Genomic DNA, 72,089 nt, shown 5'->3' with positions numbered 1-72,089 from the left:
ATTCAGTTTCTATTTAAACTATCACATCTTTTTTGAGAAAACAGCTGCTTTAGAACTTCAAATGTTCAACAACCCCAACAGTATTTTATGTCTTAACAATAATAAAAAAAAAACATTACTCAGACGAGGATCAAACCCAGATCAGTGGTGTTGAAACCTAATGTGCCAACCACTCAACCACAACAGCTACTTGATAATCAGCCTGCAGGCTGCATGTTGATCACAAAGGCTGCGAGAAAGTAGATAAAAAGAGCAGAGCTGCGGTAAAATATTGAATAAGAAGACTGTGGTCAAGTAAATAAATACATTAATTTAAAAAGTGTGACTGCTTTAAGCAACAGATTCTGGAGCTAGGGACACCGGCCCTCGTGGCCAAAAAATGGACCGGCCCACTGGGAATTCTCCCGGTCCTCCCGATTAGCCAATCCGGGCCTGGTTCAAATATATAATAATTTAAACATAATCAAAAACTATGGCTTTTAACAAAGCAAGAAAGAGGGCTGACAGAAAACTGCAGATTTTAAAATATAGACCATTATTTAGGCCTATTAACATTGTTAAATATTTGTCACAATACATTGAAATATGTACTTGTGCGCAAGAGAGAGAATACGCGTTTCTGCCAATTGTAGCTTGCAAGGAAAAGTCTTAATGCATTGCAGGCTCACTGTAACATTTAAAATGTACTTTACGTCAGCACAGTAACTTTAAAATAATGGCTAGAGCCGTGCTCACACCAGCAGTGGGATTTTTAATTTGCTCTCGAAACTGCTGCATATTGCTGCTTTCCCTTTGAAAACATTTGTTGCCCTTTGAAAACATTTGTTTATTTAAAGTGCTGTCAAAATTAGAGCGTAAACTCATGCCATTAATTTGATATATATATTGTGTTAAAAAAATTAACGCAGTTGCTGTTATATTTCCTGTTGTAGTCGACGTGTGTTCAACATGCAAATAAATATGCATAAGACCAAAGAAGAACTTTTAGAAGCAACGTTTTAATATAAATTAATTCATGAAAAGAATTAATGCTACATTACCAGGCTTTCCAGCATTTCATCTCATTTAGTACGTTTCATTTTTAATCTTTAGACTTTTGCTGTAATAGAAATTGATACCACATACCGAACTGAAAGAAAAAATTCCGCATTTCGTGACTCGGTGTTCCTTTAAGGTAATAAAAAAACAACTGTTTACATGGTAGACTCTTAATAAGAGTATTAATCATATTAAAATGGGAGTATTGGTGTCCATATAAATGTACTCAGCGAAAGTGCCAGATGATGTCGTGAGCTGTCCAAGACATCTGCATTCGTCTGCCTTTAAGATGATTCCATGTGCGCTCAAATGATTTATTAAGTTTGATGTGTTTCCCCCTTAAACGGAAATTTTGTACAGTGCGTGCTTCACGTTGCTTTGTCAGAATCCTTGTGGAATATAGCCATACTTAAGAACACATGGTTTAAGCAAATTTGATGAATGCGAACGCAATTAAAAAAAAATGCGAAAACGCATTAGTGTAAATGGGGCCATAGTAGTGACCTGATCTCATATGCTATTGTTTTAGAACCTCCAATTTAGTTGCCTATCGGAGAAATGACCTGGAATAATAAATGGCTACTTGCTCTACAAACAAATGTGTTCATGACTATTCATACAAAGAAAAACAATAAAATGAGAAAATATGACTTTGCAACATCAAGCAGCATTAGGCATGGGCCAGTATAAGATTCTGACGGTATGATAAGCTTGGATATAAATATCACAGTTTCACTGTATTGTGATTACTGCTCTAAAATGTATTCTTTTTAATCTCTAGGGGAAAGAAATTTTTCCCTTTGAACACAATATAATTTCTTTTAAGAAACTTTGAGGCTCAGTTTCACAAACAGGGCTTAGATTAAGCCGGGACTAGTCCTTAGTTAAATTAGGCTATTTAAGCCAAATTTATAAAAATGGCCTTAGTAAAATATATTACTGGTGTGCACCTGGAGAAAAAAAATAAACTGATGTATTTTATCTCACTGAAAGTTATTTTGAGTTGAGACCACTCAAACATGCAATTTAATCTTGACTAGCCTTAAACCTTGTTTGTGAAACCGGGGGAGAAAGTATTATGGAGCAGTAAACATATCAGGCTGAATCATTCAAATGAATCATTCGTTTCAAAAACACAGATTTCTTTACAATTTAAAATGGCATATTTGGATATCTTTTTTGCTGGAGATACTGTTGTCTTGAAAAACTTATAACAAAATGTAAAAAGAAAAACCTTACATATACTGTTGTACTGTGGTATAACTTGAAAACGGTTATCGTTCCATACCTAAGCAGAATAAACCTGTTTTAAGGATCTAAAAATAAATTCTTTAAGAAAAAGTCTCAAGCAAAAAGATTCCAATGGCGACAACTGCTGGTAATTGAAGAATTTGGTCAATACTGACGAACTTCACACTCTAATGTTTGCATATCATCAGCATGCTGTAATCCATTTCTTAAGCAGAAAATGTCATTTTTAGACTAGTTTGTTGGCCAGTTGTAGTCAGTGCAATGCTAAACGTTATTGTTCCTCTATATTTAGTTTGTTTTGTCTCACGTCATCCCACAGCAACATCTTATAGCTTAGAATACTGTACAATGTTTTATAACAATTATTGTAGTGTCCATTTCATTCAGCATATTTAATATTGGGGGCATCCACATCATTTGACAAACTGTAAACCAGGGTTTCTGGAGGTTTCTTTTTATGACATTTTTAAGACCATTATGAATGAAATTTTAGACCCATAAAGGGATAAAGCTAAAGAATTTTTCCAATGGTCTAGATGGAAAAGATTTCATTTGCCCCATTAAAAAAATAAAAAAATAAATGAAAAAAATTATAAATTATATATATATATATATATATATATATATATATATATATATATATATATATATATATATATAAACAATAATAAATAAATAAATTATTTTTTATATGTATTTTAGATATTTCTAGCTAAAGATTTTAAATTTTTTGTTTGATTTTGGATCTTAAGACATTTTATGACGCAGCGGAAACCCTGTTTAAACACAATAGCCCTGGTAATTAGTTATTGTAATAATGATGTACTTCTAACTCAGATATTATCTGTGAGAACTAGTAACAACTACTAGAAACAAGTTTAAACTCATAAAGAAGTTGATGAAAATAGGGGAATTGTGATCATCGTGACGTATGCAAATGGAAAGTACTAAGTCAACACCATCACTGTAATAGCAGATTTTTTTTCTATGAGAATACTCTAGGTCAAATATCGTCAGCTCAGTTAAACTTTTTAAATTTATTTCATAAAGCGCCGGTGCTCAAGGACGCTTCACAAACAGTAGGAGAACAAGAAAAGCAATAACCTTAAGAAGGTACAGAAAATGGGAGACTAATAATACATAAAATAATGACAAAAGACATGAGAACAAGTAACAAGAAAGAAACTCATTCTGTCTTTCAATGAGTGCTTATGTGCATTTAGAAGAACTAGGCAGCACACTCAGGTCTGCAAGATAGATTTAATTTAGTATTCTTCTTATTAAAATATATCTGAATGAGGATCAAATGACTGAGTTGGTCTTTGAGAATGAAAACCAACCTGTTTGTTCCTGCAGATCTTCCTGTTTGACTGTGAATGTTTCTTTAATCTTCACATCTTCACTCTCCTCTTTAATAAACGCCATCTTTATAACAGTGTGGAGATCAGTCGCTTCAGCAGGAGTTTTTCTCTGTGTTTGGACACTTTATCCTGTTTAAAATGAACAAAACAATAAAAATGTCCTGTTTAAAATTTATAAAACAATGAACAGAAATAAAATAACTTCTCTTCAACACTTGCTTCAACAGTTTCTTTATATGAGAGTAATTAACAAAAATAAATCAGGTAACTATAGCCAAAAATGAGCTGATGAAACCTAGTACTCCATATCTTATATATAGTGATGTATACTTAGAATAGATTGACATCATGCTGTTTATTAAATTAAACCTTCACTAAAACACTCATTACACACTTTACTGTTGCTACAACAAAAATAAATCAGGTAAAACGTTTCATTAAAGCACGTATTACACACTTTTCTGTTACTTTATTCAAACAATAGCCCTCGATTACTGAGAATAAAATAGTACTACGTTGTATAAAGGGTTAAAATAATATTTCCAACAGCAAGAACATGATTTTGCATCGTATAAACAATCCTAAAACTTTAGTACTTAACTTTAAATCGGGTTATATCTGTAAAACTTTTAAAGCAAACCTTTCTCCAGTTGAATCACCGCGCTGTAGCGGCGCCGCCTGATGACGTCACGTCACGCCAAAATAAAAGTCTTTTGTTTAGCTTTTTTGCCACTCTAGGCAAGGCAAACTTTATTTATAGAGCACAATTTTACACAACCGTGGTTGATCCAAAATACTTTACAATAAAATAAACTACACAATAGAATAAAAAAACTAGTATTTAAAATACAGAAAAATGTATGTTTAAAAGTAATACTAAAATACAAATAAAAAATAACATGCATTTGTCACTCAAAGGAAAGAAGTAAAAATAAGTCTTTAAGTTAGATTTAAAAGCATCCAATGATGTAGCAATCCCGATATTCAGAGAAAGACTGTTCCAGAGCCTTGAGGTCGCAACACAGAAACCTCTATCACCTTTTGATTTGCAGCAAGACCAAGAGACAGACAAAAAAAAAAAGCGAGACCGAGACAGACAAAAACTGGTCATGGGATCTTGACGGTCTACAAGCTGAATAAAGTCTAATAAGTTCACTTCACTGACATAGGCCGGGGCAGAATTGTGCACTGCTTTTAATTAACAAAAAGAAATCGGGTAAAATGTTTCATTAAAACACTTATTATACACTTTTCTGTTACTTTATTCAAACAACAGATTACTGAGAATAAAATAATACTACGTTGTATAAAATGTTAACATATTTTCAAAAGCAGGAACATAATTTAACATCATATAAAAAACTAAAACTTTAGTACTTTAACTTTAAATCGGTTTATATCTGTAAAACTTTTAAAACAAACCTTTCTCCAGTTGAATCACCGCGCTGTAGTGGCGCCGCCTGATGACGTCACATGCCATGCCAAAATAAAAGTCTTTTTTCTTAACAATTTTTTTCCACTTACTGTTGCAGTCGTCATGACTTATTGATACATTTCTCCCATGTTTTTATAGAAGTAAATTTGGTTTTATATTCGCACATTCGGACTTTCCCCTTAATAACATAATTTCATAAAAAGTGTTATTTGCAAACTCTAAATAGGAAAATCATATTAAAAGCACGGGTGTCAATCTGCTGTATTAGTTACTTAGTTATTAAGTATTAGGTATAATTATTATTATTATATATAATTATTAGCTACTTCAAATTACTTGTCTAGTTAACATTAGCTTGTTGCGAACGATAAAGCCGTTTCCCATGCATTGTTTCATTTGTGACCACTTGGCATAATGTTAACTTTACATTAAGGACCGCAATAAGCATTTTGTCTAGCGGTGCATTTGCCTCATGAACACTGTGCTACGTCCAAACTAACCCCACTGTATTTTTGTATAATCAATTTCTATTCTGTTGTTAAGTAACTCAATTAATTTAAAATTAAAATGTGAAAAAATTAAAACATTTTTTTAATTCTTTGTTTTTATTGTTGTGATTATTTTAGGATAGTTTTGCATTCTTTATGTAAAGCACTTTGAATTACTATTGTGTATAAAATGTGCTACAGTATAAATAAACTTGCCTGGCAGTTTAATGTATTGGATAAAATGACAGAGAAAATAGACATAAGATGATTTTTCAGTGCAACTAAACCCCAAGTACAAAAAGTTCACAAATTAAGCAATTTGGCTTTAAGAGTTGTTAAATTCTAATGTCACATTATCAATCACAGCAGGGTCGACCCGTGGCATAGGCAGTATAGGCAATTGCTACAGGCGCAGTACGTCCAGGGGGGCGCCAGAAATGGGGGAAGAAAAAAAAAGTAACTTCCACTATGCCAAAAACTAGTTGGTATGACTTCAGAAAAGAATAAGCCCACATTAATTTAACTGCATAGTGCATGGCCTACTAAGTAGTAGTAGTATAATAATAATCAAACCTACTCGCCTAAGACGCCCCCCTCCAAATAATTAGACTTTAACTACTACGGTGTTCATTTTTTTCGATGGGTCAACATGCTCAATATGTCAAAACGTCCCAAACAGTCTAGTGCGCAGGGGAGGCAAAAAAAAAGAAAAGAAGAGGAGGAAAAACGCGACAAAGACAGAGGTAATGTTACAACAAAGATGATTATTTTACTGTATCCGTGATTGATGACGGCATTAATTAGCTTGACACATACTTGTCAACTCTCCGGTTTTCCCCGCTATCATCACGTTTAAGTATTTCCCTGTAGTTGCCCCGTATGTTTAAACTTTCTATGAATAGTGAAAGTACCGTCAAAACAAAGCCGATTTCAAATGTGTTATAATTGCAAGAGCTGTGCAAGAGAATTGTGCTTTCGCTTTATTTTGGCTTGAAAGCACGTTGATAAAAATGTCTGCATTCACTTTTTTCCCGTTAAAGCTGTGCGTCGATCGACGCAACCCCTGAATCAGTGTATGCATGCAGTCTGACTACTGGACGTGCTCTGTATGATATACTGTTCCCAGATCCGCTTCTGTACACGCAATTTAAAGAGGAGCGAAAGTTTAGCATACTTTGTAGATTTAGGTGTGTTTAAACAGACACATACATTTAATATGTAAAACATGTTTGTTCTGCTTGTATTATTTTAAACACATTTTTTTTCACTAAATAACTGTAGTAATGCTAATCAGTATTTAAATACAGTAAAAAATGAATAGGATTTTATATGGGATTTTATAATGGGATTTATTTTCTGTATAGGCCATTGATTTTAATAGGCAAAATATTTTATGTTATTGTTAATATTTTCTAATGTTTGCTGTCTTCTTTTTAAAGCTAATTGTTGTCCCATATTTTTACATCCCAGTGTTGACAGGTATGGCATAACATGGTTTGCTAATCAATAAATAGCAACCTCTTTGGTTGCTATTTTAAGACTTGCTGTCTTTTTTTTAGTCTCTTTGTGCAAAACGACTTGCCCTCTTTTTACTATTGGCGCTGTGGCTTAGTTGGTCACAGCGCCTATCTAGTAAACAGGAGATCCTGGGTTCAAATCCTAGCCGTGCCTAATGTACAGTTGCCATAGTTGCTTCTTCTTAAGATTAACAAGTGTTTATTTAGCAGTGTGTTTCTTAAAAAACTCAAATCCTTAAGAACGCTGCTCGTTCAAGAGGGCTTTGGACGATGCCTTTATATAGCATAGTGTGGTAATGCCTAACCAATTGGACTTTAATATTTCAAGTCAAGACATTCACACATGCAGCGCTACCGCTGTAAGTTTTTTTTTTTTTGTTCTTTTTTTGATTGAACACTTAGCCCCTGTCTGATGCTGTGGTCTAGTTGGTTAAAGTGCCTATCTAATAAACAGGAGTTTCTGGGTTTGAATCCCAGCAGTGCCTAGTCTATAGCGAGATTAACTTTTATGGGCCAGAGAGTACCAAAAAGTGCTTTCTGTGGAACAGTGCTGGAGGTAGCATAGCGCTCAAGCTCTCTGGCGCCATCAATAGTACGTTGGACTTCTAGGCTGTGAGCTGAGTCATTCAAAGGTTGTGGGTTCCCGTCCAACCAGAGTTGCAAGTTTTGCCATTTGTCTTCACTGACTTAAGGTGTGGTGCGTTTCCATCATTTTATGCATCTGTCCATCCCGTTTTGCTTCTTTCTTTCATTGCTCAGTGCAGGCTCAGATACTAGGGGTACTCTACAATGAAGCTGATGACTCAATTGAGCTGTTTTAAATGAGGGAGATTAGAAAACGGTGCAGGGCCGAGTGAGCTAGAGCAATGACTCAAAGGCAACCTGTGGTTTTGGGCAAAAGTGTCTACCACCAATTGTTTAGATCAAGCTTTTTGCTTTTTTTTTTTTGGATTTGTCGGACAAGAGCCTCTTTATGCATGAGCAAAGTCACTGAGTAGAAAGCACAGTAAATTTTGCTTTCCCCCACTGTCTTAGATGAAACTGCGTTTGGAAGTATCGTATCCAGATGTTTTTTCTTTTAGTGTTAAGACTAAGTTGGCCAGAGCACCTGTCCAAATCCAAACTGCACCTTTCCCTCAGATTATGGGAGAGTGGCTTTCTGATCTGAAGCTCTTTCAATGGCCGATAGCATATGTTTGTCCTGATTTCCATTTTCCGAGCTGACTCTGGGTTTGGATGTAATTGAACTGGAGGTTACTAAAACACTTTACACATGATTTAGGATAGATTAAATAAAAATAAATTCATTTTTTGCTTTGATCTTGAACAGAGGCCAGGTTAGCGGTCAGGTTTGAGACATGATCATCCAGACTCTAAAAGACCACGTCCGTCTTGTCAGCATTTTCTGCATCCTGACATGTTGGTTTTTTTTTTTGTGTATTGTTTTTTTCTTCAATTTTTGTTATCATGCAAATAATTCCTACAATAAATTTTTTTTTGTGGCGCTGTGGCTTAGCTGGTCAAAGAGCCTGTCTTGTAAACAGGAGATTCTGGGCTCAATTATCAGTCCAGTTGGTGCATGTGCTTGTTTTATAGAGCTTAACGAAATGAATTATAAAATTGTATAGCTTTTAGGCGTAATGGATAGTGCAACAAATTGAGTTAAACAACCTTCTTTGGTTGCTATTTTAAGACTTGCTGTCTTTTTTTAGTCCCTTTGTGCAAAAACGTCTTGCACTCTTATCAGCATTGGTGCTGTGGCTTAGTTGGTCAAAGCGCCTGTCTAGTAAACAGGAGATTCTGGTTTCATATCTCAGCAGTGACTAATGTACAGGAGCCAGGGTTGCTTCTTCTTAAGAGTTACGAGTGTTTATGCTGTTTAGCAGTCTGTTTCTAAACAAAACTCAAATCCTTAAGAACGATGCTTGCTTAAGAGGGTTTTGGACAATGGCATTATATAGCATGGTATGGTAATGCGTAACCAATTGGACTTTAGTATTTCAAGTCGAGACATTCAAACATGCAGTGCTACCGTTGTTAGTTTTTTTTTTTTTTTCCATTAAACAATTAGTCCTTGTCTGCAGTGAGCTGTGCTTTTATGGGCCAGAGAGTACCAAAAAGTGCTTTCTGTGCAACAGTGCTAGAGGCAGGAGAGCACTCAGGCTCTGTGGTGTAATGGATAGCGCATTGCACTTCTAGGCTGTGAGCAGAGGCCAGGGTTTTAATCGGGCCAGGCTGGGCCGGGCCAATCGTCCATAAGGTTGAGCAGTGAGGCTGAAATCATGTCGCGTTTCCACTTTCGGGCTAGTAGCTCACAGCACGTCACGCAAGCCCCGCCCCCATAACGTCGCCCGAAACGAACGTCACACAACCCTCCCAGTTCAGCGGGAATCAGGCAGAAAAAGCACACCATCACATCCTCACGAAACCATTCAAATAAAGACAACTGAGACAAACAAATGACACGTTACTGTACAACATTACATTGTATGTCTATACGAACAAGCCTGTGTGTTCTCATTCATTATATTCATTTACTCACCGACTGACTGAATTTGAAACTAATTTTCATGTGAAGCAACACGCCCCTAAAACAGCGAGCTGTGTACACGCCCCCAAAATGACACATTATAACACATTATAATAAAAAATCTGAATTGTGTTTTGAACTGAACCTAAACTGGCACACTTAGAAGAACCATAATAATAATGTTAAATCATAAAAAAGGGGTAAACTATGTGCCCTTTAAGCAATGTGTTAACTTTATTAATTATTCAATAATCATCAAGATTGATAAAAAAGTTAAACACATACACACAGCAGTGAACGTGTGCGCGCACACACACACACACACACACACACACACACACACACACACACACACACACACACACACAGAGCTGTGGTTGTAAATGTGTGTGTTCTTGTGTTCAGATGTCTGTTTCCGCACTCTGGATCCAAACACAGCACACACTCGACTCATTCTGTCTGAGGAGAACAGAGAGGTGAAGAATGTGAGAGAGAATCAGCCGTATCCTGATCATCCAGACAGATTTGATCATGTGTATCAGGTGTTGTGCAGAGAGAGTGTGTGTGGACGCTGTTACTGGGAGATTGACTGGAGTGGAGATAATGTGGATATATCAGTGTCATATAAGAGCATCAGGAGGAAGGGAGGAGGTGCTGAGTGTTGGTTTGGATTTAATGCTCAGTCCTGGAGTTTGCTCTGCTCTTCCTCCAGTTTCTCATTCAGGCACAATTACACACACACTGATCTCCCAGTGAAGCGGCTCAGCAGGAGAATAGGAGTGTTTGTGGATCACAGTGCAGGAACTCTGATCTTCTACAACATCTATAGAGACACAATGAGCCTCATCCACTCAGTCCAGACCACATTCACTGAGCCGCTCTATCCTGGGTTTACTGTTAGTTCTGGATCATCAGTGAAACTGAGCTGAAGACTGACGAGAGATTTACCCAGAATCCTCTGCAGGAGCAGTCAGCAGCAGTGTGTGAGTGTGTGTGTGTGTGTGTGAGAGAGAGAGAGAGAGAGAGAGAGACAGACTGTGTGTGTGTGTGTGTGTGTGTATGTTTGAGTGTGTATGAGACAGAGAGAGAGTGTGTGTTTAATTGTCTGTGAGTATCTGTGTGTGTGAGTGAATGTGCGTGTGTATGTGCATGTGTGTATGTGCATGTGTGTGTGAGAGACACAAAGTGTGTGTGTCTGTAGGTATATGCTTGTATTTGCATGTGTGTTTGTGTGTGTGAGAGAGTGTGTAGCTGTGTGTGTGTGTGAGAGAGAGAGTGTGTGTGTATGTGCTTGTATGCGCATGTGTGTGTGAGCGTTTGTGTGTGAGAGAGAGAGTGTGTCGCTGTGTGTGAGTGTGTGTGTGTGTGTGTGTCTGTGTGTGTTTGTGAAAATAATAATAGGTAAAAGTATATTATTTAAGTATTATGTGGTATACTGTTTACTAATTTTAGATTTGTGTATTGTTTTTTATAATGCACATTATCAGTGAAGTGGTAATATAGTTTGTATTTACATTAGACAAAGTGACCTTGTAAAAACACTTTAGACATATTTTTAACACTTTGACAGCTAGGAACTTGACTTACTTAAAGTCATTAACTATACGTAGCATTTAACACACTTAATCAATAAAACACCATTTAACTTTAAAACAATAATTTGTTTATTTCTAATCAGGAATGTTTACCCCAAATCAGATTTTATTTAGAATTACCAAGTGATCAGGAAATATCATTTAAAGGAACAAAGTACCCATAGATAATTTGTATATTATTGAGTTTTTTTTCTGTGCCGAACCTTTTCTGACCTCCACCACATGGGTCTTAGGTAGAGGTGCAGGACACCCTGTTGTAAAACACCCAACATTCTTGTTTAAATTAGGTTTGGAGAATCTGGTTAAAATCTGGAAAACTTTAGTTAAAAAAAAAGAAGTTAGTTTTATTCTGTTTTAAAATAATATCTCTTGCTATGAGTTGTTTTACTTAGTTCATTTTTTTATTTTAAAAACTTTTTTGTTCTTCATTTTATAGATGTCTTGTGTTTTTAATAGTTTAAGAATAAGTTAAGGTTTTCGCCTTTTTGTTCCAAAAACACTAAATCGTATTTGTACTGTTTAAACATAAACTTGTTTCTCGTTTTAGAAAATCTCTTGCTATAACAATGTTTTAACTTAGTGCATTTTTTATTTTGTGTGAATAAATTACATTGATTTATATTATTTATATAATTTGTGACAAACAATTAAAATTAGTCAAATAATGATCTTACTGTGTTTTAGTAACTTTGTCATCCTGTTAATCAAAGAACATTTGTCAAGTCAAGTACATGGTAATGTTAGTTTTGAAACATATGCTTATTTATTAAAAGTTTCATCAAATTTTGTTTTAGACTTTAATTCTTTCAACATTGTTTAAACATATAACATGGTTTACATTTGAACATTCCTGCCCCTTTAGGTTTTAGGGGCAGGTTTATGGGCGTGGCCTAGTGCCAGATCTCATTTCATTCAGTTTTTCATCTGCAAAGAGTGAGGACACTAACATTTGGTCTCTGTGTAAGATAAATCTCTATTTTTCTTTAATAAAAAACTTGCATTTGCAAACAAAGTCTGTTGAGGTTAACACCTAACAAAAAGATTTTAATGTTAAACATTTAAACTATATTGTTCTAATCATTATATCTTTCTTCCAAAACACTATAAGTTACACTTTTTAAAAGTATTTTTATTCGTTTTTTTATTGTGTAGTTTAAAGAAATATTATTTTGAAAAAGCCTCTTTTCAGAAAATATCTTGCGATACATCTGAAAGGTTTTAACACTTCTTAAATACTTTTACGAAAAACATGGACTTTGTCAGACACTAATGTGCATTTAGACTAAGGCTGTATTACTTTTTAAGAATGCCTTATCAATTTTTAAATATTCCTAAATACTTTTCTAACTGAAAAACACCTGAAACTTATTTGTTCAGTTTAAAAACTAACATATAGTTTATCTTTTCAGAAAATCTTGTGATATCTCTGAAATGGTTGAACACTTCTTAAAATGCATTTTAAACACAAAACTTGTTTTGTCATATGAACTAATGTTTAATGTGTAATTAGACTTTTGTTAAAGGTTGTTAGACTTAAAAAAAAACAGTTTAACAATATTGAATACGTTGTGCAGTTTTTACTGAAAAAAACACTAAATTGTAATTATTCCTAATTATTATTATTTTAACATTTTTATTTTAATGTTTTTAATAGTTTAACAATAAGTTAAGGTTTTTGCCTTTTTGTTAAAAAACACTAAATCGTATTTGTACTGTTTAAACATAAACTTGTTTCTCTTTTTAGAAGATCTTTTGTTTTTTGTATTAAATTTTAACTCATTTTAACTATATACATCTTTTTAATGGTTTAACAATACCTTTTGTTCTAAAAAAAAAACCCACTGAATCCTATTTGTATTGTTTAAAAATAAACTTGTTTCTCTTTTTAGAAAATCTCTTGTCTTTTTTTTATTAAATGTTAACTCATTTTAACTATAGCCTATATTTTTACTGGTTTAACAATACCTTTTGTTCTAAAAAAAAAACACTAAATCGTATTTGTATTGTTTAAAAATAAACTTGTTTCTCCTTTTGGAAAATATTTTGTCTTTTTTATTCAATGTTAACTCATTTTAACTATATATACTTTTTTACTGGTTTAACAATACATTTTGTTCTAAAAAACACTAAATCGTATTTGTACTGTTTAAAAATACACTTTTCTCTTTTTAGAATATCTTGTTATAAAAAATTTTAACAGTATTTGTACATTACTTTAAAAACATTATTGTTTTGTCAAAAATATAAATTTTAACTAATTTTAACTATAGATACATCTTTTTAATGGTTTAACAATACCTTTTGCTCTAAAAAAACAAACCAAAAACATTAAATTGTATATGTAGCCTACTGTTTTAAAAAATAACCATACTTTAACATTGTTTCTCTTTTTATATCGCTTGAAATTGTTTAACAGGCTTAAAATACTTGGTACATTTTTACTTTACAAACAATTTTAACCAGTTAGACTACAGACGTGTTGTTTTTTTTTAATGGTTTTATGTTTTTTATGATGTAAATTAAATTACTTTGTTCCAGTTTGTATTGAAATCAACATAAAACATTTTTACAAGACTAAAAGAATACACTACATTTAGCCTACTATGATGACTTTGTGTCTGAGTAGTGTGATGAACAACTTTTCCTGAATAAAAACAACTTTGTCTTCTTACCAATACATTGTTTAACACTTTGAAAACGCCAAAACGTCATTTTGAAAAAAGAGATCTTTTTCGCATTAAAACGCCCCAGTGCTCCGTGTCACTGAAATGGAAGAAAAACGGAGAGATCTGAAATCCGAGCTGTGGCGGCCGACATGCGATAGGGCTATTTGATTGGGGCCGTTTCTCAATATCATGTAAGGTACACAAGTCCGCTCCGGTGGTGCATCCTTTCCTTTAAGTTCAGATTTTTTTTCCAAGTTTCTGAAAGTTTGAATGGGAGAACGAACTCTTGAGGACGCGATGACACCGGATAAATCTTCAAATGGGAAAGTGTAAAGTGTATAATAAAGTCATTCGCATCACGTCAGCGATCGTTGGTTCAATATCCTAACAAAATTATTGATCTTAATAAAATAAGACTGCCTCTTTTAATGATATTAACAGCTTAAACATATCGACACCAAAAATGTTATGGCATCGTGCATATTTATACCATCATCTTCAATGTAATGTTTATAACATTTTGTATTCTTTGACAAAATATGAAACATTGTTGTTTTGACAATATGTGTTTAAGTTTCACTAGACAACAGAGTGTGTGTGCGCGTATGCTTGCGTGCGTTGCCTGTATGTCCGTCTAAGAGTGAATAGGGAGATTCACTTTTAAACTGTTTTACAAAATAAATAATAATTCATTCTATCAAAACAAATAAATATGTTAAATGAAAATAACACATACTTATTTAAATAATAAATAAAAACTTACAAACAATCAAATCTCTTATAACAATATCATACTATTTTGTTTTTTATCACATAAATTCAATTGATCATAGTTATCAAATCATTTTCAAACATAGGCCTATTATTTTCATAAAACTTAGTAAACAAGTATTTGTGAAAAACATTTATTTGTTTAAAATGTTTTATTAACTAGTTAAATTGTTTTAAAACATTTTGTATTTTTATTTTCAGCATTGGTTTCAACCTAGAACCAACCCCCTTTCTGCCTTTTCGTGATTGGTTGGCCGAATCTGGGGGTGTGGTTAAAGGCGGGGTTGGAGGCGGGGTTACGTGTGTCTCATTGTTTTTTCATGTTTTAGTCATTCTGTATTTGACATCAGGAGAGAGTGGTCGCATTTTTGACTGCTCCCCCAGAGCAGTAAAAACAGAGGCGGAGTTTGGTGGGCGGTGTCTTAGACTCAGTTTTGTCATCATTTCTTCTCTAACAGGCAACAAGTGAGGATCTAAGTCCGGATATTCCGTAAGATCAACTAAATCTTTTTTTTTTCCTAACTTACTTCGTTTTCTTAACATATACTTACATTTTAAAAACATTTCACTTGCATTACTTAGGCTACAAGCTGTCGTTTTGTTTAAAACTATTCGACTCATTTTTAAAACCTAAAATGTGTTTTCATTACGTTTAAGAATTTATTTATTTATTTTCTTTATTTAATTATTTTTCTTAACTTTAAAAAAAAAAAAAAAACTTTTTTACTTGTTTCAAACGGTTTAAAGTCTATCTCAAATCTGGCTGTGTAAGTTAAGGGTCTATGTATGCGCGCGCGCACGGAGTTTTCACACCCGCTTTTTGACAGCTTTTTCTTCTCCGGAGGGAGAGAGAGACACGGAATAAACACGGATTTCGCTCCCCCGAGGCTCCGTAAGATACATCTCCGTTTCTTCTTTAACAAATACTCTTACTAACATTATTTACTCTACTAACAGTTTAATTCTAACATTGTTTTGTTTTTTGTTTTAATATTACGTTTTAACACTTTTTATCTGAACTAAACAAGAAAGACAGAAAAACGAAACAAACTGTCGGATTTTTAACATGTCAAAAAACTTTCATGTGAAAATGTACACCTTTTCTTGAAATAGAAGCAACCTTTTTATGAGGGTAATAACAATCAATCATCTTGACACAAAGTGCCCGGAAACCTCTCTACTTTTCAACTCAAAAGCAAAGATTTTAGATTCGCAAAAAATGAAACAAAACCGAAAGCAAAATAAATGAGCACACAATGCATTAATCTGGTGGTAACCGCATAACATGGCAATAGTTTATTTTTTGCAGTGTGAATTTTTTTAAATAAATGTTTTTTTTATCATTTTAAATCTTTAATTTTTTAATTTTAATTTTAATTGCATTCTACCTAGTTTTGGTCAAACTTCATATGTTTGTTTGAGTAATAGACACAAATTTAACCCCGGCATTCAAGGGTTCAAAACTTTTCAACTCACAAGCAAAATCTTTCAACCTGCAAGCAAAGATTCTAGATGTGCAATAAAAGACAGCAGAAAAGAGAGCAAAATTAATGAGTATGCAATGAAAATTGTGGTAATCCAAAATATTTTATTATCATTGGCCAATTTTTTAAAATTAAACGTGTTTTTTATTTGAAATCTTTAATTCTTTAATTACAACATACTTAATTTTACTTTAAAACTAAATATTTTTGATTGAATAATAAAAAAACATAATGCGGCTAATGACTTGTGATGGCTTTGGAGAGTTTAGATGTTGAAAAATACAGTTCTATGAATCACTAGTGGCTGCTTACCTTTTTGTCTCTTCTTTAGCACAAGCTGTCACCTCATCCACTGCAAATTCTGTCACAGATGACAGGAATGTTATTCAGGTTGACAATGAACAATGCCAATATGGCTGTTCATACTAAAGTAAAACATTCCTTTCAGTAAAACTTCAATACATTTTTGGTTTGTTTCCTTGTACTAGTTACAGTTCTAAAACCCTTAAAATAAATATCACTATAGGATAACAAATCCAGAAGACTTAGCAAAAGCCTTATCAACAACACACAGAACACTTAAAAAATAATGTCTATGTTTAGTTAACCATTAAAATAATGCACGATTATGCTGGATATTTCTTTTATTTAAAGGTTGTGCTCTAACAAAGTTAAACTCAGGTTAGTCTGGCTCAAAAAGTGGAGTATGATTCTTATATGTAAGGATTATTTTGAGTACTAGCTAACAGGACAATTCATGATCTTAACGTTACCTGTGCATCCAGAGTATCTGTCACTTTTATCGTCCTGCAAGCACAAGTGTGATAATCAGTCAAACATCATGCTCTAACATTACCTTATACTGTCATTACAACTGCAATACTGTAGTATAATTTGACAATAATTAAATATTCAACACTGTGAAATAAGACTAGACATATTCATGACATTTGACTGAAAATTAGCATTTTTTTAATCTAGAAAACTCCCTTATAAAACTAGAAATATTGTACTGAATTAATTTAAATTGTCTCTTGCATTACTGAAGAACAACATTCCTATTTTTGTGGATAAAAGTAAATAGATTTTGCCTGGCCAGAGGCCTGCTGCACGTGCAGGCCGCTAACGTTAACAATAACAACAATGATCAAAACATCTTGGTAAAAATATGCAGTCTGGCAAGAACATGAATTCAAACAATATTTCAAAAGTAAACGAAGATTATACGTAAATGTACGCAAATACAGTACACGTTTAATGTACAGTTAAATTGCAAAATCTCTTAGCAATTCCATTGTTTGGCTTAAAACGCGATCGTAAGAATCTAACTTTAACGTTACAGTTAAAGTTACCCGAACTAATATTATTGTCAGTTTGATACATTAATCTGTACTTTCTGCAAAGCAGCTTCGAGATTATGCCGATTATCAAAAGCGCTTGAGACATAAAATAACGCGATTTTTATGATATAATATAGTTGCAAACAATACATAAACATAAACATTCGAATATATTGAAGTGATCGTACAAATCATCTTACCTGTCCTTCAGACATGTTGACGTCTTCGCGATTTTACTCACAGCATCCTCTTTGACCCTGTCCTGCTGTGTTGCAGGTGTGTGTGTGTGGGGGGGAGGGGATGGTCGCGGTGGGGACGCAAAATCTCCGGTCACGTGTAATGTCACACTCTCCCGCGCTGCTTTAGCGCGGGTCGCCGACTGAACCGCAGTCTGGCGCATGCATACACAGCGGATGGCCTTCAGCAGCAATGCTGCACTGACAGCTCTAATGTGTCAGTCGAACTTTTACTCGAAATTATTCAGCTTATTACCCGAACATATTTGCTCTAACTAAATAAATGCATTATGGTTAAAGGGAATTTTAATAGCTTAACGAAAAAAAGTTATAATTAAGATACAAAGAACCCCCTTATTATTAAATGCTGTATTCTGACAACACATAAATAAATGGATCCCATTTAGAACTATTAAAGAATTCACAAAAAAAAATTCATTAACTATTACAAACACTTGTAATAAATAAAGGCATTCGATCCTGCTGTCAGGGTGTACATAATACATGTGTTTTATTATGTTTCCATTCATTCATTCATGTTTAGTCCCTGATTGGGGTCGCCATAGCGGAATAAACTGCCATTATGTGTCCATTATGTTTTATTATAATACCAACATTTGGTAATTTAACATTTTGGACCACATAAATGTATTAGATGTGATGTATTGACCATGCACACCTACATACATCCATTACTTTATTATTAAAAGGGAATAAACTACTGTTTATTGCAACTTATCTGAACATCATTATCAAAACTCTTTAATATATCCAGTCAATTTAATATGAGCATGTAATACCATCTAACTACATCTTTATGGTATTCTTTAAGGCAAACAGGCCTAAATAAATGCAAGGCCCTTAAAATGGTTTGTTCATCTTCAACTACTGATACCAGCACATCACAGGCCTATCTAATAGAAAGTGTGGCAAAATGAAATGGTTTGTGATAATATTCCTGAGCAGGTATAATAGCTTACGTGATGGTAGCTCCAGAGAGCCTCACAGCACCTACACTGCTCTTAAAGAGAGTCTAGCAGCAGAGCGAGTGAAGCAAGAGTGTGGAGGGGTTGTTGCTGGATCAGATACGTTTGTGGCCGGAAGTTAACGAATATGATTTATGTTATCTATTAAATTACCCAATAAATAGTATTTCATTAATGTCTACAACCACCCTAACCGTCACAGTACTGTAAAAATATAAATTATTGTTATACAGTGTCATAAAAAATGCTTCTGTATTGATGTGTATTTGCAGTTCCGGCCGGCCTTGTATCCTATCTACACTTTACTGTGTGGAGGGAGAGAGCTGACATCTAAAGATGGCCTCATACTGTAGGTCCATGAACCTGATTCTTCCTGCTAGTTTCAAATGATTTCAACACAACACCAGAAGTAACTGAAGTTGTTTACTGTTATTAATGTGTTATTTAAATGCACAGTTTATTTAGATACTTAGAAGTGATTGAAATGAAAGGTGTAAAACAGAACAGAAAGTGATTCAGAGCTGTTGTTCTCCTTGATGTCCTGAGAAACAGTCTATTAATTTTGAAGCTCATTAACGGCATCCTTAAAATAAAAGCAAACTATCTCTCTTTTCACACTTAGTTGTAATGTTCTAGACAAGGTCTGAAACCATGTCAGCACTTCTGTTGCTACTGCCTTCTCTTAAGCTAGATCCACCTTTAGGATGGCATAAAAGTGTCTTCCATAATTTAATACTCCCATAATTCTTGAAAGAATATACAGAAATCCTTAACTTAGAAATAAAATGTTTTATGTATGTAAATCTACTGTACATGTAAATTCCCATAGACTATTGTGATAAAGAGACATTGTTCATTATTTCCAGGATTTATGTAACCCTTGTGAGGGTAAAAAACCATAACGATTTGGTCCCTGTAGACATTTAACATTTGGAATCACAGAAGTCAATGTGCTGCTATGTTTATGGCAGAAGCCCATCATGTCCAGGCACCTGATGTAAGAAGTACTGGCCCTCTTGAAGCAGATGCTATATCCATTGACAGCTCTGCTAAAAGGACTAAGCTAAAACTTGTGTACTGTGATGACCGGTCCTGCACTTTGGCCTTTTTGCTGCTCCTTGTGTAACGCAGACACTATAGCATGCTTGAATCAGCCATTGCCCCTATACTTGCTCATTCCCTATAGCAGCCCTGTCTTGATGCTGGAACAGGTTTTTAAACTTTATTCAGATCTATTTATTTCACATTGTTCACATGCTTAAACTTCACAAAGACAGATGTAGCCTACTGTAGCCGACCAATTCAACCTAACAGTAGGTCAAAACTTAATTTTTTGACCCATGTTTATTAGTAACATGGTTCAGCCGGGCCAGGTATATTCTGTTTATGTTCTGTGTTCTCGCATCATTCATTCTTCCAAGCTAACCTGGCTATAGGTCTCCATAAGGACACAAGTCTGTTCTCTGTGTTCTCATTTACAGTCAATAGTGATTTTCTCATTAAAGTCTGAAGGAAGAAATAAACCCTGTGTTTATTTTAATAAAATGTAGGCTAATCTAGGCAAAGCCAAACTTTAGTTTTTTAAATATAGATGCATACAGTAATACCATTGCATATGAACTGAGTATTACAATAAACCACACTAAAATATTTTAACCTTAACTGGTAATGTATTAATGCAAGAGTGAAATACTGGCTATGCTCCTTTTGATTTATTTATCAATAATGGATATTTATATCCTGAACACATAATGGATATTTGGAATCTGTTGTTAGATCTACAATAAATTGCATAAAGAGCATAATTTTTAACATATCTAATATATTCTAATCAGTTGATGCCTTGTAATGTAATGTATTAAATAGTTTTTATGCTGGTCCATCAACAGTTAATGTAATAATTGAAGACAAGTAAGGGGGCGCTATAGAGTGGAGACAAAGTGACACACTTTTCCAGAACAATGAAGTGGTGGGGACTGCAATATTCTGTGTGACCCCCAGGGGCGCATAGATACACAGTCACACAGAATATTCTCTTGAAAATGATCCCCAAGAGGACATTAGAGAAAATGCATGGGGTGTGTTCTAACACCATTTGGGAGGGGCTAGTGAGGCTTTGCCCGTGGGGACCTCAATTTAGGTCCCCACGGTGACATGAGTCCCCATGAGGCGGTGTGCATTCAGGTTTAAGTCCCCACCGGGATATAAAAACAAGAACACACACACACACAGCTGCTGTCTGCTCCTGCAGAGGATTCTGGGTAAATCTCTCATCAGTCTTCAGCTCAGTTTCACTGATGATCCAGGATAATAAAGCCTAAACCCAGGGCAGAGCGGCTCAGTGAATGTGGTCTGGACTGAGTGGATGAGGCTCATTGTGTCTCTATAGATGTTGTAGAAGATCAAAGTTCCTGCACTGTGATCCACAAACACTCCTATTCTCCTGCTGAGCGGCTTCACTGGGAGAACAGTGTGTGTGTCATTGTGTCTGAATATGAAACTGGAGGAAGAGCAGATCAAACTCCAGGACTGAGCATTACGTCCAAACACACACTCAGCACCTCCTCCCTTCCTCCTGATGCTCTTATATGACACTGATATAAACACATAATCTCCACTCCAGTCAATCTCCCAGTAACAGCGTCCACACACACTCTCTCTGCACAACACCTGACGATAATGATCAAATCTGTCTGGATGATCAGGATACGGCTGATTCTCTCTCACACTCTTCACCTCTCTGTTCTCCTCAGACAGAATGAGTCGAGTGTGTGCTGTGTTTGGATCCAGAGTGAGGAAACAGACATCTGAACACAAGAACACACACATTTACAACCACAGCTGTGTGTGTGTGTGTGTGTGTGTGTGTGTGTGTGTGTGTGTGTGTGTGTGTGTGTGTGTGTCTGATTGTGTGATCATGTACATGGGTGTGTGTGTGTTTGAGACAGTGTATAAGAGTGTGTGTGTGTAGTCCTACATTTGTGTAGTCCTGCTGTAATCCTCTTCTCTCCTCCATGATCCAGACTGTAAACACACACAGATTGACATTCAGTCAGTACACAAACATCAGCTTATAACACACACACACGCACGCACGCACGCACGCACGCACGCACGCACACACACACACACACACACACACACACACACACACAATAAGACATGTGGAGTGTGTGCTGAATGCTGGATTGTGATTGGCTGATCTCAGTGCATTAATAACTGCAGTAAAACAACATGAGTGTGTGTGGAGCTGTCAAATCAGCTTCTGAATGACACACAGAGCTTTTAGATCAGATGTGGAAACAGAAAACAGAATGGAAACACAGAAACAGACAGATATAAAGACTGAAGGATTCATTCAATGATCAATTGACAAAAGCGCAGCACAATAATAAAGCAGAATTCAGTGTTAAATGACTTGAAATATGATGGAGATCTTCATCTTCTGTCAAATGCCTCTTCATCATCTCCAAACATTGCTAAGTTGGAGAGCAGTGAATCCAGACCAATCTGCAGTCCTCCTCGCCCTTTGGAAGCTTCGTGGGTTTGTGTTCTGTTTATTGTTCATAATACTTCAGTTATAAAGGATTAGTTTAGGAGTTTTTTGTCATTTGCTTTATTTGAGTTTGTTCAACATGTGATTGTCACTGGACTATATCAGAACCAGCATCACTGTCTGCTGATCACTTTTATTGCCTGATATTTTGTGTTCATGTTAGTTTAGAAGCAGAAAAGAGCCAGATTACAAGATATGTGAGATATTTGCCAGAAACATCTTTGTTATGTCCACATTGTGAATGTAAATTTATATTGTTTATTTTCTTCCTGTTTATAGTTTTACTCCGCCCTTATTAAAGTGTGATAAAGGACATTCTGTGTCTGTGAAGTTCATGAGGGAGAGTTTAACTTGCTGTTAAAGTATACACAGGACGTATTTGGAGAACAGTACACACACATCTCTGACCTGATACTGTACAGTTCTTCAGCAGAAATGTAGAGAACAAGTTTCACTGCTCAACTACAATGCTGAAACTGTACAGTGTTAATATGAGATATAATATCACGCTTAATGTGAGAACTGCCCCAGTGCACTGACATATTTAACAGCTTTGATTCATATCTGGACACTAGAAGAGCAGTGAAGTATCAAAGTATCTGTATTCACAATAAAAAAGGCAGTGCTGCTCCACATACTTGAGTTTGTCCAGTGTGTAGTTTGGATCCTCCAGTTGTTCAGAGAGCAGCTTGACTCCTGAATCTCCTGGATGATTGTAGCTCAGATCCAGCTCTCTCAGGAGTGAGGGGTTTGAAGTCAGAGCTGAAGACAGAAAACCACAGCCTTCCTCTGTCACCATACAGCCAGACAATCTACAAACACAGCAATAGTCCACATCACACAGTTGGACAATCACACATCTCTTTGTGTTGTGAAGATGCTGACTGCTGTTTCTGCTCATGTCAACAGCAGTGATGAACACACACATCCTGATCAGCTCTCCTTAATGATCGAGCCCTCGCATCAGCAAACACACACACACACACACACACACACACTCAACAAGGACTCGACATCATCTGTAGAAGTGTACAGAGCATGACACATGTTACACATGTTATTATATATATTTTAGTTATTTTACTGTTGTTGGACCTGGTAAAGTTTTCAAACAGTGAACCGAGACTGCAACTATTAGTGAAATCTATATTAAAGCTCTTCAAATATGATTTAGATTTACAGTAATTGTTTTTCATGTTTAAATCTGATTTATTCTTGTGTTTAAAGCGTTTGTCATTCCTCTACTTCAGTGTCTCAGACTCATTCAGAAATGATTATTAAATGCTGGATTAATGCACAAGAGAGTTTGGCGAACACGTTTTACACCATTTCAAATATATATTATATGTGCGGCTGTATAAGTCACATACAGCGCTCAGCATAATGGAGGACAGCCCATTCTGAAAACCAAGACTTTCCTCCATTTCTCAGTCAATATAGGCAGTGTATTCTGCTGCATTTAAACAGAACACATTTGTTAAACTGATTTATTTATGAACATCATATTTTAGTCACCAAACATAATCAGAAATTGAAAGATAATACAATTAAATTCAGGCTAAAAACTGCAAAAAAAAACTACTAAATTTCAGCTAAATGTTTTATTGTTAATTTTGCTCTTTTTACATGTTGTATTTAATATTCTTCTATAGCACATAGATGTGGTTGTACTTGTTTTTGGACCGTTATCATGAGTTATTATGTTAGATGAGCTCCAGATTTGGCTAATCTATTGTATATGCACAAATATAATACTGTAGAGCTTCCTATTAAAATATGAATGTAAAAGAGAGATTAGTGAGGGGTGTACTTATATATGCTGAGCACTGTATATTGTTCACCCAGAGTGTTTACATGGTCACACAGCAGTAACACAACAAGCATTGAGTTTGGGCTAGCTTCTGCAGATGGACATTGCTGTACACTGCCCTTGATGGGTGAGTGGGGGAGTGTCTGTTGTATCTCAGGTGTGAATTATTCATGAGCATTGTCACTCACACATACAGCTGAGATCAATATTTCCCACATATTATTGTAGCTCAGTTTGTGCTGAACACAAATAAAACACATGTTGACCAGTTCTGTGTAATAAGTAGCTGAAATCAGCACAGATGTCAGGGCATGTTAAAACATCTCAGGGGTCCCAAAATCACCTCAGACCCCTGAGGGTTAACTACAGGTATAGTATGAGCAGTGTGAAACACAATTACTGATGAACCATAATTCCTGTTATCTGGGGTTTAGTATGACCCAGGGTTAACATGTTCAAGCATGAAGAGCTCAAATATGAAACTGTCTGACTGTAGTTATTGTAGAGTGGAGAATCATTTACCTCAGTGTGTCCAGTTTACAGTGTTGACTCTTCAGTCCATCAGAGAGAAGCTTCACTCCTGAATCCTGCAGGTCATTGTTACTCAGGTCCAGCTCTCTCAGCACACAGTTTGAGGATTGTAGAGCTGAAGACAAACTCTCACAAGAATCGGCAGTGAGTTTACATGTCATCAATCTGAGAAAGAGCCCACATTATTAAAAACACACTGTTAATGTGATCTGTCTGATGTAACAAAACAAAAAATCAATCAATCAATCAATCAATCAATCAGGTGTTTAAACTCAGACCTCAGTATCTCCAGTTTACAGTGTTGACTCTTCAGTCCATCAGAGAGAAGCTTCACTCCTGAATCCTGCAGGTCATTGTTACTCAGGTCCAGCTCTCTCAGCACACAGTTTGAGGATTGTAGAACTGAAGACAAACTCTCACAGGACCGAACAGTGAGTTTACAGCACTGTAGCCTGTGTAGAGGATAAACACAATATGTATATGTTGATCTGGAGTGTTTAATAGTCTGAAGCACATCTGACTGTACTGACTGGTTTAACTTCACTAATTAGTGAGCACATCTGCTGATTTTAGCTTTAAATATTATGTATGTCTATTGTTATGGCTCAGTATCTGTGCCTGTGTTTGTTTGTATTTTTTTTCTCTCTCCCTCCTTCTCTACCTATCATTTTCTTTAGGTCCGCCCAGCTCATCTACCTATTGGCCAAGCTAGATGCCAGTCAACATTACCATTTGCGATGACATCATCATTGTCCAATCACAAGCAGACTTCCCCACTTTAAAAGGAAGCCGGTGCAGTCGAAAGCTAGCTTGCTTTTGGTACCACAATTCAGAGAATCAGAAGTAGATTCATACTTTACTGCATTTGAGAGAATAGCTACTTCTTTGCACTGGCCTAAGGATGTTTGGTCATTGTTATTGCAATGTAAATTACTCGGTAAAGTTCAGGAGGTATGCTCAACTTTATCTTTAGAAGATAGTTTAAAGTATGATTGTGTGAAGTCTGCAATTGTAAGAGCTTATGAGCTAGTTCCAGAAGCTTACAGACAGCGTTTTAGAGGTTGTAGAAAGAATGGTACACAGACTTTTGTTGAATTTGCGTGAGAGAAAAGGCTACTATTTGATAAATGGTGCACAGCTAGCAAAGTGAATGATATGGAGTCACTGCAGGAACTAATATTGTTAGAGGAGTTTAAAAATTGCTTGCCCGACCGTGTTGTTGTGTACTTGAATGAACAGAAAGTTAATTCTCTTTCACATGCAGCTGTTTTGGTTGATGAGTTCATTTTAACACACAAGAATGTCTTTGCACCAGTACGTTCAGACAAATCACAAATTGCTCAATCTCAACCTAGTCGTTCTAAAAAGAGCACCGTTCCTGTGGAACGCCTGTTTTTATTGTCGAAAACAAGGTCATGTCATTTCCGATTGCTTGGTTTTAAAAAGAAAACAACAATCACAAGTTAAAAGTGTAGGGTTTTTAAACACTCACACTGCTTTTAAGATTCCTGACAATAACAAAAACAATGACATTGATGACAAGTACAAACCTTTCATTTTAGAAGGATTCATTTCCTTATCAGAAAATTGCGATGAAAGGGTGAAAGTGAAAATACTTAGGGACACTGGTGCGCTGCAGTGTTTTATTGTAGCAGACAAACAGTTATCTGGCAACACCTACTGTGGATCTAATGTAATAGTTCAAGGAATTGAGATGACTTGTATTACAGCACCGCTGCATCGTATACACTTAACAAGTGATTTATGTACAGGATTTGTTCGAGTTGCAGTTTGGTCGTCACTACCTGTAAAAGGCATTGACTTCATCCTTGGCAATGATTTGGCTGGAGGAAAGGTAACACCTGTGTTGGAGGTTCTAGATAAGCCAGATGTAAGTATCCAATTAGACTCCTGTTCAGATCCAGAAATTTTTCTCGCATGCGCAGTCACGCGCGCACAGTCACGCAAGATGAGAAATGTGGTTGAATTGGCTGATTCTTTTTTCTCTCCGTTTTTGGCTGGTGAAAATTTCACTATTGAGGATTCATTGAAAAATCAGGCAGGAAAGGCTGATGTTGATGTGACTGACAATAATCTGTTACAGTTACCCGTGTCTCTTGAGAGAATTACTATGGCTCAAAAAGAAGACCAGTCTCTTGTGTCACTTGTTAATGGTGCTGTATCAGGTGTTGAGAACAAAAAGGCAAAGAGTACATTTTTCATGGACAAAGAGTTATTGATGCGAAAATGGTCTCTGAGTGCGGATGATGATCTGGAGTGGGATGCAGTGTATCAAATTGCTGTTCCAACTCCTTACCGCCAGCATGTGTTATATCTTGCACATGATCATCAGTTTGCTGGTCATTTAGGGATCACAAAAACTTACGATAGGATTCTAAGGCACTTCTTTTGGCCTGGTTTAAAGAAAGATGTGGTGAAGTATTGTCGCGCTTGCCACACATGCCAAGTAGTAGGGAAGCCGAATCCAATAATTCCACCTGCACCCTTGATTCCTATTCCAGTAGTGAGTGAACCATTTCAGCACATACTTGTGGATTGTGTTGGACCGTTGCCTAAGACAAGGTCAGGTAATCAGTTTTTGCTTACAATAATGTGTGTTGCAACTAGATTTACAGAGGCTATACCTCTTAGAAAAATCACAGCACCTGTAATCATCAAAGCACTAATCAAGCTTTTCTACCTTTGGTTTACCTCAGGTTATCCAGACTGATCAGGGAACAAATTTTCTCTCCAAACTTTTTGAACAGACTTTACAGTCACTTGCGATCAAATATCGAGTGTCAAGTGCATACCATCCTGAAAGCCAGGGTGCACTTGAACGCTTCCATCAGACGTTAAAGTCTATGTTGCGAAAATACTGAGTACAAAGAAAGATTGGGAGGAAGGTGTTCCTCTGATGTTGTTTGCTACTCGAGAAACGGTACAAGAATCTTTTGGATTCAGTCCTGCAGAACTGGTTTTTGCTCATTAGGTAAGAGGTCCTTTAAAAGTCTTGAAAGAGCGAATGTAATCGGTTGATTCCAGTGCAAAAACGAACATACTAGATTATGTCAGTAATTTTCGTGAACGCTTACACACTGCGTGTACCCTTGCTAAAGATGCACTAACTACTGCACAGAAAGGCATGAAACGTAAATATGATAAGAAAGTGGTTGTACGATCATTCACTGCGGGTGATAAAGTGTTAGTACTCCTACCGGTGTCTGGCTCTTCACTTTCTGCACGTTTTTCAGGTCCCTACATAGTTCAAAAGAATATCAGCTAAACAGATTACATTATTCTTACGCCTGATCGGAAACGTAAAACTCGTGTGTGTCACATAAATATGCTTAAAGCGTATCATGCAAAAGAGACACTCGGAAAAGACTCGTCCGTGTCAAACACTGAACCTGCTGTTCCTACCATTACAGTCACGCAGTCATCTTTTGAAGAGAATCGGGATGCTGATGATGATGATGTAGTACTTCGTCACACTCAACAATGTGTGAGGCTGAAAAATTCTGACATTTTCAGTGATCTCAATTCATATCTGAAGCATCTGTCTTGTGACCAGAGAAAAGATATTATTGCTTTAATATTTGAATTCAATGGTGTGTTTCACGATGTTCCAACACAAACAAATGTGTTAAAACATGATATTGATGTGGGTACAGCCCATCCTATTAAGCAGCATGCTTATCGTTCAAACATAAATAAACGATCATTGATGTGCAAGGAAGTAAACTATTTGTTAGAAAATAATTTGGCAAAACCTAGCCATAGTCCGTGGAGTTCGGCATGTCTGTTAGTACCAAATACTGATGGTACATACAGATTTTGTACAGATTATAGAAAGGTTAACTCTGTTATTGTTGCGGATAGTTACCCGTTACCACGAATGGAAGATTGTGTAGACAATGTTGGTACAGCACGTTTTGTTACAAAATTGGACATGCTCAAAGGCTACTGGCAAATTCCTCTTACTGACAAAGCTTCAGATATTTCTGCATTTGTTACACCTGACTCGTTTGCACAATATACATCTATGACCTTTGGACTTCGAAATGCACCCGCAACATTTCAACATCTTGTAAACTTAGTTCTAGGTGATTTACCAAATTGTAGTGCTTACTTTGATGATGTGGTAGTCTATTCTATGACTTGGTGTGAACACATTTCGTTGTTAAAAGCAGTTTTTACAAGACTGTTAAAGGCATCTCTTACGTTGAACTTGGCCAAGTGCGAATTTGGTCAAGCCACAGTCACATATCTTGGAAAGGAGGCTGGACAGGGAAAAGTACGTCCAGTAGAAGCTAAAGTGGTTGCTATATCGCAATTTCCAGTTTCTACCACTCGCCGAGAACTGCGACGGTTAAGTCTTGAAGCTGCTACTAAAAAAGCTCTATCACCTCCACATATCAAGCATGATCGTGAAACTTGCAAATAGAGTCGATCCTTAGTGTGAAGAGATCTCACGGGTTGGTGTATATTAATCAGCTTAGAAATATACTCAGAGGCCATGGAGGGATTTATAAACATACAGCAGTACTTTGTACTGAATTGGCAGCCAGTGTAGAGAAACCAGTACAGGTGTAATGTGCCTTTTCTGTGCCTGTTAAAAGCCTGGCAGCTGAGTTCTCCAATCTCTCATATCAGCCAAACTATTAAACAAAGCCTGAAGAGAGGATTGATCCTCAGATCTTTTGGGGAAGTAGATTTGAGAGTCATCAGCATATAGATGGTAATTTATGCCATGCTTTTCAAAAAAAACTCCCATTGGAAATAAGTAAAGGGAAAACAAAACTGAACCCAACATCGAGCCCTGCAGAACCCCCACATTAATTGAATGACAGAAGAACAAGAGTTGCCCAAACTGACTGATTTAGTTCTATCCTTCAGATATGAAGAGAACCAGTCCAAGGCTAGACCCTGGATACCAGTGTGTTCTCTAAGCTGATCAATGAGGATGTCATGATCCACTGTATCAAAAGCAGCAGTGAGATCCAATAATAGAATAATCCAATAATAAAAGAACAGGGCTACCTGAACCAACCTCCAGCAAGACATCATTTGAAACCCACAATAGAGCGGACTCTGTGCTATGACCAGCTCTAAACTGACTGAAATATATCAAAAACGTAATTATTAAACATGAAATCATTCAGCTGTACAGACACAATCCTCTCTAAAACCTTTGAGATAAAAGGTCAGATATACAGGATCTGCTCTGGTTTACTGTCTAGTAGTCCCTGCCTTGGCTTTGTCCTCCTCCCTGTCCACCTGCTTGTCAGTTTCCCCCTCACCATCTGTCCTGTACTCTGTCATGGTTTCATTAACCTTCCTCTCCCCCATCACCCTTGTCCACTGTAACACCTTCAGCTGCTGAACTCTGAGGATTATCTGGAATCTTCTCCTAGAAGGGAGCTGTGTCACGGTCCTGGTTGTCCTGTCCTTGTACTGTTGTGTTGTCCTTGTGTTCTCTGTGTTCACCCCAGTTTTCACCATCTTACTTGCCCAGTTACTATTCACCCCCTTGCTAACTCACTAGTCTCTGTGTGTTTAAGCTGCTCTGTTTCAGTCATTATGTGTTGATCATAGTTTGCTGTATGTGTGTGTGTTTCTCTTGCTTGTGTTTTCTGCTCTTCAGCTCTGGCATTTTCTTTGTGTATGGATTATATTTAACATTAGAACTAAACCTAGATCCACCTCTTGCATTTGTTTTGCCTGCCTGCATGATTAGAAGAAGATAATAAAAAAGAGGGTGTCACAATGGTTCAGTGATTAGCACTTTCGCCTAACAACAAGAAGGTCGCTGGTTTGAGTCCCAGCTCCAGTTTACCCCACAGTGTGAAGACATTTGGTATAGGTGAATTGGGTGAACAAAACTGACCATAGTGTATGAGTGTGTGTCTGTGTCATTGTTACCTTATAATTATCAGCATAGATATGAGTCAAAATAGACAGAAAGGAGAAAACATCAGTGTGATCATTCCACTCCAGTCCAGAAAGGACTTCAAAGGTGCTGTATCATTTTATAGCTGACTTGTGTGCAATTTAGATGATAACAGCCATATCACACTGCAGCCCAAGACCGATTACTCCATGAAGCTAAGCAGGGCTGAGCCTGGCCAGTACCTGGCTGGGAGACCACATGGGAAAACTAGGTTGCTGTTGGAAGCGGTGTTATTTAGGCCAGCAGGGGGCACACATCCTGTGGTCTGTGTGAGTCCTAATGCCCTAGTAAAAGTGAAGGGGACACTACACTGTCAGTGGGCGCCGTCTTTCGGATGAGACATTAAACTGTGGTCCTGACTCTGTGTGGGCTTTAAAAATCCCATGGCACTTATTCGTAAAGAGCAGGGATGTAACCCCGGTGTCCTGGCCAAAGTCCCTCAATCGGCCCTTACGATCATGACCTCCCAATCATCGCCATGTCTTTTTATGACAGCTAAACACCATTAGCTATTGACCTGCATGGTAGGAAAAACAACTGGTGTGTAAGTCAATGGTTACAGGTTTCAGCTTTCTTCAAATTATCTTCTTTTATGTTCAACAGGAGAAAACAAAGTTTTAGAAAGGTTTATAACCATAAAGAGTGAGTAAGAATTAGTAAATTCACTTTTTGGGTAAACTATCCCTTAAACAACAACTGCCAAAACCTGAATCTGAATGTTATTTAAAAAACACTAAAACATTACATAATGAACAATTATTAATGTATTTTGCAGTTTAGTTGATATCAATATTGTTCATGTGCATTAACATGATGTCATGACTTCCCTCTCCCCAAACACTTGCACCAGCTCCTCCGGGTGGATCCTGAGGCATTCCCAGGCCAGCTGAGAGACATAGTCCCTCCAGCGTGTCCTGGGTCTTCGCCAAAGCCTCCTCCCGGTGGGACAGATGCCCGAGCCAACTCAGCTGACTTCTGCTGTTCAGTGTTTGAACTCTCAGCAGTGAAAAGTAAACCACACTGAACTGAACTAAACTGAACATCAACACAAAACTGAACTGACACTGTTTCAATTTACTATGATCTTCTATGTGAAGCTGCTTTGATGCAATCTACATTGTAAAAGTGCTATAGAAATAAAGATGAATTGAATTGTCGATGTGGAGGAGCAGTGGCTCTACTCTGAGTTCCTCCCATATGGCAGAGCTCCAGACCCTGTCTATAAGGGTGCGCCCTGCAACCCTGCAAAGCAAACTCATTTTGGCTGCTTGTATCCAAAATCTTGTCCTTTCGGTCATGACCTAAATCTCATGACCATTAACATAATATACTGTATTATTTAAATTCAGGAAATGTCTACTACTTAGATGAAAAAAAAAGAAGCACTTTGACTTACAGAGCTCTTTTGGAGGTTTTGATGACTGCTGATAGTCTGATGAGACACTCGTCTGATCTCTGGAATTTCTGAAGCTCAAACTCCTCCAGCTCCTCCTCTGAGGTCAACAACACAAAGACCAGAGCAGACCACTGGGCAGGTGAAAGGCGAGCAGATGACAGACTTCCACTACTGAGGTGAGACTGAATCTCTTTCAGCAGAGTTTGGTCGTTCAGTTCATTCAGACAGTAGAACAGATTGATGGATCTCTCTGGAGACAGATTCCCTTCAAGTTTCTGCTTGATGTAGGCTATTATTTTATTTTTGCTCTGGTCTCTGTCATCCTGCTGTGTCAACAGGCCTCGTAAGAGTTGTCGATTGGACTGGAGTGACAGACCGAGAAGGAAGCGAAGGTAAAGGTCCAGATGTCCATTCTCACTTTCCAGAGCCTTGTCCACTGCAGTTTTCAGCAAATCAATCATGGACTCATCTCTGCTTTTTTCTGCTTGTGTCTTGTCTCTGTCTAGAATCAGATGTTGATAAAGGGCTGCAATGAACTCCTGAATGCTCAAGTGAAGAAAGCAGTACATGGTACCAAGAATGATTCCCGTCTCCTCCTTAAAGATCTGGGTACACATGCCTGAGTACACCGATGCCTTATAGACGTCAATGCCACAGTCTTTCAGATCGCTCTCATAGAAGATCACATTGTTTCTTTCCAGCTGCTGGAAGGCCAGTTTCCCCAGTGAAAGGATGAGCTTTGGATCCCAGGAAGCATTTGCTGTGTTTTCTCCATCATACTTTCTTCTGCTCTGCTGGATCTGAAAGCGGAGAAAGTGTGTGTACATCTGTGTCAGAGTCTTGGGAGATTCCTGCAGTGTTTCAGCATGAGCCCTGTGTTTCAGTTTCAGTATGTTCTGGAGAACAGTGGCTGAAATCCAGCAGAAGACTGGGATGTGGCACATAATAAAGAGACTCTTTGACTGTTTAATGTGATCAATGATTTCTCTGGCCTGATTCTGATCTGTGAGTCTCTTTCTGAAGTACTCCTCCTTTTGGGCATCATTGAATCCTCTTATCTCTGTCAGCCGGTCGATACAGTCAGCAGGAATCTTACTGGCAGCTGCTGGTCTGCTGGTGATCCAGATGAGAGCAGAAGGAAGCAGATTTCCCTTGATGAGGTTCGTCAGGAGAACATCCAGAGAGACTGCTGAAGATACATCATGACACGTCTCATTACCAGCAAAGTTCAGAGGAAGACGACATTCATCCAATCCATCAAGGATGAACAGGACTTTGAATCGTGTGCTTCTTGTAAGGTTCAGTCCTTTAGTCTCTGGGAAAAACTGAGTTATGAGGTCTTTTAAACTTTGTCTTTCTTTCTCCTTTAAGTTCATCTCTCTGAATGGAAGAGGAAATATGAAGCTGATGTCTTGATTTTCTTTCCCTTCAGCCCAATCCAGAACAAACTTTTGCACAGAGACTGATTTCCCGATGCCAGCAACTCCTTTTGTCAGGACAGTTCTGATCTGCTCGTCTTGTTCAGCTGCTTCAAACAAATGTTTGCATTCAACCTGTATCTCTAGTGACTGATGACGTCTGGAAGCAGTTTCAATCTGTCTGATCTCATGTTCAGTGTTGACCTGTTCACTCGCACCCTGAGTGATATAGAGATCTGTGTAGATGTTATTCAGAAGTGTGGAGTCTCCTTGCTGAGCAATTCCTTCAAACACACTTTGATATTTCTTCTTCAGGCTACATTTAAGCTGATTATTGAAGAACAGCTCGCCTAAACACAGGAGCAAAGAAACAGAGAGATTTAGTCTTGACTTTTCCAGCTATATTTGTATGTGTCAGTCTGACAGATACCCATGAGTCTCTTACCCTGGAGAGTATCACCAGCTTGATCTTGCTTCATCTCTCTCAGGAAGAAGAGTGTGAGATCAAGAGCTGCTTCTGTGATTCTGCTTCTGTTCTCATTAAACTCCTTTACAAACTGTTTTCTGTCTTCTTCTTGTAAGATTTTCCTAAAGTTTTCCAGTTGATTCTTCAGAAATTTGATCATTTTGCTCTCAAGATTCTATGAGTGAAGAAAAGAGAAGATCAATATTTTAATAAAACATTCATTAACATACAGTTGTGCGTCCACAAACTACTCAATAAAGACAAAAAGACATTATAATATGAGTCTGTTGAACGCTTGATTCTGATTGGCTGATAAACTTTGTAAGGTGTTGATATTTTCAGATAAACACACAGCTAAAGCAGATTTTGAGCACATGACAGTTTCATATCTCTACACTGAATGATTCCAGTAACTTCACAGTCAAACATCACATCAAAACACAACAGAAAGCTTTGGATTTATGAGAAACTAGTTTCACACACAGGAAAAGATTGAGGACAAAAACCTGACAAATGTCTGGAACAGATTTCAATTATTACATTTTTATTTAAAAGAAGTCTAATACAGGGGTTTTCAAACTTTTTCAGCTGAGGGCCCCTTTGTGTAGGGCGAATTCTTTTGGGGACCCCCCAAAAATAAAAATGACGCCACCCCCTCAAATTAACAACTGTACTTAATTTTTTTTATTGTATTATTCAAAACATTTATATTATTATATATTATTCAATAAATTTATATTATTCATTATCTGGATTAATTTTTGTAAGATGTTAGTTGAGTTGACATGGTTTTAGTGCTTCAATCTATTGATCAAATCTTGATGCGCAGTACTCATTGTGGTCTGCTCTCACTGGATTATTCCATCAAGCCATATTTTGTGTACAAGTCGTCACATCATAATTTACTCAGGTCGACAATCCTGACTTACACTGATAAAAAAATAATTTCCTAAATGCAATCTAGAATTGGGTATTCAAGTTCAAAGAGCCACAAGTTTTACTTTGCATAATTTTAGAAGCTTTGCTGACTTTAAAATGTTCATACCAGTGTGTTCTATTAATAATAATACTGAACATTACATTTAAATTAGTTACACAAACAAATATGGGAAAAAGTGGAACAAAAATGCATTTATATTCAGAGTATTAAAATTTGATCAGGTATGTTGAGCTCCATTAAATACAGAGCACTAATACATTTTAATATTTAATAATTATTAGCCCTATAACATAATACAAATAGATACATTATAATTTTTAAAGGCTATAGTGGTTTTACTCAGTGTGTATACAATTTAGTTTTTTTAATCATCCAGTTATGAACCAATGTGAGTAAGAGATTCACTGCAGAGCTCATCCAGCTGTCATTAGTGTAACAGGAGTGAAACTGAGAACTCGCTGATGTGATGACAGCTCCATTCATTGTTATTGCAGCACTTTTTGCTTTACAATTTTAATATGTTTGTTTGCCATGCTGCAAAGAGGACTGTCTGATATTTGTACAATGCAAAGTGTAAAATCCTGTCGCGCTGTGGACGAGGTGCAATGTTGTGCCGTGTCTTTAAAATGCTATTTGTTCTCTATGAGTGAAGCCTGCGCAGAGAGGCGCGTACTCCGCAGCACCTCGGTTACTTAGGAACGCAAGCCATAAACAGGGTAGTGCTTTCAGCCACCGATAATGTTCTTATTGATCATGTATTTTAACTGAAATATAGTCAGTCAAACCTGAGCATTCATTTAGTTGTTTAGCGTAAAAGAGGTAAGCGTAAGTGCAAGGTAAACGCCGTCAGGTGCAGCAGACAAGCGCCAAAAATCACAGTCAGGAAGCGCCTGGCCAGAAGCGCTTATTCAATAAAAGTCCCCGTCCACGGAGGCGGGCCGCTGCGCTTCTTTTCCTGTGTCACGAAAGTGTCAACTGCATTTAAATGACATAAGTATAAAGCTTTATTTTTGCAGTACTTTTGAGCTCAAATTATAATAAAAATATATTAACCTTCAGAATGATGCGGGACACAAAATTCATCCATGTGGGCTCATTGATCTAAAATTTCTTTGCGGCCCCCCTAGCGCCATCTGGCGGCCCCCCAGGGACCCCAGTTTGAAAACCCCTGGTCTAATAGATGTTCAACAACAGCCCAAAACTAGACTAGTCATCAGATATGCAGCAGTGTGAATCTGTCTGATCTGTGTGTTTGATGACTAGTCTAGTTCTGGACTATAGTTAGATGTTTAGTAGATTTTAGGTGTATCAGCTTAAATTTAGCCTTTTTTGGTCTGGCTATCATTGTTTAGACATGTACTAAAAATAGCTGAATAATCCACTCTGGTCTGTTGAATTATTAGAAAATAATACATAATAAATGTGTAACGTGTGTGAACTATTCGCGAATAATTCAATGAACTGCAGTCAATTATTCCTCACTTGACAAATACTTTTTAATTCTTAACATCTTTAATTACATGAAAAATAACAGTTACAAATGAAATGTGTTGCTGAAGCAGGATCTTTTCCAGTAAACATTTTCTGTGTTATATTTACAGTTTAAATATGAATCTAAATGAGTTTTTCCTACCTGGAAGATCCACTGGAGATTGTCTGAATAAGAAACTAAATCTGCCACTAGGTGTCTGTAAATGAGTCAAAGTCATTGAGTCATTTGATTCATTCACACTACTGATTCATTCAGAAGTGATTCTCTTTACTGAATTTTTGGTTCACAATAATATGCCTGAAACAATCCATGTGTGATCAATAATGTAAAACACAAAATACCTTCGGGCAGATGATGGTGTTTTCTCTCCGAGGTATGGTGGAGGACCCATTGACCAGTCACTCTTCAGAGACACAGAGCTGGACACACGTGATCCTGATCTCACACTGAACACACAAACACACCAGAGGAATAAACTGCAGGACAAACTTCAGTCTCCTTAGTACACCTTGTATTAAGACTGACAGATGAGACAATTATTGAAAGTAACTCTTAGCTCAAGGTCAGGCTGATCAGGTCTGTTAAACAGATTAGACTTACAGTGCGTACAGAAAGTATTCAGACCCACTCTTTGTTCTGTTGTGGTCATTTGCTAAAATCATTTAAGTTCATTGTTTCCTCATTAATGTCCACACAGCAGCCCATACTGACAGAACAACACTGAACTGTAGACGTTTTTGCAGATTTATTAATAAAGAAAAGCTGAAATATCACATGGTTCAGACTCTTTGCTGTGAACTCAGCTGCTGTCCATTTCTTCTGATCCTCCTTGAGATGGTTCTTCACCTTCAGTTGAGTCCAGCTGTGTTTGATTACACTGATTGGACTTGATTAAAGCCACACACCTGTCTATATAAGAGCTTACAGCTCACAATGCATCTCAGAGCCAATGAGAATCATGAGGTCAGATGAACTGCCTGAAGAGCTCAGAGACTGATTTGAGGCAAGGCACAGATCTGGCCAAGGTTACAGAAACATTTCTGCTGCACTGAAGGTTCCTCAGAGCACAGTGGCCCCATAATCCTTTAATGGAAGATGTGTGGGACGACCAAACATTTTCCAGAACTGGCTAAACTGAGCTGTCAATAGATCTGTCAAATGCTCTGATCCACTGATTTACAACAAAATAAATGTAAAGGTATTGAAGCTTCATGAAGCAGCGCTCCAAAATCAGCCATCAGCTCTGTTTACTGGAGTACTCTTGTGGATTAGCGGTGTGTTACTCGTTCATGTACACTCAGAGCGTGTTTCGCTGGTTTGTGTTTAATCTTCTGTGTTTATTGTTAGCTGTCTGGATATTGGATTACTTTTTGTGGATTACCCTTGATTATGATTGATTACTCCTGTTTTGTCCCCTTGCCTGTATAAAAGTTACTCTGAATAAGAAACTAAAACCATCACTAGGTGTCTGTAAATGTCTAAATTCACCAAAAGTCATTGAGTCATTTGATTCATCCAAACAACTGATTCATTTACTAATGACTCTATTTTCTGGATTGTTGGTTCACAATAACATGTTCAATACAGTCCAAGTGTGTTCAATAATGAAAATCACTAAATACCTTTTGACTGATGATGGTGTTTTCTCTCTGAGGTCTGGAGGACGACCACCTTTAGACCAGTCACTCTTCAGAGACACAGAGCTGGACACACGTGATCCTGATCTCACACTGAACACACAAACACACCAGAGGAATAAACTGCAGGACAAACTTCAGTCTCCTTTACAAGAGTTTATCAGACAAATATGAGTTTGTTCAGTTTAATTCAGCACAAACTAATAGTTGACTGAAGATCTGTCTGTTGTAATGTTGAAATAATGGTGTAAAAACAGAGTCAATACCTGTGTTTCTCTGAGAGAGAGTCCTTTACTCGCTCCTCTGCCATACTGCAGCTAAAACACCAATGCAGACATTAGCAGAGCTTTCAGAAAACAATCAGCCGCTGACCATCACCTGGAGATGACAATATACTGAGATGAAGAACAGCACACTTTATAGCAATCAATGCTCACTTCACTAACAACACCGCACTCAAACAGACCACATGATGAGGGACAGAACTGTTATATAGTGTTTATTATTTCACATCATTCAAAGCACACGACATGATCCAGTCTAGGGCAAACCCAAAACATGTGACTCAAATTAGCTGGTTTCAAGCCACATATAAGGCAACTGCCACTTATTTTATAATCTGTGTATACCTGAAATGAGCAGATCTGCACAGATTTATCACCCTGCTGGAACTATCATCCCATCCACTAAAGACAAATTTGTGAATAACTAACCTGATATTTCTGTGTTTCTAAATGCACCCATGAACACAAATGACCTTGATGTAGCAGTATGGATGCTATCTTCACTAACACAACCAAATAATGTTGCCCTCATCAAATCAAGAGAGAATAAAACTACACCATGATATAACAATCACACTCACACACTAAAAACAGCAACTTGTACCCTTAAACGTAAGTTGAAAACACTAAATTAGAGGTCTGAAGAATTGCATACAAAGATAGTGTCTAGCTATAGGAGGGCTCTAAAATCTTATCTTAAGATTATTATCACTAGCCAATAAATGGTTGTTTTCTGAAGAAAATGTCTAATAACAAACTATTAGTGATGACTTTTTTCAGTGAAAACATCTTTTTAGTAGACATAAAATAGATGTTAAACTTTCGGCACTTCTCTTTTCACTTCTGCAGTGAGAAACCTCTTGACTGTGGTCGTGTCCTCAAGACAAAACCTAAACAACTGAAACTTAAAATATTTATATTGTTTCACTGAGCACAAGTTTGTTAATATAAATCAAGAAGATAAAAAGGTATTATTGGAAATAACCAAAATAGCCTTATTGGACCTGTAAAATAAAAATAGTATGTCAAGATAACCTCAGCTATAGCATATTAATAATATTATTATTTAGTTATTATGTACTAAAATGTCAGCTGACAACTAAGTGTTAAATACAGTGTAAGGAACATCCGCTTGTTTTTCAGCAGAGTTTCTTCCTGTTTAACTAGAAGGTCTGGTTTAACTTTACTTTTGAGTTTAAGACTCTCTATGCTAAGAGGTATATTTTCTACTGAATAATCTGAAATGATCAAGTCACCCTGATATAGAGCTCAAACATTTTCATGGGAATAATGTTTTTTTGACATAATGTTTAAATGACTGTTTTGACAGCGTATTTAATCAGTTAGAGGATTTGATCTTCAGGATCAGACATTTAAATCACACTCACACATATAAACCCTTCATCATCTCCACAAATCAGCGTAATGTAGAAGTGTTAAACTCACATGCAGAAGTACAGACGCTCTTGTGCAGCAGGAACACAATCTGAGCTCTTTCACTCTTTCACTTCACTAAAACACACCTGTGTGATCTACAGGTATATCCTGAAATATTACTGGCTCCACCGTGTGGCGGTGTGATTCATGAGATTCTCCTGACTGTGGGCAGCACACAAACCACTGGAGCTGAAAATATCTTAGTAGTTTCTCTGAGCAAAACTGTGTTCATAGAATATTTTTTAGAATAAAAAAGTATTTAAGATTAAATCTGAGATGTCTATAAAGAATATAGTGATTAGTTTTTCAGCATTCTTCAAATTATCTTCTTTTAGAAACCACTTGTGGCGATTTTTATTAGGTGAGCTTTCATATTTAAATTTCTAACATTCTATATCTTACAATGTTTATTGGATTTTGGAAATGATGTACACATTCATATTCTTGAAAAATATCTGCAAAGAGCATCTCTGACGTTATTGCCTTGAACATTCTCCTGTTCCTGAGGTCTTGCATCCTGTGATTGTTCTTCCTCTTCTCTTACATCATCTCTCCCATAGAATTCTTCATTGCGTACTTCACAGAAGTTGTGTAGCACACAACAAGCAGAGACTATACGACTAACAAGAGTAATGTGGGCCTCACATTGCTTTAGCAGACAACGCCAGCGTCCTTTCAGGCGCCCAAAAGCACGCTCTACAGTCATTCGAGCTTGACTTAAGCGGTGGTTAAATTTAATCTGTTCAGGTGTCACTCCTCTTCCCTCAGGATAAGGCTTCATCAGCCAGTGTGACAGAGGATAGGCAGAATCCCCTAAAAGAAAAAGTGGCACATCAATTGCCTCAAATGTTTCAGTCCAGGTCGGCAGAAGGGTGCCACTACTACCACCATCAAAGAGTGAAGAGAGACAAAAAACACGGGCATCATGAACTTTTCCTGGTTGCCCAACGTTAATGTCCCAAAATTTCATCTTGTTGTCAACCACAGCTTGCAAGACAATGGAGTAGTTTCCCTTTCGATTGTAATAGTCTGCAGGTGTGTTGGATGGAGCTTTAATGTTTATATGTGTTCCATCAATAGCTCCTGCTACTTGAGGGAATCCCCACCTGTCACGAAAGCCCTGCACAATCATTTTGAACTCTGCTGCAGAGGGTTTTTTGATGTATTGTGGCTTCATTATCACATTTATTGCAGTCACAACTTCTTGAGTGATGATGCAGCATGTGGACACCCCAACACCAAATAAATGTGAGATGGACCTATATTCAAGATTAGTTGCCAGTCTCCAAATACATATTGCCACACGAATTTCGACAGGAACTGGTTTTCTGTATCTAGTATTTTGCCGAGTTAGCCAGGGCCGGAGTGTGTCACACAGCAGAATAAAGGAGCTTCTTTCCATTCTGAGATTTTGCAGCCATTCGTGGTCCGTCCAAGTATTATTGATGTATTTCCACCAGTCACAACTACGTGGGAATAACCATATTGTCTTGCAAAAATAAACAACGAGAGAGAAAAAATATATGTAGACATTCTTGAAATATTTTTTTGGAATAGTAAAATTAAATTCATGACAGTTTAGGCACGTATTAATAGTACACTTCCAATAAACTATTTTACAATAAAAACCCACTCATAGAACATTCTGCATTTTTACATTTTCTAAATATTTAATTCTATGTTACATGATTATTTATTGGTTTAAGTCAACACTTAGCAATAAATAAAAACAAGACCATCGCGCGTGCTTTCTCTCTCACTCACTCATTCATACATGCATGTGTACGTATGAATGTGTGTGGAGGGAAATTACACATACCTGATGGATCTTTGGCGTCTGTGGGTTAGCAGCACGTAATCGCCATTCAAAATCACAGCCCGCCTTTTCAGTGTATAATGCCGCCTTACAGCTCTTCGTCGGAGAAGATGAATTTTAAAAAATGTTTTCTCGCCGAACCCTTGACTCCTGCTCAAAATTATGAATCAATATAACAACAGCAACAAAAAAAGCAACAACAAGCTCGCAGATATGATGTGTTTCCATCGAATATCCAATGAATAATTGCTACATTGTATCAATTGTAATCGCTGTTTCGGAACAACTGAATCGATTCACAGATGTGAAAGTGTAACGGAGGCCAGCTAGTGTGTGCTGTGCAGGTAAACCGCACTCCTCTGACCTCTAAAGGTGCTCTAGCGACAGACGCTAGAGGCCATGGTCTTTAGCCTCCTTGGTAGAGCAACCGACTCCCATGCGGAAAGTCGCTGGCTCAATCCCAGCTCGGAGCTGGTTGGGTGGCGTAGGACCAGTGGGGTTACATTGGTGCCGTGACCCGGATGGGAGTGAGGTTTAGGGGGGTGAGTGTAACGGAGGCCAGCTAGTGTGTGCTGTGCAGGTAAACCTCACTCCTCTGACCTCTAAAGGTGCTCTAGCGACAGATGCTAGAGGTCATGGTCTTTAGCCCCCTTGGTAGTCAACCGACTCCCATGCGGAAAGTTGCCGGTACTGTCTATCGGTAATAAAACAAAGTATTTGATTTTTGTCATCTATAGTTCATTTTGTAAACATCGTCAGCACCTATTTGTATTTTCACTGCCGTTATTTTATGTCTAATTCTAAAAATTCATGTTCAACACTACTTTGAGACACTGTTCACAGCTAAAGAATGATTTTTTTTTTGCTAATATAAGAGCAGTTAAAACAGGCCGGGAACACTAAAGGGGTAAGATATAAACAAGACAGGAGGGTTAAAGATTTTATCCATATGTTTTTAATTATTAAAAAAAATAGCATTTGGTGAGATGAATAAATATATGACAATGCAAGATCAATGAAAAGTCTAGCATTTATTAGATTTTTATCTAATATATATATATATATATATATATATATATATATATGTATATATATATATATATATATATATATATATATATATATATAGTTATATTAGTAACTGAACATGAGCATACATGACTTGAGACATGACGATTCAGCTACCTGCGCTGAAATCATAGTAATTATTTTAAATTTCATTTCATTTAGAGTGCGTATCATTGTGTTCTGTGGTGGGAATGGGATAATCCTGTCAGACAAGCTTTAAGGGTTTATTTATTTATTTATAAATATTCTGTGCCATATTATGCATCGGGGACTCAAATGGCACTGAATAGTAGAAATGACCCAGTTGGGTTTAGGCATTGGGTAAGATTAGGAATGTAGAATGAGATCACACTTCATAAGCCCTAATCAAGTGTTAATATTTTCAGAATTGGCAGGTAATAAGCCAGTATTTAATAGTGTAAACTGTTACTTAAACTAAAGTGTCAAATGAATTGAGAAGGAGCCGTAATGAAGACTATTTGAGTTCATCTGTCTGACTGATGTTTTGCTGCATTTTCCAGTGTTTTATCTCTAATAAAGAGCGGGACATTGAGCTGCTGTCGTGTGTCATTAAAGTTGAGTTTTCATCTGTGTTTTCTGCTAAAGGAACTGCTGAGAAACATTAAGAAACCTGTCGAGGAATGCACAGCACTTACAAAACAGGTTTATTTGGAGGACTGCCTCCTTCCACAGAATACTTGATCCTGAAGCAGTGAAACTGCACACTTATGAAGACACAAACATCACAGTATGTGTAGAGTATATTCAGTGAAATCAGCTGGAGAAAGTCTTTTATTGAGTCCAGCTGCTGTGAATGATATCAGGATCACACGACTTAACTGGGGCTAAAATTCACTCATTGTGACTTGTGTTACTGAGATTATAACAAGTACAATATAAAGCACATTTGGAAAAGTGATCTGTTGTATCACAGCGACTGCTTTACTTTTGTACCGTCAACACTGCTATTACCAGCTGAGCAAAGCCTCCATTGCTATCTTCTATTCTTATCTATTTGTGTGTCTGTGTTTTTTTTTATCTGACTGCTTATTTTCTCATGTCTCAAACAGGATGTGACGTGTTTTCCAGAGGTGAAAGAATTTTCAGATGTGTTGTTCAGCTCAACAGTTCAGCGGAGAAATAGACAGATCTGCAGGCATTATTTGAGGTGAGAGTTTGCTCTTTCTGTGCTTTATATCATCTATGAGTGTCGTCTGATTATCTGTCGATCATCTCTTTGTGTTTCTGAGACTTTACTGCTGAGCTGAAGACATTCTGAGGATTTTATTTACACCTTTTAAAGTCGAGTGTGTTTCTGGAAGAGGATCACTGAAAGCAAAAACCTTCTCATCCTGATACTGAAATCTGACTTTATGAGTGTTTATTAAGCTCAGCACAGTGGACATTTCTTTAGTTAAATCGTTTTAGTCGTTTGAAATGCAGTGACACACAATCAAATAATTCACCGAACAGATCAGCCACTTTTGACAAGATTCAGAGCACTGGAGCTTCTCAAACGTACAGGGAAACAGGCCTGGCACAGTTCGGATAGCATAGTGTGTGTGTGCCCTTACAGAAGCTCTTAAATGCAGAAAACTCGCACTGCAATAACAGTATTAATGAAGGCATTTAGTTTATTTACAGTGGAATCACACAATCTAATGTGTTGATACATGAGCTGAAAACCCTGAAGAGTTTCAGCAGTCAGACCGGTTTCATTTGTTTGCCTGAAGTGTTTCTGCTTTAACTGATTCTGATGATAAACAACTGCTGTGGCTATAACTGTCACCTGTTTTACATTGTTTTAACACTTTTTTTTGTCTAAATACTATTAAACCTGTACATTTTAGAGATCGTGACATTTCTCAAAACTAAAGCAGAAAACAAACAAAATCTCCTCTAAAATAAGGAAAATCATTTTCAATAGTACATTCATTAATTTACTTATTTTCAGCTTAGTCCTTTTATTAATCAGGTTGATGATAAATTGCCCTGAGAAAAGTTTGGACTCTTTTGACTTTGTAAGGGAGGAACACTCAAAAAATTTATATGTTGGCTATAATTAACTTTGTGTCAACAGGTTCCACGTAACAGAGTTAAGTTACCTTAAAGAAAGAATATTTATTTGAGTGAACTTAAGTTCGTTACATAAAGGTAAGGTAATGTTGTTTAGTTCAATTAACACAACATTTATAATTTAGTTTTAATTTATTGACACTGCCAAAAAAATAAATAAATCAGTTAAATTTACTGAAAAATACCGGCAGTGGTTGCCAGGAATTTTCTGTAAAAATACAGAAGTTTTATAGGACTGTTTAAATTTACAAAAAAATAACCATATTTTATCAACTGATACAATGCTTAGTTCACAAAAGCCTAGTTTAGCTCACAAAAACGTGAAGTCATTCAACGTACTAATGTGTTCATGTATGTATAATTAGCAAACAGATTTTCACTGCATTAGTAACTACACAGTTACTTTTAAACAAAAAAAGATGCAGCGCAACATTATCTAACCTTAGTTCATATTGGACTTGCACAGAGATGCTACCATGGTACATAAATGTAATCTTTAGATCAACATAACATTTATAATTTAGATTTCATTTATTTACACTGTTAAAAATTCTGTTCATTTTACGGAAAAATACCGGCAGCTGTTGCCAGTAATCTACGGTACATTTGTAAATCCATATTCATATACATATACATCAAATACATTCCACAGTCTGTATTTTTCATCAAACACATTTAACCCCTTAAATCCCAGAGCGAAATCCTTAATAGTGGAATCTGTATAGCATGAAAGCCAAGAAATATATAAGAATCAGTCTGATGAAATTAGCTACGATATTAAAACCTCCTTCACCTGCTTGTTTATTTGTTGTAAATCTTGTTAGCTTGGTGTAAGATATGATCAATATATGTAAATGAAACAACTGGAGCATCAGCCCTAAATACACCATTCACTATGAGAATGTTTGAACTATGGAAGGAATGAGAAACACACAGACATCAACAATTAGTCTTTGAATTTCAACAATGGTGACAAACCAAAAATAAAAATCTGATTAAAAAAACAACGCAGAACTATAAAAATACTGTACTGAAATATTACACTCAAAAAACAACATACACTAAAGGCAGAGAAACGAAAGTGTAAGAACTTTAAGCTGCATAATATATTCATGCTGCAATGCATGCTGGGAGTTTTGTACTAGGCTGGCACCCAGCATGCATTGCAGTATAAATAAATTATGCAGCTTTTTTTTTTAGCAACCATGGATGAGGTTTATATCCTGATTCTTGATGTCTGCATGTCTTCAGCTTTCAAGGTTTTGCGCATGACACTCTAATTATTAATTTTTTATATTTATTTACTTTTTTTGTATTTGTTAACCTTTAATGAAAAGCCTTAAGTATTGTCCCTAACAGCATTGATATAAACTCACAATTCTTTTTGTTATATCATATATATTTTCATTTACAAAAGACCAGTAATTATATCTGTTCAAATTTAGTACATAATATTTTCTCATTGCCTTTCTTGCTCTATCTGATGAGTTACAAACACACAGTTAAAACAGAAAGAGAAACATTAAGATAGAAGAGTGAGGGATCAAGAGCCCAACTAAAGCAGCCTCTGATCTCTATGATGGTGAGGTCAAATGAAAAAAATTTTTCAAAAAACATATAAACCTTTAATTATCAAATATTCCTGCAAATATGACAGAAATGTGTTCAAACTGTAATCAGTGAAGCTGCTAGTGTTGTTATTTAATGGAGGTGTTTAATCCCGTTTTAATTCAGTTTGTTTAGTGTGAGGCTGTGTCTATGTGTTTAGGTCTTGTTCTTTCTTTCAGTGATTGAGCTTGTCTACAGCAGCTGTTCATCAGTGTCTGAATTCACTCATTGTGGTCATTCACTCTGTCTAGGGGACTAAACTAATCGACTAATTTAGGGACTAGTGAATGAGGGTGTATGGCGAGATTTCAGACACTCTGATTACATTCTAGAAAACAAAGGTTAGATATGTTATTTTGCGTATTTTGTACAGAAATGAGCTGCTAATTATTAAACAGATTTTCACTGTGGACTGTACAGCCTTTTACTGTTAAAATCACCCATATTTTTTTCAGTGCATTGAACATTCAAAATTTTTACTGTAATCTTCCTCTAATGATTCCCATTTAATGAGAGTGATTTGTGTGGTTTGAATTCTCTGTTGTTTTGAAACAACAACCTACCGACCAAAATGAGGCACTGCAGAAGCAACACAACTTCCTTTTATTCATCTTAATTAAGTGAGCTGTTTAAATTTGAAAATCTACTTTTTCTATTTTTTCCCAACAAAACTCTTTTAGTTTTAACAGACAAACATAAGTGAATTGTTTAGTTTGAACATAGTTACAATCTTTGGACCAACTAAAGCCATGATCCATTTTTTTGAGTGAAAAGAGTGATATATCTGCAGTAGGAGTGGATCTTAGCAGCTAATGGCCCATTTTCACTGAGAAGTACAGTACAGTCTGGTACGGGTCACCTTCATCAGGCTTGCATTTCCACTGCCTTTTGGTGGGCGTTGTGTAAATTATGACAAAGTTTCAGACGACATAATTTTTACTTAAGGTAATGTCTACAGTAAAGCCATATGGGTCTCACATATCATTATGAGAAGCTCGTCTCACAGAACAGATGCTTTACACAACTAAATATTGTATAAATGTTCATTACTAACTTTTCTATCAACATGATTTGATTATAACTGCAAATCAATGACAGTGTGAAATAGCCTACTGTAAATGTCACACTGCAGGAAAGTGTCTGAAATCTTTGGACCGTGCCAGAACTTCATCGGAGGAAAAATCTGATCGCAACAGACACTAGGTTCATTGCCCCCTTAGAAAGAAATTTGTGCTCCTCCAGTTTTCAAAAAGGATTGTTCAATCAAAACTGAAAACTCTCTGTCATTAATTACTAAAGCAGGTCGCACACCAGAATAGCCGCTCGGTGGCACCCAGCCACGACTCAGGACACTGTTCATATACCTGCCACGCCACAGAGCACCATCTGATTAATTTCATGTTAAATATCATGCGAATGTGTGCGTCTGGTGTGTGATACTTTTAACTGTCATGTGTGCATTGGGTCGTGGCGCTTCTGCTGTGCGACCAGCTAAACACTCCCATCATTCCAACCTTCAGAAAACACATTTAGATATATTTTATAATATTGTGACAGGTGGCAGATGAGCGGATGGAGGAAGACCCACAATATAATAATAATTACAGCAATTTACTCGACTATGCCACCTTGGGAATTTCACCCAAAGAATTAAAATACATGCACCACCTATATAAAAAGGCACGCACAAGTTCACTCCACCAATTACAGTCAGAGACATTGGCACGGTACCAAAATAAATTACTTTAACAAATCTTGAATAAAAACATCGTTAATAACAAATTGTGCCCCAGGGAGCTCACCAGCCAGACTGTACTTCAGGCAAATGAAAACCACTGCAATGCACTGTGTAAGAAAGAGCACACACGCCAACAAACCAGCACACAGTGATCACTACACACTGTGAGAAAAATCCTAAAATCTCCAATAAAATTAACCTTCCGCCCTGGGAGCTCTGGCACAAGCCGAAAAGTCGGACCAATGCCCTGCAATTAAAAGCAAAAAAATAAATCAATTTACACAAATAAATGATTAAATAAACAAAACAAATGTAATAGAATTGATAAATGAAAACAAAGAAAGTCCATTAAATCCCACCTTAAACAATGAAAAGAAACAATTCAATCTTAAGCCAAATTAATTACTAAAGAGAAAATAAACCAAACATCAATAAGAAGAAAATACAGCAGTAGAGACTCACAAAATGTAGGGAAAATCTCAAATCAAAACAAGCTGGATGAATAAATCAAAATTTCGAAAATAAACAAATAAATCTAGCCAAACTATAAAGGATCCTACTTTATAATCCAATCAAATGAACCAAATAGGGAAAATGGGACCCAAACAAGCAATAATAGGTAAACATACCAACAAAAGTAAGTTAAATAAACAGTCCTTGTAGGAACAAATCGAAAAGATAGAAAATTAAAGAAAACAAAACAGAAAACTAAATCTAAGAAAACAGAAAATTTAAACGAAAAGGAAAAAACAGGACAGCACTGTAGCCGCAAATAAATGCAGAGCGTCCGACGGAGCTCCCTTTACAGATTGCCACTCAGCCTATAAACAGAGAAATAAATCATTATGGTAGAAAGTGTAAAATCTCTTCTTAAACAACATGCTTCCTTCCGCTCACCTAAGGGGATCGAGGTTGAATCAAAGGCAGAGATCACGTAAGTTTCAGTCAAACAGCCGGCACAGCAAACAAACACAGCCGCGCACCGGCGTCTGGTTCTCACAGCTGAGAAAAGAGGACACACATCATTTCCAGATCGATCGCATTAACCACAACATTAAACAGACGATGCTTCCTTACCTTTTCCTACACTCACTCTAGCTTTGGCAATCACAGCGAAACATTTTAGGCAAAGCAATATTCAGCCCGATCAAACTTTCCACTGCCCTCGGTAGGTGCGGGAAGAGACGGAAGCGCGTTCACGGCGCCGCAGCTCATCAGGTGACGCATTCCTGGTAGCAAATGCTTTCCTCTTTTTATAGCCCAAATGCCGTTTGGTGATAGGACGGAGACAAAGACCCGTAAATTACTGACGCTAGGCAACTAATTATCTCTCCTGCCACAATATGAAATAGCATTTAAATTATGAAGATTGTAAAATCAAAGCAACAGCGGAGATCTGGTCCCCGCATTAGGTCAGGGTGGGCTTGTATATAGCCTTTAAAGTGCATACGCGGCAGCTAAGTCGCACTCTAGAAAACTGGACTAGTGTATGGCATGAAGGTGAGCCGCCTAATTCATTTCATGTTTTGGTTAACTAATTCTTTAAATACAACTTTCCTGAGCTCTAAAAGGAAAAAAATGCATAAGAAGTTTGCCGTTAAGTTAATTTTAGCAGAAACGCAGCTGTCAGTCATTTTCACATTAGTTTTTCAGTTAGGGGATATGTAGCCTTATAAAAATGTTTAGTTCACTGCACAGTCCCACAGTAATCTACACTATAATGAATATTATAAGCTATTATATTCATTATTATTAATGTATTCAAATGAACCGATGAAATTGACAATATGTGGAAACATTTTGAATGGTTGCTTTCTTTTTGAAATTGCTAAAGCCAATTTTACTGTTGTGTAAAGAAACATCTCATTATGCAGCAGCAGTCTCGAGTTAGGACAATGAATAAATGCCTTTTGAGTTTAAAGATGATCGGCCTGCCAAGTCAAGCTTACAGTTATACATGAAATAGGTATAGTGTGTGAGTAAGTGGATTTGCCGTAGATCAACCTCTCACTTTCGCTGCAGGTAGGATGAATGATAATCTTTAAAAATATGTTATTTAGGCTATACTGATATTTGCTCAGGCAAAATTAAACACCAGAAAATATACAGTAGGCCTATTTTAACGGCTAAAATACAGTTAGCATATCAATTTTATTTTGTCTTCTAGCTCATGGGCCTAAACATAAAAAAATGTAACCTGAAAACATTATTAAATGAAGTTTCACAAACTAATTTCGAGAGGAGCACGTGATATGATTGACTGCAGCTGGCCACTCATCTACACTCATTAGCTAACCAATCAGATCGATCCAAACTCACTATAAATAACCTAGCTAAGATCTACACCCCTATCTTCGTTTTCTGAAGAAGCTGAAGACAGGTCCTCTCTTGCTCCTCCGAAAGCTACTCACGGACAAACTGACCTCCTACTATTTTCAACTACAATACCACACCACCATTTCCATCATCGTCAGCATGTACAAAAACGACAACAACAGTGGACGTCTGAGATCTCAAGAGCAACAGCGCAGCTACAGACAAGAAGGAAAGCTCCGCGCTCCCCGAAACACCAGCCCCGCCTCAACAACACCCAGCTCAGCCGCGAAGTCGGCTCGAGACCGAGGCTCCAACAAGAGGTCGAAGGCCTATCCACTCCAGCCAGAACACAACACAATCCCAATCTCCGCCACGTACCTTCTCCAGCATCATCATGCGTCTCTCATATCCAACAAACGACCGTCATTGAACTCTTCCAATCTCCTAAACGCCGCAACCATGATTACAAGCCGCTGCTTTAAACCCAGAAAGACCTTACGAATCCACATCTTCACCGACTCCGCCCCCTATGACATAACAACTACGCGCTCCTGCTACACCCCTATCCCAAACAGACAATATCCCTGCAAAATCTTCCGGGGCAGTAAGGAAAGCATTAAAGCAATCTCTGAATCGAACATCCTGCAGTCTTCATTAATTAAATAAACATGAATAAGACTATATCCGGACATCAACGCAACTCCTGGATTTCCACCTCACCCTTCCAGATTGCAGCTCACCAATCCAGTACAACTCCCGCCCGCCTCTTCCAGCGATCCTGACCTCTTATCTATTCTTCCAAATCTCCTACATTAACCCAGCACTAAGAATTATCCATCCTACCTCGCTATATCCCCGCCTTCCCTCCTTTCACTTCTACACACTTGCAACTACGGCGGCGACAGTCTCATGGAAACTGAAATTACTTGTCGAGTTCTGCCTATATGTTTAATCTTTTATTGATTTATGTTTGCACCCTGATCTAATTTTTCTGTATTTCTCATTTCAGGTCTGTTTAACGGATCCCAGCCCGGTATCTCGGCGCTCCCTTCCCATATAACCTCACTAGCTCTCCACCAACGCTGAACCAGAAATCAAAGAGCTTTTATGCGAGAAAGAGATCGAAAATTCACGATCGGTCCCTTTTTCTCGATCCCAGTTTAGCACATTCATCAACCCTACTGGAAAGAGCATTAGAACGTTTCTAAAAACGTCTAATTACGGCTCTTTAATCACCTCATATATTCCACCCTTTTTCAGCTTTAATAGCATCATTCCGCATAAACATGACGCTTTAAATTATCACAGCATTAAACAAGCAATCTCTCTGATGAATCTAGACGGCAGCAATTGGCTTGCAAGTCAACATTTCCTTGTCTTAAATTAAAACCTGATTCGGGCATCTCCTCCGAATTTCGGCATTAATCGGAGATTTTAATTCTACTAAGCAGTCCGTTTAATATGCGGACGCAGAAGTAGCCCATACAGGCCTGGCGCCAGGATATATCCTTTCATTAAGGCCTTATTCACATTTATTATTACTTTGCATTACTGCCTGAGTTACTGACCTAAAGCAATTAAATATTAATATAGCCTACTTTAGTATTAATATTTTGCAGTTTGGCTAATTCTTATTTAGTTATCGAAGGTTATGCAATACCTTTTATTAACGCAGATTATAGCTTCAGCGTCAACAGTGATTTTAATCATATTTCATTCACCATATTTTCTTCCTTTTTATTTCAATAATAGGCCATAAACGTTTAAGTTTTAGGTAGCTGCCCATGCAAGCTAATCCACGGTCAGATTCGTATAACCGGCAATAACTAATTGTGAAATCCGCATAACCGAGTTATCACGCCTCAAATACAAGCCTACAATGTTTTCTGGGGTTTAATCTTGCATGAGCAAATAGCAGTATAGCCTTACATATTTTTATAAATTATCATTTAGCCTACTCGCAGTACAAGTGAGAGGATGATCCGCAAATCCACTTACGCACTTATTTAATCTATAGCACAGTAACTCGACTTGCAGACCGATCACTTAAACGTAAAGGCATTTTATTGTGTCTTAACTGCTGCTAAATAATGGGATGTTTCCTTACACAACTGTAAAAGTGCGCTTTAGCATGTCAAAATGCGTTTCGTCAATGTTATTAATATTGATAATAATGAAAATAATACATTTAAATAATAATTAAGCCTATAGTGTAGACTACTATGGGATTATAGTGAACTAAACATTTTAATAAGCTACATAACTGTACAGAGCAGATTGTCGCGTTTTTGCTCAAATTAATTTAACGGCAATATTATTTTGCATTTCTCTTTAGATCTTCAGAGAATTGTGTTTAAAGAATTAGTTAACCAAAACATGTAATTACTTAGGCTGCCATAGCCTCATGTCATTCACTAGTTCAGTTTTTCCTGCGTGAGTTGAGTGCGCCTCCATCGCCGTGTGCACGTTTATACGGACGCACCTGACCTGATGCGGGGACCACATCTCTGGAATAGGAGCTTTAATCTCACAATTTCACAATTTAATTGCCATTTCATATTATACAATATTTAAACGTGTCTGAAGGTCGGGATGACGGGAGTGTTAATTAACTACTGAAATAATTTTTAGAGTGAATAATCCTTTATGAAAACTGAGGGGCTCAAATTCTTCTGAGGGGGCAATGCCTCCCTTCGCCCCCCGTAGCGCCCGGCCTGAGCCCATTCATCCACGCTTTTAAGCATTCGCTGGATTCTCACCAATAACCACGGCGTTTGCACTTAGTTCATCTATTAGATAATTTCCTTATATCTCCCCCATAATATCTTCGAGCCAAAACCTCGTGACAGGTTTCTAATATTGGCATCCCCATCGCGGATGAACGTCCGGCCAAGCCCGTCTAGAATTCTTAAGCATCAATTGAAATAAAAATAATAATTTACAAGCTTCTTAATCTAATTTAATCTACTTAAATTAGCTCTCTTTTTATCCTTGAAGACCAAGTTCACGATAAGCTCAAACTGCTGTCCAACCTAGGACACTAAAAACTCACGCGCAGTATCCCGCAGGGATGGCTTTCCGTCACTCGCCTCCTTCAACTCGCAGCACCGGTCCCTGTAGTAGATGAAGTATCTATCCATTCTCGGCCGTAACAGTCCCGGCCTGAAAGGAGTCGCGCACCGGAGGCGCCGCGCGCGCTCATGACAAGGGATGGTAGGCCAATACAAACCAGACACACATAATTAATATTTATTTAATGAAACTATTTAAATGTACAGTAGCGCTCCGCGGCGCCGTAGAATACAATTGCTCTAAAGTGAGGCTGGGCACTGCGGACAACAGCTGGATATTAATGGCTGACGGCTGCGCCGGAGCACGCACCCCGACTGAACATGTCAAGAATTCCAAACGCACGGCGAGACGCAGCGCGTCTCCGAGCGGCGCTAAAAGCGCGGGGTCCGCTTCATGTTTTACTTCCTGAGCGCTGGAATAGCTGCCCATTCATTTATAAGCGATCCAATTCATCCCCAGTATATCCTCTTTACACAGCACCGTTACAACGAAGCCGCTGGTCACTGCCCTAATAAGGGCGTTATCATTATGCTTAAAGCGGCTTCTCCATCGCTGCATTTGGACTTTAACCAAAAACGATTCATTATAACGGCTGTATCATGTTCCTAGTTGCATAAGAATTGCTGACTCTCTTTCTTGCTTATTTCCAGAAACTAGTACCGGAAGCAGAGCCATCCCTCCTTTTGAGATGATATCCCATAACCACTGCATACAAATTGGATCAAGATCCATATGTAACCCCAGAACATTTCAATAGTTCCTCACTGCTCAGCTCATCCAATATCCCATTCCCCACTCAACACTTCTATTCCTGATTCCCCGCTTGCATTCAGACTATACACCTCATTCCTACATGCACACAAACACATCCAAGACAACTCTATCAAGAGTTATTAAGGGGAATTAAAAAATTGCACTAACTCGCATACGGCTCCTTTTCAGATTCTATTGCTAATTCACAATGCCACCACAGCTGCACACAAGGGCTATCTTAACAACACATACAAACACTTGGAAGGAGGTCTTCTGACGCCTTTAATTCTTACATTTAAGCTGAGCCACAGCCATCTCAAGGAAGCTCTGAGGACCCTTACCAGCAGACACGCTAATTCCAGCGGCCAAGGGCACAGGCATAATCCAGGGATATGACAAGACCCAGCTATGCCAGCTCCCCAGGAGTGGAAGAGCTACCCAACCACGCAAGCTCGCGGGCATGACCCAGCCTCCTAACTGCCTTTCCTTCTTATAGCTTGAGTTGCACTCAACTTTCTCTCCCTAGTCACTCCCCTAAGGACTTCTGTAGGACCCCGCCCCATGGCTCCGAACCCCGTACAATGTTACACAGAGCTTCAATTCCCGCAGGAATCATATTAGCCTTGCCCCAGCCCTAGCTTTTTATATATTATATATCATTTCTTATAATGCTATATAATATAGCCTCATTTATTTATTCTCTCTGTTTGATTTTATTTATATAAATTTATATTCATATGCACCCACGCATATAAATATTAATTTATATGTAGCGCTGCCACCCTCATGCTCTGTTCCCGCAGGAACACTCCCAGAGCACCTATTATGCCCGTCAGCCTCCAGTAGGTGTCTCCATCTACCCCTCATCTCTCCCGACTCCTACTGGAGTTGGCCAAAATAGCTCACCCAACCCCGAGCTGTGACACGAGCACGAGTCACGTCACTGACCCTCCCCGGCCCTAGACCATTATTTTTCTTTATTCTTATTTATTTTTCACATTTATCTTTTATTTTTTTAATTTATTTATATATCTATATATCTATATGCACCCACGCATATAAATATATATTTATATATAGTGCTGTCACCCTCAAGCTCTAACTCTCGCAAGAGTTGCTCCCGAGCATTCGACCCCCGCAGGGGTCATCGCCCAACTGCCACTCACCCTTCAGCTGGGGCCTCCACCCGCCCTCCATCCTTCCCGTCCCTAGCTGGAGATGGCACTTGCAGCTCTATCTCCCGCTGGAGAGCCCAAAAGAGCTAGACTCCCGCTGGAGTCAAGTAATATCGCCCTCCCAAGGCCTTAGTTTTCCCCATTATATATATATATATATATATCTATATATCACATATACATATATCTTTATATATAGTGCTGTCACCTCACAGCTCTATCTCCGCAAGGAGTGTTCCTCGAGCAATTTCTCCTTTGGAGCCCATGACTCCCCCCCCGCAGCCCTCGTCACCCCCCATCCAGCCGGAGTCCTCACTTCCCACTCCTTATCATTTGACTCCAACTGGATCCCCGTCCACCCCACAGCTCTGACCCCCGCAGGGGTTTCCTTAAGTCTCTACTCCAGCAGGAGTATTCATAGCCCACGCCAACTCTGCTCGGGTTCCCGCAGGAGCCTGTATCACCCTTTGCTCCCATCGGAGCCCCCTTCGCTTTCTTCTCAACCACTATATCCAGCAGCCGGATATAGCATTTCAAGCCTTTCGGGGAGTTTCTTCGAATACACGGCTGCTGTCCCGAGTCTCATGCATTTGGGGAGCTCTCGAGAACACCTGACCTCGTACTCCCCTCACATGCTTTATGGACCTGGCGGGAGCCCTGGGCTCAACTATCTCCGAGCTCAGGGTTCTCTCCCGGGACAGCATGCCAAACTTGCTAACAAGTTGTCAAACAGTATCTAAGTGTGAACTCTTGAAATGTTTAAAATTAGGGTTTAAGTGTATTTCTAGTTGTAACTAAATATATATTTTTTAAAATACAGATATAGTGTGTTAAAAGCATATTTTAGTTCAATTTCAGGGTGTCTCAAAATAGCACAGTTGAGTACACTTAGATGGTATTAAGTTTATCTTAACATATACTTAATACTATCTTTTAGTACATTAAGTACAAAATTAGTGTGCTAAAATGATGCACATTTAGTACATTACTGAAAAGTGTACTAAGTATACTTAAAGTGTATTTTAGCACACTGCTTTCACATTTTGTATATTCTTTTAATATATTACTATTATGCTTTAAGCTATTCTTAAATGTATTCATAAATGTTTAAAATTAGGGTTTAAGTGTATTTCTAGTTGTAACTAAATATATATTTTTTTAAAATACAGATATAGTGTGTTAAAAGCATATTTTAGTTCAATTTCAGGGTGTCTCAAAATAGCACAGTTGAGTACACTTAGATGGTATTAAGTTTATCTTAACATATACTTAATACTATCTTTTAGTACATTAAGTACAAAATTAGTGTGCTAAAATGATGCACATTTAGTACATTACTGAAAAGTGTACTAAGTATACTTAAAGTGTATTTTAGCACACTGCTTTCACATTTTGTATATTCTTTTAATATATTACTATTATGCTTTAAGCTATTCTTAAATGTATTCATAAATGTTTAAAATTAGGGTTTAAGTGTATTTCTAGTTGTAACTAAATATATATTTTTTTAAAATACAGATATAGTGTGTTAAAAGCATATTTTAGTTCAATTTCAGGGTGTCTCAAAATAGCACAGTTGAGTACACTTAGATGGTATTAAGTTTATCTTAACATATACTTAATACTATCTTTTAGTACATTAAGTACAAAATTAGTGTGCGAAAATAGAGCACTTTTAGTACATTACTGAAAAGTGTACTAAGTATACTTAAATAAGTGTATTTAAGTGCACTTTCACCTGGGGTGCGATCATAAAACCAACTTTACCTCCATCATGTTGCAAATCAGATTTCTTAGAAAATCGGAGGAAATCTGATCGAGATAAAGCTGCTTTCATATTCACGCATTCGTCCGTTTTTGAAGAGTGACAACTTTAAACAATATTATTTTGAACAATATATGGGTCTGAAATCGCCGGTAAGACTGATAGCAACAGAGCACCACCAAGTAACTTCATTGAATGTAAACATGTCTCGTATGCTAATATGATTTATCCACTTAGACTTTGCAAAGAATCCCGCCTGAAATCATATTAGAACGGTCAAGGTCCGAATGTGTGAATATAAAACCAACTTGACCTCAGTGGAAAGGTGCCCATTTTCCATAATTAAATCGGCGACAAACAAAAAAACAAACAACCAAACTGCATTTTCAGCGGCAGATTACAAAGTTTGTGAGCTACGCGCGCGATCTATTTTGCCAAAAAGTTTTGGCAAAATCTAATTTTAACAATTTAAAGGTCAAAACAATTGTTTTACTTACCGTAATCAAATGACCTCAGGTCAACACGGTGGGCAGAGTCAATGGATTTGATTGTCAGCTTGAACGAGATTTACTAACAAGCTTTTTTTTTTTTCCTCGATGTTTTTGCCTAATCTATATTTGTAAAACAGACCGCCGTAAAAGGTGAACGACAGCATTGATTTATTCATGTAAAAAAAAACAACAACAAAAAGGTATGCACGTCGCAGGTTAAAGGCATACACTGTAAAATATATGGACGTAGTATCCGGGACGTCACCCATAGGTTTCTGAAGAGTGCAAAAGAAGCCACAAGTAGGCGCGGCCAACCATCGCCCTTTTGTTTGCGCGTCATCTCACCAAACAAGGCAAAGAGGCGGAGAGTGAGCGGAGCTACAGACACTGTGCTGATTCGCCTTTATTTAATCACCCTAATTAAACAAAGATAAAATAAGGATCCTCCCTTTGCTATATTTCTCAGCTAGAGTTTAGTTAAAAGATCGTCTTTAGAATGTATTTTGCAAAAGAACAAATTAGATTCATACTTTACCACACAGGGTAACTTTGATGGGTTCTGGAGAATGAATTCAATGTCCACTCCAGTGAAGATAAGTAATAAAATATACTTTTATTAATAAAATAAAATCCAGTGAAAAAGGAGAATAAACAAAAGACCAATAACAGAAACAAAATCCTTACTTTATCCTCCGTTGAGGATAAAGGGCAACAAACCCCGGTATACAGAAGTCGGAAAAGCGCAAAGCTGATGAGTACATGTCAGCTTTTATACCCAGTGTCTCAGTGACAGTGTTCATAAATCAACTTTAAACACAGGTGCATAAACTACTTAAATCATACATTCAAGGAGCATGCTAAATCACTTGAACAGTAAGAAGACAGATATATAGTCATCAGAGTACATTATATCATATAAATCAACATTTAGGCATTTTAATATCAGCCTTGATTTATAATGTGCTATAAAGTTATGCACTTAGATTCAGGTGTGCGTACTCGGTAGAAAGTTCAGCAAAAGTACGAGTAGGGAGTTCATTTAGAGTTCGACTACGAGCAAGAGGGTCATCAGAAGTAGCAAAGGGTTGGACTTCCGGCGGTTAACTGAAGCGCATGGCCGCTTAACTTTTTGTCTCCCGTTCGGTCGGAGATTAATTCCCCAAACAATACAATTAAAGCTTAGTTACTGATCGAATTTAATGATGGAAGGGGAGAAGATCAAAAAGGGCAAAGGAAAACAGCTTGGGAAAGCGGATAAAGGTAGTAATTTAGAGGATACCGCCGTGGCTGAGGAACAAGGAGAGCGTAATGGCGGACAAGAGGAAAATCTAAAATTAGCAACAGTGGATGATAGCGTCGCGGCCATCCGCGCAGACATAAAGATGATGGCCTTGGAGATGAAGTCAGAGCTAAACAACTTCCGGGACGATCTGAAAAGAGAATTAGTGGACTTTCGAAAGGAAATTTATCAGACGCTAAACGAAATCACAACTGATCTAAAAACTACAACTGACAGAGTGAGTGAGGCCGAGGCCCGCATCGCCGAAGCCGAGGAGTGGTCCACGGACTTCAGGGAAGCTCTGAGCCAGTCACTACAAGCCCAGGAAAAAATGCAGATGAAGTTAACGGACCTGGAGGCACGCTCGAGACGTAATAATGTTCGCATTTTCGGGATCTCGGAAGGCGCTGAAAATAACAACATCTACCAATTCATTGATAATCTTATTAAAAAAGAACTGGACCTCGTTGATATTGAACTCAGGATTCAAAGATGCCACAGAGCGCTCGGACCAAGACCGCCTAACGAGGCGCTGCCAAGATCGGTGATTGTGTACTTTCAAGAATTCAAAGTTAAGGAAATGGTTCTGCACACTGCGTGGAAGAAAAAGGAAATCTTTCACAACAACAGCAGGATCTATTTTGATCATGACTACCCTGCTGAAACCTTGACGAAAAGGAAGGCATACTCTCAGATCAGGAGGATACTCAAAGAGAAGGGTATAAGATTTCAAACACCGCCGCCAGCGAAATTGCGAGTGTTCTTTGACAGTGGGCCGATCACCTATGGAAGCGCAGACGAAGCGACCGAGGACATGAAGAAAAGGGGCTTCCAGTTCGGCCGCGAGACATCTTCAGAAGTTGAGGTTTTGAGCAAAGCGCGGACGACCGGCTGGCAATGCTCTACGAATACGACAAACCCGTCAGGATTGGATTAAAGAGAGGCTCCGGAATTTTCGCCGACCAAGATAGATTTAAAGGTTTATGGTTTGTTATCTGTGAGTGACAAATGACTGTAAACTATACAGTTGGTGAAGGAACCAGCCGTTTGTTATGGACATTTTAGTGTGTGCCAGGCGACAGCTGCGAACACCCGCAACGGGATGGAGTAAGACTGAATTCTTTTTTTTTTTTCTCTCTTTCCCCTAACGTTACTACTCTAAGACTGTTATCTCATGTAGGCTGTTGCTGTTATCCTACTTACCTCAATTATTTTTCTGTTGATCTGCAACGGGTAAAATCGCCCTTAATAAATAACGTAGTTGACCGACAAACACGGGAACATATATATGCATATATATATATATATATATATATATATATATATATATATATATATATATATATATTATTTGCTTTTGACGTTCGTTAGTGCACGCAGAATACCCTAAAGGGCACTTAAGGCTGCACTGAAGAGGGGCTCTGGTGTTTATCTAGACTATTCCCCTACAATAAGAAGTAAGAACTGTTTGTTACTTCGAATGGAGGTTTCTCTATGCATTCTGTTTAGTTTTGTTATTTCCGACTGTAAAGTCAAGGGTTCTTTTTTTATTGTATATAGTTCATATGTAGTTCAGACTAGGTCACAAATAACATATACCTTACAGAAAGTGCTTTATAACATGATCACATGCAGTTTCAGGAATATAGGGTGATCACCCTTAATGTGAATGGCTTATACAATCCAATCAAAAGAAGCAAGGTTATCGCAAAGATGAAAAAGGAAAAGTTGCATGTTATATTTATGCAGGAGACGCATCTTAATAATCTAGAACACGAAAAATTAAAACAAAAAGGGTTTAAGAATGTATTTTATTCATCTTACAGGAGGGGAAAACAAAGAGGGGTAGCAATATTAATCTCTAACTGTGTGAACTTCCGCCTGCTTGCTGAATTTACAGACAAAGAGGGTCGATATGTTCTTGTTAAGGGCCTCTTAGATCAAAAAGAAGTTATGTTAATTAATGTGTATATACCCCCTGAGCAAGACAACTCATGCATAAGGGAAGTTTTTCAATTAATAGCTTCTGAAGCATCAGGAGTTGGAATGGAATGCCCAGATGCAACCTAAGCTTGATTCCACTAATGCATTAAAGAGGCTAACCCCTAGAGCAAGGGTAACTAAAAAACTGTTGATGGAACTGGGATTGATAGATGTATGGAGGGAGCTACATCCACTAGATAAACAGTTCACATTTTATTCCGCAAGCCAAATTTCCTATTCAAGAATTGATTACTTCTTTGTTTTTAATTCAGACAGACACCGGCTAATAGACTGCAAGATACATTTAGATAACAAAAAGAACAACTCACTGTGGCGGCTTAATACAAGTATACTGAATGATAGTACATACAAAGAATTTATTCAAAAGGAAATAAAGGATTATATCGATAACAATAACAATGGGGAAGTATCACCGAGTGTCTTATGGGATGCATCAAAATCAGTGATTAGGGGTAAACTCATAGCTCTTACTTCACATAAGAAAAAGGAAAAATGTAAAAAAGATGTTTGACTTGCAGGAGAACCTTAAGACCTTAGAGAGAGAACATATTATGGAAAAGAAACCTCATATTTTAAACCAAATAAAAAATATTAAGAAGCAAATAAATACATTATATGAGGAAGAAATAGAGAAAAAAGCCAAATTCACTAAGCAAAGATTTTATGAAAACGGCCCAAAGGCTTTGAAGTTATTGGCATGGAGGCTTAGAAAACAGCAGGCGGAGCGCACTATATCGGAAATTAGAGACCCTATAACTAATAGAATTAAACACAACCAAGATGATATCCATAACATTTTTGAAACCTACTATAGAAATCTATATAGTGAAATAAGTACAACTAATCCCACTGAAATAAATATCTTCTTAGAATCATTAGACTTACCCTCTATAGGCACAACACAGAATAAATCCCTAATGGCAGAGATCACAAAAGAGGAAATAGGGAAAGCAATTTCAAGATTAAAAGTAAATAAAACACCTGGCTCAGATGGCTTCCCAGTTGAGTGGTACAAGGTCTTCAAAGACCAGTTAATCCCCATGCTTCACGAGTGTTTTAACTACATGCTTAAAGGTGGTGAACCACCAAGAACATGGAGTGAGGCAATCATTTCGATTATTCCTAAAGAGGGTAAAGATAAGAAAGAGTGTAGTTCTTTTAGACCAATTTCTGTATTAAACACGGATTATAAATTATATGCATCAATACTAGCTAAAAGATTGGAAGATATAATACCAGAATTGGTGGACCTAGACCAAACCGGATTTATAAGGGATAGGCAAACACAAGATAATATTAGGCGGGTGCTACATGTTATTGATCATGTCAACAAAAAGAAAACCAGAGCTGTAGTTATTAGCTTAGATGCGGAAAAGGCATTTGACTCAGTTCGTTGGGAGTATTTATATTTAGCACTGACAAGATTTGGCTTTAATGAAGACTTTATTAGATGTATTAAAAATTTATATTCATCATTAAATGCAAAAATTAGGATTAATGGTCATCTTACCAAAAGCTTTGTTCTGGAAAGAGGCTGTCGTCAAGGTTGCCCCCTTAGTCCAACCCTTTTTGCTTTATTTATTGAGCCTTTGGCACAGTTAATAAGAGACGAACCGGGAATTAAAGGAATAACAGTTAGAGGTTCAGAGCAAAAGATCTGTCTGTATGCAGATGATGTTCTTTTGTTTGTTGGAACACCAGAACTTAGCATTCCTAATCTGATGTCAGTTTTAAATAAATTTGGCACCTACTCTGGTTACAAGCTAAATATCCAAAAAACACAAATTTTAAGCTTTAATTATTACCCTCAGAAAGATATGCAAAATAAATTTAATTTCAAATGGAATTCAACAAGTTTTAAGTACTTGGGTATTAAAATAACTAAAGATTTTACACAATTATTTGATAGTAATTATGGCCCTATAAATAAGAGTATAAAATCTGACATAGATAGGTGGTCCCAGTTGCCCTTAGAGATGCACAATAGAATAGAGACAATAAAAATGTATATAGTTCCTCGTCTTCTATACCTCTTCCAATCCCTACCAATCGAAATTTCATCAAAACAGTTTAGAGAATGGGACAAGTGGATTTCAAGATTTTTATGGAGGGGCAGGAGACCTAGAGTTAAATATAAAACATTGCAGTTGTCTAAGGAGAAAGGGGGAAGATCATTGCCTTGCTTGTCTGACTATTACAAAGCTGCCCAGTTACGGCCCTTAGTAATCTGTTGTAACCCAGAATACACTGCAAAATGGAAAGACCTGGAAACTTCACAAATTGATATCCCACTACAATCATTATTGGGTAGCAAGATTTTACATAAACACTATTTAAATAGCTTAAATCAGTGGTCCAAAGTTCCCCTTAGAATCTGGTTTAAAGAATGTAATTCTCCACTACTCGAAAAACAGTCTAGACTGATTAAATGGGTAGCATTTGACCCTGACTTTAAACCAACTAAAATCGATGGGAGGTTTCAAGCTTGGTATAGGCTCGGCATCACTACATTTAGCTTGATTTCCTCAAATGGGGAATTAGATAGCTTCCAGAAAATCTCAGATAAGTATGGTCTGGTCAAATGTGATTTCTTTAGGTATTTGCAAACCAGAACCTATTTTAATAGCGAGTTTAGATGCTCAGAGAACCATCCCCCCAATTTAATTGACTTAGTTATAGACATCTACAAGAACAAAGATAATAGAAGACTTGTTTCAAAATTGTATTCTGCCATCCGATCGACCAAGGAAGAATCAACAAATTATATCAGACTAAAATGGGAGAGAGAATCCAACCTAGTTATCTCAGAGGAAGATTGGTTGAATATCTGCTCAGTACAGGCCACCTCTTCCAATTCTGGTATGTGGAGAGATTTTTGCTGGAAGAATCTTACCAGATACTTTATAACCCCCAAATTAACATACATGCAAACACAGGACAAGGACAGGGGGCAGTGCTGGAGGAAATGTGGAGAAGACTTGGCAAACCACTTTCACATATTTTGGAGTTGCCCAGCCATCCAGCCATATTGGAAGGATGTAAAGCAAATAATACGTAATATTTTTGTTGATGATGTGGATCTTTCTTTTACAACAATTTATCTGGGAAATATTGCAGCCAACCTAATGGTAAAAGACAAGTACTTATTAAAAATACTCCTAGCAACCAGTAAGAAAACTGTGACTCGAAAGTGGCTACAATTGGAACCCCCTACAAAATCTGAATGGTTGGATATCATATCTAATGTTCAAAATATGGAGAGGATGACTTTTTCTTTAAAACTACAAATGGACAAATACCTGCAATATTGGGAGAAATGGATTGTACTTATGCCTTTACACAGTGTAATCTGATTTATATATGTATCTGTTCATGTGACCTGTAAGGAAATATGTGACCTGTCAACCGTTCAATTAAGTTCTGGTGTTTTATTGTATTATTTACTTAATTTTTTTTTTTTTACCTACTTCTTGTATTTTTTTCCCCCCTTGTTTTATTTTTATTTACTTATTTATTTATTTATTTTTCTTCTCTCCTTAAAAGTGATAAAAATAAAGCATAAAAAAAATAGATTATAATCACATTTGATTTTTTTTTAACTTAAAATGACAATCTTTTTGCTAAATTAAAATTATTCAACCCATTCTTTAAACGGGGTTTTGCTTGTCACCCTAAAGAGTTTAAAACAATAATTAATATTATCCCTAAAAACATCACAGTATTGACCAGAGGTTTTCTTTCACACTATTCTGTAATGTTCTCTCTTCCATCTTTATTTTTTAGAATTTTTTTTTCCAAAATGTAATAAGTTTTAAAGGAATATTCTTATTCAAAGGCTTCATCCTAATCAGCTCAGACCTCATTTATTTTTAAAGATTTTAATTCACAGGAATTAGAAAAATAAGACAAGTTACATTTCTTATTCAATTCTACCCAAAATTAAAGAACTTCACTTTAAATGATTAATGATGTGTCTCCATCAAAAGAATTCCTGAGATTAAAAGTTGATAAGCAGGAGATCTTGCCAATGTTATGAAAGTCATATTGAAAACACTGAGCATGTTTTATATAATTGCATATACTCATGTCTCATGTCAATATCCATGTAAACCCTTTTAGCAATAAACAAGTTAAATTTAATGTGACTAAAGAAAATTGTACACAGCATTAAGTAGTTAATAACCGTTTATGCTTTGCAAAATATTCTTCATTCATGAATATATAAATTTATAAAAATGTTGGTTTTTAAACCTTTTAAAGGATGACAATGAGATTTATAGACCCATACTAGTTTAAAAAAGTATCCTTTTTCAGTTTTATTTTGCCCACCTAACATTGCTGTTAGTAATAGTAGTCACACACACACACACACACACACACACACATATATACATATATATATATTAGTGCTGTCAATCGATTAAAAAAAATTAACTAATTAATCGCACCTTTTTTTTAAAAAATTAATCGCGATTAATCACACCTAAAATACTGAAACTTGTAATTTTGGCTATTTAAATGTCAAATTAATGTAAACGCAAGACAAAAAATATTTAAATTCAAAAATATTATTGTTTAATAGATTTTTTGTTTAACTTGTAACACAGATTTTTTCATGTAAACAACATACCCACAATAAACCAAAGGTGGGACCAAGTCATTGTTTGGCAAGTCACAAGTAAGTCTCAATTCATTGCCCTCAAGTCCCGAGTCAAGTCCCGAGTCAAGACAGGCAAGTCCCGAGTCAAGTCCCGAGTCAAAGGCAACAAGTCTCAAGTCAAGTCCAAAGTCCTTTAGTTTGATTTTCGAGTCTTTTCGAGTCTTTTTAACAAAAAAATAAAATTTAAACAGATTAGGTATGGTTGTAAGATCTGTATTAATTAAACAAACCTTTTTTTTATGAAAGAACATTGCTCAGATATATAAAAATACAAATGCAATTTTCTGAAAAAGTACTGAACAGTGCTGGGTCTCGTCTACACAGCATAATGCACAAGAACGAGTTCCACCAAAAAAAGACTCCATTTTGCCTCACATCACACAGAAATTTCAGGTCTCCTGCTGTCTAATTCATTAAGTTTAGTTGTGCTATGTTATGTCTTCGGTGATCAACTTGTGATTAACCAAAATTACATAACCTCAATGTGGTAGCAGTAGACCAACTCCTGTATGCCGCAAAGTTAAATTGAGTGAAATTGGAATTTTGTCAATTGAATCTCGTGTGTGCTAAAGAGATGGAGTTGCAAATCCGTCTAGCAGCAATGTAAAATGGTAGCACATATTGTTAATGAAGTAGGCTACTTCATACAAACAATAACGTTGTTTTCTTCACATAAAGTTGAAGAGCTTTGCTCGCTACCTTGTGTGATGCTCGTGCACGGATTTCCTCTGTTTGTGGACAAAACTGATTGCGAGTTCTCAAATATACGCTGCTCATGCGCAAATTTTCTCTCGCTCGCAAATATGCACTGCTCACACACAAATTATCTTGAGCGCTCTCAGAGATTATATGCAAACTCACAATTTGTGTCGTGTTCCCTCTTCCTTTCATGCTTTTTGATATGATTCATATTGCTGCACTGTTTAATAACAATAACCAAAATACTAAAATAGACTTACATATTAAATGTTTAATCTAATAAACCATAACATTTTTGTTTGTTTTATATGATGAGATATTTTCAGTTTCAAACACTTAAAGACAGAGAATAGACCAGTGGTGCCCCCCTGAAAATTTGCTTAAGGGGGGCCAGAAGAGGCCAGCTACGTCAGTGGCACCAATCAATCCACAATAATTTAGTGGCTGCTATTTATTTATTGAAATATTGCATTGTATTGCATTTATGTAAGTAGACTTAAATAAATAATGTCAACAGCAAAATCATATCGGGTTGGTCACAGGGGTGGCTAGAGTTTACACAGGGGTAACACCCCTTGTAAAGGGGTTTACGCCACTATAAGGCACCCCTGGAATAGATGTTGGATGTAAAGAATACATTTTATTTTAAAAGCATTTAAACAAAAACTAATGCAAGCAGAAATGTAAATGTGATAAAAATAAGGAAACACTTGATAAGGTATTATAGCCTACTGTATTTTTCACTCTTTAAATAAATCTCACTATCAATCTCATTTTATCATGGCAGCTAAAATAAAGTAAACTAGTGTCTGCTGGCTTCCACTTTACTGATGAGATTGTGGAGGACATTTTCCATGTTATCCTCTTCATTTTGAGGAAAGCTGTTCCACAGGGCCCCTGAACACGTATATTGACATGTACTGTGTTTTGAACAGTAGCCTACTACAGTAAAGAACTTCAATTGATCAGTTGTGGTAATACTATAGTTGCTATGGTAACACAAGTGTAATATAAACAAATTACCCAGTGCTGTATTATTTTACAATATAGGGTATTTTATACTACAAATCACTACACTTTACTGTAGTAAAACTACACTTTGTATTTTATCTGTTCACTATTGTTAATACTACTATAATAAGTATAATACAAGTATACAACAAGTATAATACTCAAAAACACTAGAATTTATTAAAGAATTTACCTTAACCTTTTGGTTTTTTGTGTATTGTAAATAAATAGTAAAGCAAGAAAGAAACCATATCAACATTCTTGGAATAACCCTTCGTTAAGCCTCGCCCTCCTTAGTTACTGTTGCTACGCCTGTCAAGCTTTCATGCCTGGCACATCTATTACAGTGTGTATGCGCTGGTGTCAGACATTCCCAAGGATTTATTAGTCATTTTTGACAAACAGGTGAGATATCTGAGAAAGCCAGACAAAAGAGGACTGCAGTATACATTACAGGGGTATATTCACAACATAATAGCAACTGATTAGAGAATAATTTTATCAAAATTGAAGCAAGGTTAGCCTAGCAACCTCATACGCTGAACATTCAACAGCATAGTTCATGCACAGCAGGAGAGGTGAAATTATAAAATAATCTAATAACCTAAGAAACTGATAGATTTGTGCCGAATATTAGCATCATTGACCCATAACAGTGTACAGTACCTATTACTGTCAGCATGTTTGTGTGCTCTTTATCCAGTTTTTATTCAAATTTGCAGTTAAGTGGAAGAAAAAAAATTGAAATGCAAATCAAAGTATAAATAACAGAAGTGAACAAATAGATATTTCCTACCAGCAAATATTAGCGTATGTATTTAAATGCGTTACAATGGCGAGGGTTTAAACTAAGCAGTGCTCATAATATCGAGTGGAAAAAAAGAAAAAGACCGCTGGTAAACATAACCTGCTTTTTTTTTTTATATAAGAACACAGTTTAGATCTGTTTAGGATAAGAGGAGTGTGAGTTATTGCCACCCATCACTGAATGTGAATATCGAAAACAAAATCAACTTAGCTGTTAACTCCTTTCCCGCCCCTCACACAGCTTGATCCACGCTGGCATTTCTCCTCTTGGGCTTTAGGTTTTGAAAAGGGAAAAATCCCACCACCCAGTCCAAACTTTTAGGATAGCGGGTGTCAGATTTGCACAATCCAATAATTGCGCAACGATTTGGCTTGTTTCCCTCGCTCGAAAGCTTGACAGAGCCCCTGTCCGTAGCCACGATTGGTAAGCCGCGATTGGTGGGTGGCGGTTTTTGGGCGTGGCTTAGCGAAGGGTCAGTTTAAAAGGAGGATCCCGTGAGAGCAAAAGCACTAAAGGTATGAGACGCCATCGTAAACAAAAGTCAAGCGAACGCAAAGAGACTGAATGCACTAGCGAGAGAGAGAGAGAGAGAGGTGTATGTTGTATGTGAGAGAGAGAGAGAGAGAGAGAGAGAGACAGAGTATTGGCACGCGAGTATTGGCTCGATCTCAAATTCAAATTCTCTCTGCGTTCGCTTGACTTTTGTCCACTCCGGCGCCTCATAGTAGTCACGTTGGATACTGTCGAATCAAAACAATCTACCGTGCTTTGATTGGATGTCATGCCGAAAGCGCGCATGCTGTCACACACACACACGCGCGCAAGCTGTCACACACACACGCACACATAAACGGGGAGAGAGAGAGAGCTGTCCATGTCAACATACTTTTTTTTATCTTTGGGCTTTTCATGGGAAGCAGCAAGTCTTTACAAGTCAATAGGGGCAAGTCCTAGTCAAAGTCCGAGTCATTTATGTTCAAGTCCATTTATGTTCGAGTTGCAAGTCTTTTTATATTTTGTCAAGTCGAGTCTAAAGTCATCAAATTCATGACTCGAGTCTGACTCGAGTCCAAGTCACATGACTCGAGTCCACACCTCTGATGCACACTCTTCAGAGGATCACCGCAAGGTGGCGCAATTCATGTGCCATGACACTTCAACCTCAGATAAGTACTACGCACTTCACCTCGGACCTCTCCAAGCACGCGAGCGCCGCAGACTCTTTGAAAGGGCCTTGGTGGAGGAGGAGGAGGATTGGGAGGCAGCGGGCACTGAAAGCCCCCCGCGGAAAGGGCGCAAGAGGACAGAGACTCCCGTGTCTCCCCTGGTAAAATCAGGAACTGATGAGGCTGATACAGGAGCCAATGAAGAAGCCAAGGCAGGAACTGATGAGGCTGATACAGGAGCTGATGAAGAAGCCAAGGCAGGAGCTGACGAGGCTGATACAGGAGCCGATGAAGAAGCCGAGGCAAAAACTGACGAGGCTGATGCAGGAGCCGATGAAGAAGACTGGCAAGGAACTGATGAGGCTGATGCAGGAGCCGATGAAGAAGACTGGCCAGAAACTGATGAGGCTGATGCAGGAGCCGATGAAGAAGACTGGCAAGGAACTGATGAGGCTGATGCAGGAGCCGATGAAGAAGACTGGCCAGAAACTGATGAGGCTGATACAGGAGCCGATGAAGAAGCCGAGGCAAAAACTGATGAGGCTGATGCAGGAGCCGATGAAGAAGCCGAGGCAAAAACGGACGAGGCTGATGCAGGAGCCGATGAAGAAGACTGGCCAGAAACTGATGAGGCTGATGCAGGAGCCGATGAAGAAGCCGAGGCAAAAACTGACGAGCCTGATGCAGGAGCCGATGAAGAAGACTGGCAAGGAACTGATGAGGCTGATGCAGGAGCCGATGAAGAAGACTGGCCAGAAACTGATGAGGCTGATACAGGAGCCGATGAAGAAGCCGAGGCAAAAACTGATGAGGCTGATGCAGGAGCCGATGAAGAAGACTGGCAAGAAACTGATGAGGCTGATGCAGGAGCTGATGAAGAAGACTGGCCAGAAACTGATGAGGCTGATACAGGAGCCGATGAAGAAGCCGAGGCAAAAACTGATGTAGGGGATCAACCTACGTTTTAATATCGATCAGGGGTTTATTAGCTCATTTCAATGAATCGGATCCTGAAGATTCGAATCATTGATTCGACTCAATTGAGTCAGATTGAATCAGATTAAAAGATTCACACTTTATCTACCATTTGTCCCGCAAATAGAAGACATCGTATCTTACCAATCTTGTTAATATTATTTACGTGGCCAACGATAATAACATAACACAGTATTGGATGATCTTTTAGCAAGGTAACAAGATCTACAGCTCGAGGCAATGACTTAGAAGCACATAAACAAGAACACAGTTCTTACAAAATGAGTACAAAGATTTATTGAGCTACACTACGATAAATGAAACTAACTACGTAATAAGCAAACAACAAACAAACGCACACACACATTCACACATACACACAGAGGCAGTTCAGAGGATGCAATATGAGTTGACAACGTCCCAAATTAATTCTAATACTTCTTGCAAGATCTTAGAATAACACCTGAGAAACCACAAAAGCAGAGATATGGCTTATCTTTAACTGCTTAAGATCAATCTGCACAAGATCAGCAAGAGACAACATTAGTTTGTGTTACTTGCGCCCTTTTTGCTGAAGTCGAATCTCCCTCGCCGGCTGGCCTTGGGGAAACACGGTGCTCCTGATTGGGTGGTTTCTCGCTTCGATGACGTCTTTGGGATTCACGCGCTCGTGAATGGCTGTTGTCCTGGGTTACCGAGGTGACGGACTGCTGAGAGTCGGTTTGCGGAAGTTCATGCAGCTTCGGGAGTCCCGAAACTTAAGAGGTTTGCGTGGAAGTTCGTAGTGACCCAATCGCGTGGCGGCGCGGTGTCCGGGCAGGCGAAAGGGGGCAGAGAGCAAAAGCATGCGCAAGCTAGCTGATGCAAAAAGCAAAGTTTCTTTGTTGCAGGGTGTTTTTAAGTGACCTGGTCTGGTTCGTCCCCATGGCACTGTCTGCCAATGAGCAGCTGCCATGAAGGGCGGGGCCACGCCCCGTACTGACGTAGGAAAGGTCATTAATTAACAGACTGCATGTAGTTTTTACGTGGTAGAACTCTTGCAAGATTGAAACTCTTACATCAAACGTTACAAGATGAATACTGTTTGTACTACTAGTTTTTCATTTACACCAACGTATTGCAAATGTCACTAGCTTTCGTTCAATACCAGACATCATACATTTCAGACACATACAGATTAACAACGCATTGATTAACCTAGTTGATTGAATAATATGCCATAATGTTCCTCATATTAAGAGATTAGCTTTTGTTCATATGCATTAATGTTTCTAGAGATCTCTTTGTCTCTACGAAATTGTGCTTCTAGCAGGATGTGCCCAAGGCGAGCACATGACCAGGAGTCAATTAAAAGTCTCGTGAAATGGTTTCCGCTGAAGATCCTGTAAGGGCCATTGTGTTTTAATTTAACTGATTTAATTAATCATTGGCTAGTTAGCTGAAGGGTAACAGAACATCTGCGGAGAAGTACTGGTCAGAGGAGCCCAAAATCAATTGGCGCTCTGTTATCCTGATGGTATAAGCCCTCAAGCTAGTTCAATGAATGAGACCATTGGAGATGCCCAAGATTTCAGATTCAACTTGTGTTGACCACTGCAATATGCCGATGAGTTCCTACACTGATGAGGCTGATGCAGGAGCCGATGAAGAAGCCGAGGCAAAAACTGACGAGGCTGATGCAGGAGTCGATGAAGAAGACTGGCAAGGAACTGATGAGGCTGATGCAGGAGCCGATGAAGAAGACTGGCCAGGAACTGATGAGGCTGATGCAGGAGCCTCCAATAAAGAAGTCGATGCAGGAGCCTTCAACAAAGTAAGTATAATAGTTAAAACCTTTCATTGACATAAACTTTTTGCACAGTCTCCCCATCTATGCTCACAAAACTGTATTCAGGAGTATATACACCACCTAATTGTGATGTACAAACGATGAACTTACAGCAGACAGTGGAGAGTCTGAGTGGGGCTTCTGTGACAGATCTTCACAGGAA

The 72,089-nt window shown here is 37.5% G+C and overlaps 3 protein-coding genes and 1 long non-coding RNA gene across 7 annotated transcripts in view; 2 read left to right on the top strand and 2 right to left on the bottom strand.

Annotated features, from left to right (window-relative positions):
* The window catches only part of zgc:173709, an 8,186-nt gene extending 3,087 nt beyond the window's left edge, over positions 1 to 5,099 (bottom strand). The window contains exons 1-2 of one of the 3 annotated variants that reach the window (XM_068219464.2): positions 5,073 to 5,099; positions 3,630 to 3,779 (exon numbers count right to left, since the gene is read on the bottom strand). In XM_068219464.2, coding sequence (XP_068075565.1) covers positions 3,630 to 3,714 — 85 coding nt within the window. In that variant the 5' untranslated portion in view covers positions 3,715 to 3,779; positions 5,073 to 5,099. Of the gene's footprint in view, positions 1 to 3,629; positions 3,852 to 3,952 lie in introns of all 3 variants that reach the window. The other 2 variants (XM_073945349.1, NM_001386862.1) reach the window with 2 other exon arrangements.
* A 14,806-nt stretch (positions 5,100 to 19,905) lies between these two features.
* Positions 19,906 to 39,748, bottom strand: LOC137491079 (NACHT, LRR and PYD domains-containing protein 3-like). Its single transcript, XM_068220151.2, has 12 exons — positions 39,628 to 39,748; positions 38,164 to 38,275; positions 37,883 to 37,990; positions 36,602 to 36,706; positions 36,402 to 36,456; positions 33,808 to 34,003; positions 31,945 to 33,712; positions 24,874 to 25,047; positions 24,587 to 24,760; positions 22,893 to 23,066; positions 21,676 to 21,722; positions 19,906 to 21,505 (listed from the first exon to the last, which is right to left on the bottom strand). The coding sequence occupies exons 2-12, from the start codon at positions 38,205 to 38,207 to the stop codon at positions 20,979 to 20,981; spliced, it is 3,372 nt and encodes a 1,123-aa protein (XP_068076252.2). The 5' UTR covers positions 38,208 to 38,275; positions 39,628 to 39,748; the 3' UTR covers positions 19,906 to 20,978.
* A 3,476-nt stretch (positions 39,749 to 43,224) lies between these two features.
* LOC141381920 (uncharacterized) lies at positions 43,225 to 48,597 on the top strand. The gene is made up of 3 exons (XR_012402826.1): positions 43,225 to 43,250; positions 43,573 to 43,670; positions 46,366 to 48,597. It is a non-coding gene; the product is annotated as an uncharacterized lncRNA (long non-coding RNA).
* Positions 48,598 to 68,392: 19,795 nt separating this feature from the next.
* LOC101885558 (uncharacterized) overlaps positions 68,393 to 72,089 on the top strand; it is a 16,799-nt gene continuing 13,102 nt past the window's right edge. The window contains exon 1 of one of the 2 annotated variants that reach the window (XM_068220198.2): positions 68,393 to 71,911. In XM_068220198.2, coding sequence (XP_068076299.1) covers positions 69,036 to 70,091 — 1,056 coding nt within the window. In that variant the 5' untranslated portion in view covers positions 68,393 to 69,035 and the 3' untranslated portion in view covers positions 70,092 to 71,911. The remainder of the gene's footprint in view (positions 71,912 to 72,089) is intronic. The other variant, XM_068220197.2, reaches the window with a different exon arrangement.

Source organism: Danio rerio, chromosome 4 (genome assembly GCF_049306965.1).
Source record: "Danio rerio strain Tuebingen ecotype United States chromosome 4, GRCz12tu, whole genome shotgun sequence".
NCBI classification, from domain to species: Eukaryota; Metazoa; Chordata; class Actinopteri; order Cypriniformes; family Danionidae; genus Danio; species Danio rerio.
The sequence above is the reverse complement of the archived record's forward strand: the minus strand, read 5'-3'. Positions and strand labels throughout refer to the sequence as shown.

Excerpts from the sequence above, each read along its gene's own strand:
- LOC137491079 (XM_068220151.2), bottom strand. The coding sequence starts at position 38,207 with ATGGCAGAGGAGCGAGTAAAGGACTCTCTCTCAGAGAAACACAG. Across the intron at positions 34,004-36,401 it reads ATCTCCAGTGGATCTTCCAG|AATCTTGAGAGCAAAATGAT; the intron begins GTAGGAAAAACT and ends CTTCACTCATAG. Across the intron at positions 25,048-31,944 it reads AAAACCTCCAAAAGAGCTCT|GCTACAGTGCTGTAAACTCA; the intron begins GTAAGTCAAAGT and ends TCCTCTACACAG.